We start from the raw sequence: 72089 nt of genomic DNA, 5'->3' as shown, positions 1-72089 counted from the left end.
CAGTTATTGGCCTCTGGCATTACAAGGGCCTTTGTGGTCGTTACTCCTCATTGTCAGCTTGATTCTTTTTTTTCTTCACCATAGAAGGAATTAACTATGGGAGAAAGGCCCATTCTAAGCATGGGCAGCACCATGCCATAGGCTGAGGGCAAGATAGTAGGGGAGATGTTCCCAAAGCCATTGGACCTTTTTGTTTTGTTTTGTTTGGTGATTTTTTGGTTTTTCAAAACAGGGTTTCTCTGTGTAGCTTTGTGCCTTTCCTGGAATCTCACTCTGTAGATCAGGCTGGCCTCGAACTCACAAAGATCCACTTGGCTCTGCCTCCCAAGTGCTGGGATTAAAGGCGTGCACCACCACCGCACGGCTAAGCAATTGGAGCTTAAGCCATGCCAGTGTGTGCTTTAGATGCCAGCAATGAGCTACAAGGTATATTATCTTGCCTGCTGAATTTTTGTCTTTGGTTTCATTCTTCCTTTCTTTCCCTTAATTCCTCCTCCCTTGTGGAATGGTAATTTTTACTCTGCAGTATTGTATTTGGGGAGCACATAACTTTCCTTTTGATGTCATGGGGTCTTATGACAAAGAGTTTGTCTTGAGTCTCAGCAGGAATTTTGTACTTCAATTTTGTTACAATATTAAGATTGTGGAGACTCCTGGAGATGGACTAAATGTGTTTTGAATTATGAGGAAGACATGAACCCTTTGGGGACAGAGGGTGGAAGGTAATTCTTTAAAGAGATTTGCTTGGGTATCAAGTTGACAAGTCATAGATTTATAAAGGTTAATATTGTTTAGTTATTTAACTGAAGAGAAATACCAAGGAAATCAACAAAGCATATCTCTGAGCGTGTATGTGAGGACGTTTCTGGAGAAGGTTGTAAGTTGAAGATGGAGATTAACTGTAATATGGAAAAGAAAAGGCTTAGTGTGCAAGCACTCTACCTTAGCTTCCTAGGATGAACTTCTCTGCTATATCACATCTCTCCACCATAATGTTCTCTAGTTTCTGAAATGGTTAACTGAAATCATTTGTTGTTCATTCTTAGTCGTTTGGGGTATACTGTCACATGGTGGCACAGATGCCAACACAGTCAGCTTTGCCCAAGCTTCCTACATTTCAAGATGCTGTTTAAAGTGTGTACCTTCCACCCTTAGCATACTTTATGTCTATTGCCTGATTCCAGCACTGTGTGTTGTTGTAGGTTCATTACTGTTGTCTGCAATACAAGACCAAAGCATCACTAAATGTTACGTTGCGGTTTATAGTATCATTATATATAACACTGCTTCTAAATTTTTCAACAATCATATATGTCTCAGCAGTCCTACCCTACTAATTCACTGAAATAATATCTTTGGCAAGACATGGTAAGGTGCTTCATTTATATATTGTCCTATCTTATTAAACTTGTTCTTTCTTCACACATCTCTCCCCCCCCTTCTCTCTTTATTCTTTACTCATAAAATACATTCTGACCATAGGTTTCCCTCCCTCCAATCCCCCTAGTGATCCTCACACACACACCCTCTTCCCCATCTCCAGTCCTCCTCTGTTTCCCGTAAAAAACTAAGCAAGCCTCCCAGGGATATGAACCTAACATGCCATAACAAGATACAATAAGACTAGGCACAAGCCCTCATATGGGGGCTGGATAAGGCAATTCAGTAGGAGGAAAGAGGTCGCAAGAGCAAGCAAAAGAATCGGTGGCACTCCCACTCTCACTGTTAGTGGTTCCACCAAAACACAAAGCTAACAATGATAACATATACGCAGAGGACCCAGCGTAGATCCATTCAGGCTCCATGATTGTTGCTAAAGCCTCTCTCACATGCTCTCTTAAATGATTCTGGTTTTTTTCCCCAGTAATTTTCAGCATTTGTATTTAAGTCTAACTTTTCTACTCTTGTTTTACTCTGGTATTCTCATTTTATTATAAGTTAGTATTTGGTATGACATTTTTCATTTTTTTATTTTATGCATATATCCATTGTGTCCCCTAGAACTGGAATTACATATTGTTGTGCTCTACCATGTGCGTTATGAGGATTGAGCCCAATCTTCTGCGAGAACTACAAATGATCTTAATCACTGAGTCAATGTTCCAGCCCCTAATAGTAATTTTTTGTCCTCATGATTTCACACATGAGCACCACATCTACATCACTCCTGCCCTTCAATCTCCTCTCTAACTCTTCCCATACCCCCCAAAATTCATGATCCCTTCTTTAATTACTATTTTATGTATATTCAAAGATATTGGTATATGGATATGCCCACATATGTATTTATATCCTTCTAGGTCCATTTAGCTGTGCTCATATAACATGTGTCCAGGGATAACTACTTCAGCTTAGGTAACCTATGTGGGAGTGCCTCCCTGGAGGGAAATGATTTTCCTTCTCCCAGCAGGCATTGGCCTTCTGTAGCCCTTCACCTATGGGTGGGACTATGTGGTATTACCCCTGTATATGCTGACATGTAAACTAGTATCACTGTACTGCTCTTGTTCAAGCAGGCTTGCTGTTGAGATTTCATGGGTGCACATTCCTTGTCATGTTGAGGGGACAATTTTTCTGCCCCCTCTTCCATGATTTTCCTGAACCTTGAGTATAGAGTTTGCATTGGACGTGTATCTATTGGGGTTGGGAACAGTCACTTATCCTCACATTTTGACCAGTTGTGCATCTCAGTTAATAGTCTCCATTTGCTATTAAAAGAACCCTCTTTGGTGAGGATAAGAGGTACACTCATCTTTGGGTATAAGTATTTAGAAAATAGTTAGAGAACATTAATTTAGTAACCTGGAAGTAGTGGGTTCTTCTCATGAACCTATGACCACTTCAATCACAAGTAGTTGGCTAAGTTTACAGTAGCAGGCATGGATCTACTTTTTTTTAATGAGCCTTAAGTCCAATTAGACAGCTGTTGGTTATCTCCAAAGTAAAAGTACCAGTATCACACCATGTGGATATCTTGCCAGTCTTTTCTTGTCATGGTTCATAGGCTTTACAATTGGGTAGGACTACGAATTTTTCCTCTCACTTGGCAGCTTGCACTGCACCTTCTGATTCTATCATATCCACTCCTCAGGGACAGGCTTCTAGTTCAAATCGAACTCGATTCCTCTAAGTCTTGTGTCAAAAGTGTATGGTATCTTCAGTAGTAAGGCGTTACCATCAAATTCAGTTCTATGAGGCAGCCAAGGGCAACAGCAATGGGCTAATATTGTTTTGGTGTTTCTTGGACTCCCCTGATCAAGAATTCAAGGGCAAGTTTTTCATGCCTGTTACTGAGGTTCTGTTAAATAGTCTATGGCTGTTGAAGGGAGTAGTGTCATCCTAAGTAACATAACTCCTCTATTAAAAAAAACTTTAGTATTTGCGTGTGTGTGTGTGTGTGTGTGTGTGTGTGTGAGAGAGAGAGAGAGAGAGAGAGAGAGAGAGAGAGAGAGAGAGAGAGAGAGAGAGAGAGAGAGAGAGAGATCACCACAGCAGGCATGAGGAAGTCAGAGGAAGACTTGTAGAAGTTGGTAATGTCTTTCCACCATGTGGGGCTCAAAGACTGAACTCAGGCCATCAGTTTTGACAGGAAGTGCCTTACCTGCTGAGCCATCTCCCTGACCCCGCAGTCTCGTTCTACGAATCATTCAGTTATTGTGGTGGGAAGTGACAGGAATTCAAATGAAAATTGCTTTTGTAGAAAAAAAAGGAACTTCAATCACTAGTGAGACTGATATGTCTTGAGATGGCACAACTGTCACATCACAGTTGTTGCAGTAGTTTTAAGCAGCCAATAAAGAAGGGTAGAAGTAGGGAGAAAAATTCATCATCTCTCTGGAGAAGCATTTTACCCTTGCATTTCAGAATTATTGGGAAAAGATGAAAATAAAAGACAGAGCTATGCTTTTCACTCAAATAGGCTCTTTATCTTCATGTAAACTCTTGTTAATTATGCAAACCATCTCCATGATTTTATATTATATATTTCCAAGCATAAAACAAGGTATATTCAGAAAAGTGGAGTTTCCATCTTATCTTACAGACTTTATTCCATTTCTCTTATTAGATAGTTACTGACCCATTTTTGTTGTTGTTTTGTTTTTCATTTTTCTTTATTAAGAAATTTTCTATTCATTCCACATACCACCCACAGATCACCCCTCCTCCCTCTTCCCACCCTCCAGCCCACTTTCGCAAGCCACCCTGAATCCCCACATCCTCCCAATCAAGATCTCCCATGGGGAGTCAGCAGAGCCCAGCACACTGAGCCTAGGCAGGTCCAAGCCCCTTCCCACTGCACCAAGGCTGTGTAAGGCATCACACCACAGGCCTGCCCATGCATCAGGGACAGATCCCAATCCCCCTGCCTGGGTGGCCCCCAAACAGTTTAAGCCAAACAACCATCTTTCATATCCAGAGGGCCTAGCCCAGTCCCATGGGGGTTCCACAGCCACCAGTCCACAGTTCATGGGCTTCCACTAGTGTGGTCAGTCATCTCTGCATGTCCTCCCATCATGATCTTTATGTCTCTCGCCTGCAGAATCCCTCCACTCTCTCATCAATTGAATTCCTGAAGTTCAGCCTGGTACCTGGCCGTGGATCTCTGCATCTGCCTCCATCAGTCACTGGACAAAGGGTCTATGATGACAGGTAGGTTATTTGATAGACCAATCACCAGAGTAGACTGGTACAGGCACTTTCTGGACCACTGCCAGCAGACCAAGGTAGGGTCATCCTTGTGGATTCCTGAGAGCCTCCCCAACATCCTGCCTCTTCCCATTCCCATGATGTCCTCATCTATCATGATATCTCCACCCCTACCCTCCCACTCTGTCCCTGTTACAGCTTGATGAGGAGTGGTTACTGACCTATTTTAAGAATAAGTATGAATGAAAACCAGATGGTGGTGGTGCAGACCTTTAATCCCAGCACTTGGGAGGTAGAAGCAGGCAGATCTCTGAGTTTGAAACCAGACTGGTTTACAAAAGTGGGTTCCAGGACAGCTAGGACTGTCTCAAACAACAATAACAACAATAAATAAATAAATGAATGAATAAATAAAAAAATAAATAAATAGATAAATAAATAAACAAACAAAAAGAATAAATGAATGTATACTAAGTTGTTGATTACACATTCAGTTGTATGCATAAGTGCATATATTTATGGATATATATACATATATAGTAAACATTCATACAATTACAAATGCAAGTAGTACATTAGATAATTTTGTATAATGCTAATTTATATGGCTAGGCTGCTTGCTTTTAACTTAATTATTGTTAAAATTTTACTTTATTAAGTACTATAGTAACAAGTATCAATATATTTCTTGATCCCTCCACCCCAAATTATTATTCTACAAAAAGTGAGGAGTACTGAAGTCTGTTGTACACAGTGTTTGCCATAAATTTTTTATTTTTTGTTCTTATAGAAGGTCTCATTGTATAACCTTAGGAAGCCTAGAACTCACAGAGATCTGCCTGTCTCTGCTACCGGATTGCTAGGATTAGATTTGTATACCACCACACATGGATAAATTATCTTTTCTTTAACCTTCTCCATTAGGCCATATCTAGTCAACATCAGAATGTAAAACAGTGTGGGGGAGGGTTCTTTTTTTCTTCTGTCATCAGAGAATTTCCTCATTAACTTGTGGTGATGATGTCTATTCAAGAGCATTGATTTTTTTTTTTCAAAGTAAAAGACCTTGCTGAAGGGCATAGTTATGTGACAACTTCTGATTTTTTTTTAAAGAATCACAATGAAATACTGCTTAAATTCACAATTTTTGCTTATCACATAAAGTTATCCATTCTTTCCTAAGTATGGCATTCATCTCATTTAGCTGGAATGGCCCCTTCCATTGGATTAATTCCTACCTTTGTACTTTGTCTATGACCTCTGCCGAATTAGCCAATGTGATCTGCCCTTTCCAGGATGCAACTCATGATTTCCTTTATACTCTCAGCACACTGTGTGCAGACTACTCTTTGCCATTTCTTTTTTTTTTTCATTTTTCTTTTTTTGCATAATAAAGTTATTTAACTTTAACTTGTCTATCAAATGGACAACTACCCAAACTCTGACATTGTAAACCAAACTCCTCCTCTTGAGCTCTATAGTAAAAAGCCACAAACAATAACTAGAGTCCTTGAATATTCTCACTCATGTGGCTCACTGTCATTCTTTTTTTGAACTATTTTTTTATTATTTTTTTAAATTTTATTTTACAACACAATTCAGTTCTACATATCAGCCACGGATTCCCTTGTTCTCCCCCCTCCCGCCACCCTCCCCTTTTCCCCAGCCCACCCCCCATTCCCACCTCCTCCAGGGCAAAGCCTCCCCCAGAGGACTGAGATCAACCTGGTAGACTCAGTCCAGGCAGGTCCAGTCAGTCCCATCCTCCCAGGCCGAGGCAAGTGACCCTGCATAAGTCCCAGGTTTCAAACAGCCAACTCACGCAATGAGCACAGGACCCGGTCCCACTGCCTGGATGCCTCCCAAACAGATCAAGCCACCACAACCGGCAAAGCTACACAGAGAAACCCCGTCTCGAAAAACAAAAAAACAAAACAAAACAAACAAAAAAAAAATCAAGCCAATCAACTGTTTCACCCATTCAGAGGGCCTGATGCAGTTGGGGGCCCCTCAGCCAATGGTTCATAGTTCATATGTTTCCATTCGTTTGGCTATTTGTCCCTGTGCTTTATCCAACCTTGGTTTCAACAGTTCTCAATCATATAAAACCTCCTCTTTCTTACTAATTAGACTCCCAGAGCTCTACCCGGGGCCTAGCTGTGGATCTCTGCATCCAGATCGCTCAGTCTTTGGATGGGGTTTATAGCACGACAATTAGGGTGTTTGGCCATCCCATCACCAGAGTAGATCAGTTCGGGCTGTATCTCGACCATTGCCAGCAGTCTATTGTGGGGGTATCTTTGTGGATTTCTGTGGGCCTTAGCACTTTGCTTCTTCCTTTTCTCATGTGGTCTTCATTTACCATGGTCTCCTATTCCTTGTTCTCCCTCTCTGTTCTTGATCCAGCTGGGATCTCCCGCTCCCACAGGCTCTCTTTCCCTCGACCCTCGCCCTTCATTACTCCCACTCATGTCCAGGTTGTTCATGTAGATCTGAGCCATTTCTCTGTCATTGGGCCATCCCTGTGTCTTTCTTGGGGTCCTGTTTTCCAGTTAGCCTCCCTGGTGATGTGAGTAGCAGTCCAGTCATCCTTGTTCCACATCTAGTATCCTCCTATGAGTGAGTACATACCATGTTTGTCTTTCTGAATCTGGGTTTCCTCACTCAGAATGATTTTTTCTAGATCCATCCATTTGCCTGCAAACCTCATGATGTCATTGTTTTTCTCTGCTGAGTAGAATTCCATTGTATATATGTACCACATTTTATTTATTCATTCTTCAGTTGAAGGGCATCTAGGTTGTTTCCAGGTTCTGGCTATTACAAACAATGCTGATATGAACATAACTGAGCAAGTGCTCACCAGCCACTCCAGGTTCATTTTTCTTTATTAAGAAATTTTCTACTCACTCCTCATGCTATCCACAGACCCCCTCCTCCCTCCTCCCACCCCCACCAGCCCTCTTTCCCAAGCCACCCCGCATCCCTACATCCCCCAAATCGAGGTCTCCCATGGGGAGCCAGCAGAGCCCAGCACACTGAGCCTAGGCAGGTTCAAGCCCCTTCCCACTGCACCAAGGCTGTGCAAGGTGTCACATCACAGGCACTGGATTCCAGAAGCCTGCCCATAGACCAGGGACAGATCCCGGTCCCCCTGCCTGGCTGCTCCCCAAACCGTTTGAAACAAACAACCATATTCCATGTCCAGAGGGCCTTGTCCAGTCCCATGGGGGCTCCACAGCCACCAGTCCACAGTTCATGGGCTTCCAATAGTGTGGTCTGTCGTCTCTGCACATCCTCCCATCATGATCTCGATGTCCCTAGCCTGCAGTATCTCTCCCTTCTTTCATCAATTGGATTCTTGGAGCTCAGCCTGGTGCCTTGCTGTGGATCTCTATATCTGCCTCCATCTGTCACTGGACAAAGGTTCTATGATGACTGCTAGGTTTTTTGCTAGGCTGGTCACCAGAGTAGACCGGTGCAGGCACTTTCTGGACCACTGCCAGTAGACCAAGGTGGGGTCAATCTTGTGGATTCCTGAGAGCTTCCCCAGCACCCTGCTTCTTCCTATTCCCATGATGTCCTCATCTATCCATTTCTTCATATTTTTAAACTTCTACTGCCTCCTTATCTGATTCAAGTTCCTCCAGGACAAGACTCTCATTTTTTTGTTTAAGACTTTTAACACTTAATGGTCTATCCAACCTGGTAGATCCATTCACTATTGCTGTGTGTTCACCTGGCAAATTGTATCACATTCTTTTCTGTTTTCTCATCTACTCAACATGACGTGTGAATGCAGATCAGATGTGAGATATCATTTTTGCAGCAAAATGTGTAGCTATTTAGGCTGGCTTACCACCAGAACCTCTGTGTTTACTTAATGTTATAAAAAAAGACTTTTATCAAAATTGTTCACTTATAGAAAATGGGTGTAAAATGGAGCCTGTGTGGTTTGGAGCTACAACAATAACAGCACATTTCCCAGACATCGTGAGATTTTTTAAAATCTCTTTCTTAGCCTGCAGTTAAGTATTCTTTCTAGGTCACTGGGCCATGCATTCAGAAGCATTATCATTCATAGTGTTGAAAATAAATGTAAGACTTTTACCTCCTTGTTTATAAGAATAAAAATTATTTCCTTAAAAAGCCCCCTGAGATTATAGAATCTTGCCATGCTTTTAACCATTAGAAAATAAATAACAAACAAAAAGAAACCAAATGTGTATTCTTAACGAAATGAAATTCCTATATCTTGAATATTTTAGTAAGACTTTCTTTAATTATTCAAAAATGAATTGTTCTGTTTTGCTTAAATGTTTATTATATTATTCAAGACATTTTATCATTGTATTCATAAAATGTTACATTAATTTTTGTGGTTTGAATTAACTTCAATATGAATACACTATACAGAGAAAAATATACTTTGTGTAATAATTTAATGATGAAAATGAATTACATGTTTTCTTCTAACAGAATAGAATTGAAGTAAAATAATAGCAATTTCTTCTGAAAAAGTCGTATCTTACTCAGTACTACACTCAATAAATTTCTAATGATAAAATATTAACCAATAAAAGTTCTTAGATATTAGGAAAAGGCACTCTGTAGGACTTGATGTTCTCTTTATTTCATGAAAAATAATCTGCATTTTTTTACACTGAATTGAGAATTAATGTCATTAAAATATTTTCTTATTACCTTCTTTTTGAGATAGCCTCTGAATTTAAAATATAATTTATTTACTTGAATTTTCCAAAAGAAAAATGACATGCCATAATCACAATTACCACAATCTTGCCATAATCATCTTAACAGTACATTTCTATTACAATAAAGAGACAATAGTGTTTGTGAGGGTTATTGTTCATTGTCAAATTGACAGAATCTAGAGTCATATGGATGATAGATCTCTGGAATGCCCGTTAGGGAATATCCTGTTTGTGTTTTAATTGATATGGGAAGACACATTTTAATTGTGTGCAGAACGATTCCTTTGGCTAATCATACTGGACTGGCTAAAATAAGAAAGGGGGGTAAGCACTAGGAAACCTCCTCCTGCCCCTCTCTGCTTCTTCATGGCGGGTGTATGTGGCTCACCCCCAGAATCCCCTGCTGCTGTGACCATCCTGCCATGATGTACTATATACTGGAACTGGACCTTCTTCTTCAAATTGCTTTTGGCAGCAACAGGCTAAGAAACTAAAGCAGAAATACATTTAGATTACTGCATGTGGTGTTTTCATAGGTTGCTCTATTCTGAGGCTTGCTCAGGTTTCATTTATATACTACGGTATATATCTTCTATCTCCGTTTCATATCTACTCAGCAACAGCAACTTTCTTCCTCATACAGTCTAATGGACACAAAGTAAATCAGTGTCCATTTCCCCCTGTGACCTCCTGTTCTGTGAGATCAACGAGAAGCATGAGAAGGAAATCCAGGTGAAAGGGTAGTGGAATCAAACTTTATTCTTCTGGCTTTCTCCCTGGCAGATGCCCCTTTCTTGACTCTTATTCCAAGGAAGGCTGTGATTCATTTCAGATGGTTCCCTATAGACAAGGGTCCCTACAAAATTGGGCAACAACTACTTCCATGCTTAGTCTTGGAAACAGCCCTGGGTTATCAACTCCAATTTATTGCCCCAGCTCTTTAGATTTTTTTCCAAACACTGTTTTCACCTTTGGAAATAGTCATCCATAAAGATCTCTTAAAACAATCAATTTGAATGAGCCATCTGTTTTTAGACAGGACCTTAACCAAGACATGCACTTTGCTACACATTGTCCATAAACATTGTCACACGGTCCTTTAATTTTTATGGATATCTATTAATGTTCATACATATGGTGTCTGGATAGACATCCCATAACAGATTTGCAGAGACCTATAATGAAAGTGAAAATGAGAACTAGATATACTAGATAAACTATCTCTGAAATCACTTTGTAGTCTATAAACTTTATTCAGATGCACAACATCTCACTCAGAGTCACATTTCTCATCTTTAGAACACAATCCTAATTAGCTTGTCTCTCTGCTTGCCCTACCTAACACATCTTATAAACTACAAATTGGAATGTAAGAGCCTAAAAGCACACTAACAGCAAAATTAAATGACAGATGACAGCCAAACACCACAAAAGGTGACAGAAAGTATAAATAGGAGACATAAGCCCTAACACACACAGCTGTCTAGTGCAAAGGTAAAAATAAACATTTGCAGACACCTTGGTGGGCTTTGGGGCATCATTATCTCTCATCCAGATGATAAACTCACATACATATTAGTGATCCCAGTATGCATATATTGTGCTTGTGCATACAGGCTGGCATAAAATGTATTAGAAAAATTGTGTCAGTGATAATTGAATTTTGGTTAAAAAACATTTGTAACTTGAAGAAGCAGTAGTTATTTATCTCAAGGATGGTATGAAATTTTGCTGGAATTTTAAAAAAATTCTACATGAAAAATGAACAATATTTACCTATTTACATTTGAATAAATGTTTGAATAAATATTCTACCTACTACTTCTGTTTATTTTCTCTGTCCACTCCTGACTTAAATTTGAATTATTTCAATATTTCTGATACTATTCTCTCCAGTTGTTTGGTTTCTCAAGTTCTTGAATAATCTTGTTCTCCACTCTAACTTAGCAAAAGACTAGACTTTGTGATTACCAAAGAATACAAAGTACCATAGCTTCTGTAATTTATGCTCACATTTTCTGACCATCTTTCCTATCTTTCCAGCTTGAACAATTTATGATAATGACACTATTAATATTTAAATTTAGTCTTTTTAATCTTTCTCCTTAATATGTGTTTAACTCCCCTTTCTTTTTATGTGGTAGGCTCAATAGGAGGCCTGCTAAATATTGTGGTGGTGGTTATTGTTGTTGTTGGTGGTGGTTGTTGTTGTTGGTGGTGGTATGAATAAGAATGACCCCGATAGGTTCAGATATTTGAATGCTTCATCATCAGGGAGTGGAAATGTTTGAAAAATCTAGAAGGATTATGAGGTGGCCTTGTTGGAAAAAGTATGTCACTAACTAAGGTGCTGCCAGGAGCAGACATGCCTCACTGTCCAGAAAGTCTAAATTTTAAAAATATTTTAAATGCCATATTCTGTAGGTCTTTGAAGTGTTTGAAGATTACCTACCTAATTAAATTATATCTATGTATACTTTGAAAACCTAACTAATATGTTACAAGTTTGACTATCATAGAAGACTAATTATTAATCTGTATTTCTTGATTATCCATTAAAATCTAAATGAGTTACATAAACATAATACCTCAAAGGAGAATAGAAATATATATATATATATACAGTGTAACAAAATTAATTTTAAACTTGTATCAAGAAACTAAAATCCATAGCAATGTAAAATATTTCTAAACAAGTTGTTACTCTTTAAAAGTAGGTTCATTAATCTACATTTTCATCCTATTTAAAGTATCCCCCTTTCTTCTTTAGAAACCATGAGCAAGCCCCCAGTTAACTGCTTTCTTTTATGAGAGTTGCCTTGGTCATGGTGTTTTTTCACAACAATAGAAGGGTGATTAAGATGATTGCAATTGTTATTTCAAATGTCAGAAAAATAAAAGGAACCCACAGTTGTGATCAAATTGACAATCTTGAAGTGGAGAGATTATCCTGGATATTCTGTGTGAACTCAAAAATTTGAATGTGTTCCTGTAAAGGGAGGGATAGAGTAGACATAAGATATAGAAAAAACAACAATGGGTTCACCATGGCAGAGCTCAGAGTGATATAATAAGACTCAAGGGATTCTCCCAAGACTTCCATAAACTAGAAGTAAGAAGTTTATTCTCAGTAGAGTCTCTGTATGGCTCATGCCCTGTCAATCCTGGTCCACAGCCAAGCAATGCTGACTTGGACTTATATTCCCTAAAACCAAGGGAATGAGTTCTGTGTAGCTGGAGAGTTTCTCTCCTGGTCCTGCCAAGCCCCTGCAGTCCTGCAGCCCACTTATAAAATAAACACACAGACACTTATACTATTTAAACTGTTTGGCCTAATGGCTCAGGCTTCTAGCTAGCTGTTCTTATATCTTTAATTAACCCATTTCTATTAATCTATAAGTTACCACATAGCTCGTGGCTTACCATTATCTTAACATCTTCTCATGGTAGTGACTGGCAGCATCCCTCTGTCCCAGCCTTCCCCTTCCCAGACCTCTCCTCTCTCTTTTCCCGCCTATATTTTCTGCCTGGCCACTGGTCAATCAGCGTTTTATTTATCAATCAATCATCCACAGCACTATTACAGTAGATTATTGTATATACTAGTAGAAAAATTTAGTAAAATAGCAGCCTTAGATAATTTGCACTGTTATGGATTCTTGTATATTGCAAGTAAAGGAAGAAAGGAAAATGTACAATTGTCGTTGAGGTGCTTGGCTAGATGAAATCTAAGACAATTGTGCCTACTTGTTAAATGTGGTCATGCATTAAGTTTGCATAAACTGAAAGGTGAGCACTCTTAGAAGTGTCCTCAGTTGTGTTGGTACAGGCATGCAGTAAGCAGACACTGAAATTAACCAAGGTCATGGTTTCATTATAAATGTTAGAAGTGTATTAATTTCTTGCAGTTGCCACCATTAAAATTGTGATGACTTAAAAGAACAGAGCTATTAGTTGAAATATTAAGGCAACTACACATAATTAAAAGAGAAGTTTATTTTGTGAGGTAACTTACAAGTGAAGAAATAGGTTACAGGGTCTGGGAAAGGTGAAGCACAGTCCAGCAGTGTTCTCTGGAGAACTCTGCTCAGTCTACCTCCAGAGTCCAGAATCCAGGAACCAAGAGAGCTGGCACTTCCAGATCTCAGGTCTTAAGCACTCCTGTCTCTGCCCCACCTTGTAGGTGTGACATTTACCAGAAACCTCAATGGGGGTAGTACTTCTAAGACAAAGCTGGAACAGCTAATCACAACAGCTTTTTGTCTAAATAAGAAAGTTCTAACCAAATACAAAAATAGATACAATAGGAATGCTTATCAAATATTGTCCAGGAGGAATAAGGGATAATGACCCAGACAAGATGGAACTTGCCGTGGTGACTTCTCCCATTGTGCAGAATAGGAAACAAAGAACACTTGGGAACCAAATCTAGGCTTCAGCCTTCAAGGTTCACTCCTGTGTCTGCTTGCTAGATCTCACATACCAAAAATTCTACCACCTTCCAATATAGTGCCGCCAACTGGGTTCAAGAATTTAAGCACACAAACCAGCAGGGGAAATTTCACATTGAAACTATAACAAATTGCTTTAACAAAAGTCTCATGTGATCTCTACATTACAGCACTCAGTGACCAGGCATGACATTTTTTTTTTTTTTGACTTCTGAGAAGTATTGATATGCCTTTGTCCCATAAACATTTCCCCTACTTGGCTTCTCATATGTTATAATATCTTTAGTTTTCTTGCAATTTCACCCAGTCTTCTTTTTCACCATATTGTTCAAGTATCTTAAATTCAGTTCATGCTCTTCAATTGTTATTTTACTTCTTGGATAATACTGTCAAGATGATTTCTCTGCTGATCTTTATTATGTGTTCAGTTATACCTTTGATCTCTCTTTTTGGTTGAGTAACATGCAGACTAACTCCTAAGTCCCCCACCTCTCTCTCTCTCTCTCTCTCTCTCTCTCTCTCTCTCTCTCTCTCTCACACACACACACATACACACACACACACACACACACACACACACACACACACACATGCTTGTCAAGGTAATTATTGGTTCCAATTTTTACCTCTTTGCACTTAATTGATTTTTCAGTTTCCTTAACTCAGTTGATGAAAATGCCATCTATGGGGGGATGGAAGGGTGGATCTGGGGAAGAAGAGATGTAGGAAAATGCCATCTATGCAGTTTTGTGCCTCCAAACTTTGAATTATATTTCATTTCTCTCTTCATTTTAAATATTTTACATTTATTATTTTGGTGTGTGTGTGTTGATGGAGTCAGAGGACAACTTTCAAGAGTTAGTTTTTCCATTTCACGCTGTAGGTGCCAGAGATCAAACTCAGGTTGTCATGTGTGGTGCCAAGTGCTCTTATAGCTAGAGTTTTCCTGCCTGGCCCACAGTCAGGACAAATCTTTATCACCCACCAGTCCCACAGCCACTCAGATCCAACCAAGTACTTATATTGCTTACAAACTGTATGGCCGTGGCAGGCTTCTTGCTAACTGTTCTTATAGCTTAAATTAATCCATTTCCATAAATCTATACTTTGCCACGTGGCTCGTGGCTTACCAGCATCTTTACATGCTGCTTGTCCTGGTGGCGGCTGGCAGTGACTCCTTCTGTCTTCCTGTTCTTTCTTTTCTCCTCTCTGTTAGTCCTGCCTATACTTCCTGCCTAGCTACGGGCCAATCAGTGTTTTATTTATTGACCAATCAGAACAACACATTTGCCATACAGAACATCCCACAGCATGCTCCTTCATCTTTTTCTGTTTTATATCTGTCACATGAGGAAATTATTTTGACTGCATTATCAGAGTATAATCTGAACCTGGACCTTGATAATCTCCTTGCTCTGTCCTTGAGTCCACTATTCTCTCTTTCCTTTTTGTCAATAGTTTCCCAAGGGTTCTCTGTTTTTATACACTTTATCTACACTATTTCCAGTATATAAGTCAAAGTGTTCATTTAGAGGGTGAAAGTACATTATTAGGCTTACATCTTTCTAATTTCACTTAGAGTGAAAATGTTAAAATACTTTGCAACATCTTACACGATGGAGAACCTATGCTACCTCTTGCTATAATCTCTGTATTTCTTCAAATATTCTTGCATACGCAGTGACCCCTTAAAGTTCAACAAAAAAGCCAGACACATTCTACCCTGTGTCCTTTCACTTCCATATGTGGTGATGGTGATTCTCTTTACTTATATGCATGGTTAAATTCTTTCTGAGTGAGGTGTAAACTAGCCAACTTATTTAAAATTGAAGTATAATAAAAATGATTAATTCTATATAATCACACTTTCTTTTTTTTTAACCGAGGAATTATATACTGTCAAATATGCTCTACTGTAGAGTTTAATTCTGTTTATGTCTGCAACTTGCTATATGCCTCTCTCTTCTGGAATGTAAACTAACCCCAAAACAAGACATTTGTTTTGCTTCATTCCTGAAACATAGTATGCACTGAAATATTTATTAATTTCTCAACTGAACTGAGTCACTTAAGAACAGTTTTATAACAAAAATACAAATATAAATTAATATTGTAATTTCTGTATTGCATGTAAATCTACTAAGCTAATAAGATTTCTCATCTTTTCAAATATCTTAAACTTTGAAGAAAATCACATCACTATTATGGAATTTAATTGCAATGGAAATTAACTGTATATAATTATTTTTGTCTGAACTTTACACTGAAAAGTTAAATAAGCTGTCTTCTTCTCTACCAAATGTCTAAATGCCATGCTCAAAAAAGAATGTAAGGTATTTTATCTATAATGCTGATTGATATGAAGTTGGATACAATTTATTAGAATCAGATTACATGAACTTAAGCATTAGAATATTAAAGAAACAGAATTTCAAAAGATAATTGTATTGAGTATTTTAAGACATTAGGCAACACTTGATTTCACTATTAAAATCATTTTCCTGTATATCATTATAGTGCTTGTTAATCGTTATATGTTGCTTAATTAGTTATCACAACAGATTTGTCAACTGAAATAGAAATATGCACATTTTATGTATGAAAACCAGTAGGAAAAGAACCACATGAACTACTTCAAGTAGATGCTAGAAGAGAGACTTTAGACTCACAGAATCTGTGCAATACTTACTATAAGAAGCCACTGTGCTTATATAAGCAGGATTCTAAAGTCAAGTTCCCTCTTTTATTTAGGAAAACTCCTTAAAAAAATGTAAGTTCTCTTGATGGAGGGAACACAGTTGCATAATAATGTGCATAGTAGGTGTTCTTCATACCCAGTCTGGACACTCATATGTTCTGTTCTCGGCTTATAAGACACTGTTGGCTGCTCTTCTCCAAGAACCTTGGCTAACTTTTAGCACATGATATAATCAAACACAGATGTGAATGAAATGTTCCTCATTAGTAGGTCTGAGAGGATCAATCACTGACTGCTGACTCTTCCAAGAGAATTAAAATGAGCACATACGAAACAACCACTTGCAGAGGAAGGGAAATTCTTGTGCACGATGAATACAAGATTGAAATAAGAAAGAAGGCCAATGGCATTCACGAAGTTGTGAAGATTTTCTTTAAGGATGAAAAGTTTCAGTGATAGAAATCTATAACATACTATTAATAATTGCCACTGAAAAACACTTCAAACAAATATGCTTTGTGATGAGCAAATCACTATGAGAAATATGGTGCAGGGGGGCAGGAAAGTTCCATTTTAAGTTATGAGTGCAGCCGCATATGGAATCATTGGCTGGGGTTTCAAAGGCTTCAGAGAGCAAGAAAATGACAGCCTGCATCCACTCAGATGAAGTCCCTGGATTTTATCTGCAGTTTAGGTGTAATTCCCAATGTGTGTGTGTGTTTTTTTTCTGAAGCTAACAATGAGGGATTATACATCACAATAAAGAGAACAATACTTTTCTCCAGGTTCTGATGACCTCAAAAGATTATCCAGAATTATTCTTCAAAGATAAGCCTGGAGTGACTCTCAGAAATCAATGGCAGGAGAAATTAACATTAAACACAAAATAGATACCATGTTTATCCTTATGTTTTCTCTATTAATTATTATAAAATGTCTCTATCTGTATAAGAATTTTTGTTGATATTTTATCTTCAATTTTTTTACATGCTATTATGAATACCTTTTCTGTAGCTACTTTTTTATGTTGCATCTCGTGTCTTGTGTATTTTTGGCTAACAAAGACTTTATTGTTGAACAAACAGAAGTCGCTTTTGCCCAGCAGTTTTCACCATTGACTTTTCCCTGTCTTGGTTTGCTGTCTTTGTCTGTTTTATATTGTTATAATGAAAAACTCAAGAATGGGAGATTTATAGAGATGTAGAATGATATAACAACAATGCATTTAATTTAATTTTATGTACTTGTGTTTATATTGCTCTTTGTGCAGACTCAGGACACTGTGCTGGAGTACTTTTAACCAAAAGCACTTGCTTTGGAATTTTTTATGAGGTTGTATTATAACCAATAAATGCCCCTATTGTTTGCTAACATCAGAATGTTCTTATAAAACTTTCATCTTTAAAAATAATATTTTATTTATTCTTTGACGTTTCATACATAGGTAAAATTATTTTTATCTCACCTATCCTCCATGACATCCTTCAAACTCACCCCAAGACCCATCACCCCATTTCCCTCCTAACTTCATATTGTTATTATTATAATTATATATATTATTACCATTAATATTAGTAGTTCACTAAGTCCAGTTAGTGCTGATGATATGCACTGAGGCGATATGTATATCAGTGAAGTTGTGTCCAGATGATAGCATTCCACAGCTCTCTTCCTCATTCCCCAAACAATGCACACTATTATCACATTCCTTGGTGGCACATCATAACTAAATGGTGAGACTAGGTTGCTGAAAACACCATCCATTTTGATTGTTAGATATCAGTAAAGCAATCTCAAGCTTACAGGAAACTATTTCTCTGATGGGTAGCTTTCATAGTGTTGGAAGGCATCATACAGATTGCATGGGGGAGAAAAGACATCAACAGTGTTATGCAGCGCAGAATCCAGCATGCTACATCTGCCTACTAGGCAAGCTGTGCACATGGTGCACCAGTTGCAGGATGGTTTGGGAATAACTAACCACTTCTGGAAGGATATGAGCCTGCTCCACTGGAGGGATTTCACGTCTGGTCCTGTAAGTCTTCTCAAAGCCCATGAGTGGAGAGATCATAGCCCTAGGTAGGAACCTACTGATGCTGTTTTGACAGGGAACCTTACCTTCAAACTACCTCCTTAATGTTTATGACCATAGAATTACGCTTTGCTTAGCCTTGGACAGAAAAGATTATTCTTGCAGTGAGTAGTGGTGAATGAAGATACTTGAATGGCCCAAGTAATGAGTGTAAGTTACTGAGTATCAGCTGTTGTTGAGTCATCAATATCTGCCTCCCACATTCAAGGCCCAGGGAATATCAAGAAGGGATGGGTGGAAAGAATGCAAAAGCTGTCTTTCATTTTTAAATTTTAATTTTATTTGATGTAGGATTTGGAGTTGATAGATATTTCATTCTTTCAGTACTTTGAATAAGGCCTCCCACTACCTACTAGCTTTCATTGTCTATGATAATAGATTAGATGTTAATTTTATCAAAATTCCCGAATATTTGATTGTTTTTCTCAATTTGTCCTTAAGACTTTTTCTTTATCTTTCAACATTTGGGCGTTTATCCATGTTAGTCTCTATTTTTATCCCACTTGGAGTTTGCTGTGTATTTTAAATGTGAACACCTGTCATTTAACCAAATTTCTAAGATTTTTTTTCTGAACATTATTTCTTCAATATTACCACACTATTTTTATTTTTGGAATAAGGGCATCAATTCAATTTATGGTCAAATGGTTGGGGAGATGGCTCAGTGGATAATATACTGAGGACCCAAGTTTACATCTACAGAATCCATGAAAAGCCAGGTGGCCTGTTTCTAATTCCAGTGCTTTTATAGTGATATGGGAACCAGAGACATGAGAAATCCCAGAAGTTCACAGGTTGAATAACTTTGTCATCCCATTGGTAAATAACAACAGATTCTTCTTCATACAATTTAGAAAGCAAAGGTGCATATCTGAGGTTGTTCTCTGGGCTCTACATATGTATCTTGTCACATGAGCACTTGTACTCAGAAACAGAAACTTGCAAAATCACAAATGCAAGCATGCACACACATGCATGCCTGTGCACACATGCGCGCGCACACACACACACGCACTTCAAATCTGTTCATCTCTTCTAACAAATTCATAGCCTGTATTTATTTGTTATTTTCAGTTCTATGTCAATCTCATTTTCCTACTTCTTCACACATTTTACAACATTTGTTGAAAACCTAAAATCTTAGATTGTATGCTGTTAACCTTTGGATGTGGATTATTCCTTCTGGGTTTTGTTATAATGTTTTATTAATAGACCTATTTGAATATATTTTTCATCATTTTTCTGAATGTCTTTAGGAAAAATACAACTTTAAACCATGAATTAAAAAAATAACACTTAAAATATGATTTGAGATCCATGGAGCAACTAGTGACATCATTCTAGAATTGAATTTCCAGTCTGATTTTAACACTGAGTTTTAAATAATAGCCTTGATGTGACATTTTGAATTGTAGTGCTTTCAGTGTATAAATTAATTCAAAAATGATTACTTAGGTTATCCAGATAGTCATTTAGGAATAATTTACTCATACTAATATAGATGTATAGATAGATAATAGGCAGTTAGGTAGAGTGATTATTTGGATGGTAGATAGCACATCAATAAGAAAAATATATTATTTTTTTTTAATGTGGCCCTGATTCTCTGCTTTTCCTTATACCTGGACACATTTAGTATACAAAATGAAGGCATCCTTCCAGATGAACTTATTATTGCCTTTATTCAGTACAAGATAAGCAAGCAAAACTTAAGGAAGCCCTGAAATATCTACTGGCTAGACATTCTTTCTCTTGCTTGTCTGCATTCATCCTCGGAACATACAGGGATCAGGCTGCTATGAGTGAGATACATGGGATATGACAATGATGTCACAGCCAACATTTGAAACCATTCATAATCAGGAAAGCAGTCTGTTCCTTAGTTCAGTCAAGATCAGCAGAACCCTTAATCCTGAGCTGACTGAAAAGTGAATCACCAAGAGCAGCTAATCCCAGCCTGCAACATCTGTACAGACACACAAGCCAGCAAATTATTTTCTTCTAGAGTACTACTGAGGTTTTGCATCCATTTGCTATAAAGACAGTTACACAGTTGTCAGAGATTTTTTTCTACCTTGTTCTCTTCAATTTCAAACTCATTTTGACAACAGAAATGCATGACTAAATTTAAAGATATGCAAACATATTAAAATAAACTTTTTAATTATAAGAATATAAACCATCATAAATTCTTCTAATTTTCTATTGACAGTTATAAAAGCATGGATAGTAAAGTCACTTAAAAGTACACACAGTTTATTTACAGCTGATCAGCAGACAGTTGCCATAAAGCATGGGAGAGTAGACTTATATAACTGTTCAACATTTCTGTTTATGCTACCATTGTAAATACATCATACTCACTTTTGTAAGTTCAGTCTCCTTATTGATCTAGTCCTATTATTTCTCTTTAAACTGCAGCATCACACAATTTGCAGACCAATATTTCTCCTTTAAGGTCTTTGTTTTCAGTCTCTTTTGGTCTTTTCATATCTAGGTTCGTCTTTGGGAACAGTTGGTCATTACTTTCATGTCCATATTACAAGTCAACTCTGTATTACAGTTTAACCCCCTTATTATGCATTCTTTAATTTGAGTCCTTATATTTTCCTCCATTATTTGTTGACTTTGAAGATCTTATTAATATAAAGCAGTAAAAATAATTTTTCCCTAAAATATTGACCTTTCGTGCCTGAATTTATTTAAAATTTTGGCTCAACTATTACATTTCATAAAATGACTAGACTACAATTATTTCTTTATCAATTGTCCCCACAAACAATGTGATCTTGCTCTTTAAAAAAATCTTCAAAGGAATCTGCTCACATGTCTATGATTACTTCTTTTAGATGTGTGTCATTTTCTTCACATTGAGGCCATCAAATTTTTGTCTTCATGTCCCTCTCTGTGCTTTAATTGATACAAAACACTATCCAATAAATAATGTGGTGATGGTTTGAATAAAAATGGCCCACATAGGCTCATGTATTTGGATGCTTAGTTACCAGGGAGTTGAACCATTTGAAAGGATTAGAAGGATTAGGAGATACAGATTTGCTGGAAGAAGTGTGTCATCAGGGGTCAACTTTGCTCTTTCAGCCTGTAGATCAGGATGTAGCTCTCGGCTACTGCTTCAGCACCATGTGTGCCACCATGCTCATTGCCATGATAATAATGGACTAAGCCTCTGAAACTGTAAGCAAACATCCAATTAATACTTCTTTTAGAAAAGTTGCCAAAGTCATGGTGTCTGTCTCTTAACAACAACACAACAGTGACTAAGACAAATGTCCTTGTTATTTTCCTTTGTATTTCTAAAAATCCTTTTATTTATTACTTAGTCTTACCCAAGCCTATTTTCTCCATCTTATTTAAATTTTTAGTAAAAGACAGTCCGATTCTTCCTTTCTTTTATTACGATAGTAACAATTTCCCTTAAGCTCATTGTGACTTTCCCTTTGAGATATCTTTTGTTTTCGCCAGCCTTTTTTTTTTTTTTAGTTTCCCTAACACTATTACATATTCTTTCTGCATGATCTTCTTTACCCTTATTCTTTATTATCTAGAACAGAAGGAACATTTATTGTACATTGAATGTTCTGTTCTACTCTCTTCCTTAAAACAAACAAACAAACAACAAACAAAAAACTTTACTCTGGAATACTTGAAGATTTATTCTGTAGTACTTTTTCTTTCTTTAATTTTTACAAGTCTGAAGAGGGCAAATTGTCCAAAATGTCCAATTATATTTATATATTGGTGGTATTCATATTGATACCTATATATTCTTATTAATTTTATGTTAGTTATCATCCTGTGCAAAGTTTATGAATTTTATTAATTTTTTAAAAAAGAACCAAATGTTAAACCTTTGGTTTTATGTATTGTTTTCTTTTTTAAATTTCATGATTTTTGCTTTAATTTCATGATTATGATTTTCTAACTTGCTCTAATTTTGATTATTCATTTTCCTCTTCTTGCTTTTAGCCACTGAATTTATTTCCTTTTTTCCTCTATTGTTTGTTAATGTGGAATAATAGCTTGTTATTTGTGTTTTTTTTTAAATACTTGGAAGCCACCCAGCTTACAAATAAATACACAGAAAGTATTCTGCCCAGCTTTAGTGTTGCTTGTTTCCAGTCAGCTTTTCTGTCTTAAATTATCCCATTTGTCTTCAACTACACTTTGCCTATTGACATTTTACCTTTCTTTATTCTTTATATCTTTCTTTCCTTCTTATTCTGGCTGGCTCTGTTGCTGGGTGGCTGGCCCCTGGCATCCTCCACTCCTCTTTTCTCATTCTTTGCACTACTCTGAATTTCTCCTCCTATTTATTCTCTCTACCTGACAGCCCTACCTATCTTTTTCCTGCCTAGCTATTGACCATTTAGTTCTTTATTAGACCAATCAAGTATTTTAGGCAGGCAAAGTAACACAGTTTTACAGAGTTAAATAAATGCAACATAAAAGAATGTAATTCATCTTTGCATCATTAAACAAATATTCCACAGCATAAACAAATGTAACACACCTTAAACTAATATTCTACAACAGTTGCTTCTTTTTTCCTAATGTACAAATATAACATTTTTTTATTTTCAAGGAAACACAACTTTTGCTGCATTCCACAGATTTTTTTCTTTTATTGAAAAAAAAGGTTTCTTTTCTCATCTATATATTTTATTATAGTTTACCCTGCCTCTACTCTTCCCAGTTCCTCCTCTGCTCCCCTTCACTCCAGATCCAACCCCTTTATGTCTTTCATTAGAAAAAGAACAGGCATCTAAGAGATAACAAATGTGACTAAAAAAATATAATAAGATGAAGCAAAAACTGTCATATCCTAGTTGAACTCTGCAAAACAATAGGAGGGAAAAAGTCTTAAGAGTAGTCAGAAGTCAGAGACACATTGGTTCTATTAGTCAGGGGTCTCATAAAAATATTAAGCTAGTAGTTATAATAAACATACAGAGGATCTAGTGCACACCCATGTCAGCCCTGCGCTTTTTGCTTCATTCTCTGTGAGCTCATATGTTCCTTGATTAATTAATTCAGAGGGTCTGTTCTGGTATCCTCCATCCCTTCTGGTTCTTACAATCTTTCAGCTTATTCTTCCATGGGAGTCCGTAAGCTTTGAGGGAAGGGATTTGATGGAGACTTTCAATTTAGACTCTCTTTCTGAATAAAGTTTTGCTGTTGACTCTGCATCTGTGCCTATCTGCTGTCCGAGGAAGCCTCTCAGATGATGACTAGATAGGGCATTACCCTGATGGCCAAGGATGCTGAACATTTCTTTATATGTTTCTTATCCATTTCTCTATTGAGAATTCTTTGTTTAGATATGTTACTGTTTTAAAATTGGATTGACTACATTTGGCACCCAACATGTGGTAAAAGTTTCCACTTAAGACTGGAGAGAACTTAAGAGATTCTAGAACAGAGTTTAGAGCAGTTTCCTAGTTCATGTCTCTCATTATGGGCAGTGGTGCAGAGACATGTCCCCTGGTCATGGTGGGCTTCAATGGCAACATGGCAGGCTCCTGAAGTCTATTATAGGCTGCAATAAAAAGAGACTTCTCCTAGCCACTGTCTGTGGGCTTAGGAACACAGCAGCGGGCTGAAAAACACAGGCATGCTACTTAATATTGCTTCCCAGAAGTGGGAAGGTAAGCATGACTCATTGGTACCTGTACCATGTTGAAAAGCCATGTGGGACAGGGCCAGTAGCTAGAGGTGCTGCTGCTTTTATCCTAGCCACATGGCTTAACAGTTTAAAATCTCTCCTTGTCAGAAAAGGATTACAGCTACACAGTAAGAGCAGAATCAGATGGAAAAAACTCTAAATGGGATACAATATATTAAAATATAAAAAAGGCTTGAGAGAGAAAAGAAAAGGGGTAGAAAAAGTCCTTAAAAAAGAAATAGAATAATAAAAATATAATAAGACACATAAAGATGGAAATTACACAAAGATTCTGGATACTGCATATTGTTGTTGTTTTTGGGATTTTTAACTGCAGAGAGACATTTGATTGTAGGGGCTACTAAAGTTAAACCAATATGTATATTTTAGAGGTATCTTGACTTCAAAATTTGTGTCTAAATATATTTTTCTTTGGAAAAGAGGTTCTGCTTTTGCTTCCAAAGAAGAAAAACCTGTGGATTGCTTCCAAGTTATTATGGTTTGATCAAACAAGACCCCCTGAAAAATCTCCAATGAGAATAGATGGCCCAGATGATGTAACATTTCAGAGCACCTCTGTTGCAATTTCTTCTGAGTTCTGCATCCAGAAAGGCTTCAAGGCTGTTGGCTGTGATGATCTAGACTCACAGACTACTCCAGTCAGGACTTGATCATAATCCTAAATTTTCTCACGGTCCCCATAAGATTAACACTGCCCCTGTCAGTGGGAAGTAGCCTAGAAAACTATACCTACATTCCCCAAAAAAATGGATTATGGATGTTTGTCTTTGTTTAGGGGTTTGGTTATTGTTAATGGTCATAGTCAATCTCTTTCTAAAAGAAGAAAGGGGGATATGATATATAATGTATGATATAAAAATTATAGTATAAAAGGGTAGTTTATTGAATTTACTTTAATAAAAAAAACTATTAATCTTACATATTTTATGTTAGCATGGATTTTGGTATATTGATACAAATTTAAACTTAATTTTGTTGTACTTCATATATATTTCTATTCTTGTTTAAGGTATTATGTTTATGCAACACATTTAAAATTTTAATACATAATTAAGAAATACAGATTAATAGTAATCTATAATAATCAAACTTATAGTCATGTTAGTTATGTTCTTTAGGTATACATAGATATATTTCAATTAGGTAGATAGTCTTCAAACACTCCAAAGACCTATAGAATATGGCATTTATAATGTTTTAAGAATTTAGACTTTTCTGGACAATGAGACATGTCTGCTCCTGGCAACACTAATCTACTTCAAAGAGTATGATGGGGCATTGAAGAAACTCATTATGGAGTTTACTTTCTTTGTGGAAAAAGCTAGTCATTTGGGTAAGAAATTGCACTTGCCTGGACTGTTTGATAATATGTTGTATAAACTGGACATGCAGGACCCATAGGAAAGTGACCACTGAACTTTGCCAAATCAAAGTGATATGTTCTTTCAGGTTCATGCTTCACAGAAGAAACTGTCAGACACTCTTCAGGACAGAGAGGAAAGCAACAGATGAACTTTGCCAATAGATAAGACAATCCTTCAAATTTCCTGCTTCACTCAAAAGTCTGCCAGAGACTCTAGCTCTAGGCCTATAGGCTGCGGATGGATGCACCAAAGCTGCAGAGGAACTTTGGGTGACTGTCCAGGCAGGCAGCTGTCTCTGTCATTTCTAGAATTTTGGAAGTTGCTTACAATGCACTTCCTGTTTACTTAGGTAATGTTATATTCTTCTGGGGTCTTTGAAGGAGTTGAAGACTAGATAATTATAATTTTCCTTAGTGATGATAAAAGGTAAATTATATGTAAAACTTTAGACTCACAAATGTAAGATACATGATATACTATTTTCTTTAATTTTGCCAAATACAAAAAGACTAGATATTGTAACTGTAATTGTTACTTGATAACTGTTTTGTTATATATAATTTTTCTATGTTAAATTTAAAACCTTCCTTTTTGATTAGACAGAGAAGGGGATGTTGTTCTGTATGTTGTGAATATGGATTGGTCTCATTGGTTGATAAATAAAGCTGTTTGGCCAATGATGAGGCAGAATAAGTTCAGGCAGTACATTTAAACTGAAGATGGAGATGAAGATGGGTGGAGCCATTGCCAGGAGAAGCAAGATGTGAGAGAACAGGTAATGCCATGAAGCCATATGACAAGACATAGATTAATAGGAATGGGTTAAGTTGTAAGAGCTAATTAATAATGAGCCTAAGCCATAAGCAATACAGTTTGTAATTAGTATTAAGCCTGAGTAATTATTTTATAAATGATTATGGGATTGCAGGTGGGAGAGATTTGTCCAAAGAGACTTTCAGTTACACACTTTCTATAAATATGGATTTGTAGACAGATATTCTGTAATTTGACTTTATCACAGAATATTTTATTTTCTCCATCTAGAGTGGTTGAAAAATTTGCTGAGTATAGTATTCTAAACTGGCCTCTTGGGTTTCTCAAAGTCTGCAACATATCTGTCCAGGCACATCTGGCTTTTTGAGTCTCCATTGAGCAGTCAGGTGTAATTCTAAAAGGTTTGTCTTTATATATTACTTTTTTATTCCCTTGAAGTTTTTAGTATTTTTTCTTTCTTTTGTATTTTTAGTGTTTTGATTATTATGTGCTAAGGATACTTTTTTTCTGGTCCAATCTGTTTGTGGTCCTGTTAGCTTCTTGTACCTTTATAGGCATCTCCTTCAAGTTAGGAGAATTTTCTTCAATGATTTGTTGAAAACATGTTCTGGGATTTTGAGCTGGGTTTCTTCTCTGTTCTTTATACCTATTATTCTTTCATTTGGTCTTTTCATAGTGTTCTAGATTTCCTTGATGTTTTCTGTCAGGAATATTTTAGATTCAATGTTTTCTTTGGCTGATATATCCATTTCTTCTATTATATCTTCAATGCCTGAGATTCTCTCTTCTATTTCCTCTATTCTATTGGTGAACCTTGGCTCTGTAATTCCTGTTCAAATTCCTAAATTTTCATTTCCAGAATTCCCTGTTTGTGTTTTCTTTATTGCTTCTATGTCCATTTTCATGTCTTGAACAGTTTTATTCATTTTCTTCAACTGTTTATGTTTTCCCAGCTTTCTTTGAGGGACTTACTCATTTTCTTCAATTGTTTGCTTGTGTTTAGCTGGATTTCTTTAAGGGACTTATTAATTTCCCCTTTAAGGACCTCTATCACTTTCATATACTTGGTATTTAAACTCTTCATCTTGTGCTGTAGCTATGTCGGAATTTTCAGGGCCTGCTGTGGTGGGATAGCTGAACTGTAGTGGAGACGTATTTCCCTGACTATTGATTGTCTTTTTACACCAGCATCTCAGCATTTGGCTTTGGGATGATTTTAGGTCTAGGTGCTGATTTTTGGATGTGTTTTAGTTAGCTGGGTGTTTCATTACTTGGTTTCGGTCTCCTCTCTGAGTTTTCAGAGAGTATGATGGCCGCGTGTTACCTGTTTTCCTGGTCTGTTCAGCTGGTGTTTTCACTGGGAAACTGGGATGAGCTTTGGTAAGGAAGGTGGTGGGAGAAGGTATTTGTGATACACTGGGGTGGAGCCAGTGAGGAAAGTAAGAGAGCAGCAGGTTTCCTGCTACAGAGATTGGGGATAAGACTGGTGCAATTGATCTCAAGAGCGGTAAGAGAGGTGTGGGTCTGCCTTCAGCCTCCTTGCAGGCCGGGGAGGAGCTGTTCTTGGATTTGCAAGAAGTGCCTGCTGGTTTTGGGGTCTTGGACGAAGCAACGAGGAAGGAGAGAGGAAGAAGAAGATCTGTGGGATCCATAGGAGAATGGAGCAGCGGGGCAAGGAACGCTGCCATCTGTGTTCTGCTGCAGAATTGGGAATGAGACTCAGGGATTGGTTTGGGGGGGAGGCAGAAAGAGCTTGTTTGTGTTTTTTGAACCAGCTACTAACAGAGGAATTTCAGAGTTCCCCACCACAACAGTGAATCTTTGTGCAGCTATACTAGACCTTGCAGCATATATTTATTTTGCTGCTGCGATGTTACATGTAGACATATTAAGGGTTATACTTTCTTGGGGTTACTGTCCCTATTACCATTAATTGGCCTCTTTCCTCCTGCTGATTTCTTTGCTCTGAAATAGGCTTTGCTTAAAATCAATATCAGTATTCCAGCTTTCATTTAAAAGAATATTATACGTGTATATCTTTCTCCTTCCCTTCATCTTTAATTTATCTATACTTTTATATTTAAGTAAGTTTCCTCTTGGCTATTTTAGTTACTTTTCTTCTACTGTGACAAAACACCTTGATCAAGTTTTGGGGCTCATGGGGTTCCAGAGGGGTAGAGTCCATGCCCATCACAGTGAGGAGCATAGCAGAAGCAGGTAGGTATATCTCTGGGATCGTAGGTGAGAGCTCACAACTAGGTCCATAAGCAGGAAGCAGAAGGAGCTAACGGAGATTGGCATGGGCTTTTGCAATGTCAAAACTCATCCCCACTGACATACTTCCTCCAACAAAGCTATAATTCCTCATCCTTCTCAAACAGTTCCATCAACTGGGAACCAAGTCTTCAAACAAATGAATCTTTGGGGTCTATTTTCAATCAAACCACCACATGACAATATATAGATGGATCTTCATTCTTATTCATTCTAATAGTCTTTTTGTTTTAATTGGTGTGGTCACACCATTTATATTTAAAGTGATTATTGGTATTTTCAAATAATAGCCAATATAACCACAATTTTTTAAAAACAATTTTCTCCTTCTCATTTCTTACCTCCTTTGCTATCTCCTCTGGTTCTAATTGAGTATTTTTTTTAATCTAGATCCAATTCTTTCTTCTCTTACTGTGTCAATCATGGTTATTTTGAAAACATTATGATTGTTGATCCTAAAGTTTCAAACAAGCATGAACAACTATAAAAATCTATGTTTACTTTGCAATAATACTATGCTTCTTCATAGGTAGTACAAATAGTTTATTAGAATATTTAGAATGCCTCTTTCCATTCATTGTGATACTTTAAAAAAGATTGCTTATACTTTATAGAAATAAAATGATATTTTAAACATTTCAAGTAAATTCTAATCTACAAAGAAATAACTTTGTTATTATCTTTACAAAGCATTCAGTGTAAGACTTTCTTCATAGAATTTTTTTCCTAAGCACTTAAATACTCAATTTTCCAAACATGACTTAAATAGAAGCTTTGCAGAAAACAAAAACATGGAAATATTTTTCAATCTTTTCTCATATAGATGAATCTTCATTTGTATTCATTCTAATAGCCTTTGTGTTTTAATTAGTGTGGTCCTCCTATTTATATTCAAAGTGATTATTGATTTATTCAAATAATAGCCAACATATTCACAAATTAGTTTTATTTTCTCCCTCCCATTTCTTATCTCTTCTTCTATCTCCTCTATCTCTCTTATACTCCTGTCTTTTTATCTTCATAAGTAAATATGTCTATTTTTGATAGTTTAAGGATAACTAATGTGGCTATTAAGAATATAAAAATTATATATTATTATATTCACTTCACTAATGTTAAAACTATCATAACTAAATACATCATTGATATTTTTCTGTCTCTGTCTCTGTGTATCTCTCTCTTGTTGCTTGCTCACTCTCCACAACCCCTGTCCCGTGCGCACGCACACGCATGTGTGTGTGTGTGTGTGTGTGTGTGTGTGTGTGTGTGTATGTGGGCATACATGTACATGTGTGTTTGAAAGTAGACTCATTTGCCAGACTCATCATGCTTGTGTGTTTGTACATGTGCATGCATGTGTGTTTGAATCTATGAAAATTGAATGATCCATTTTCAGAGTCAGCATGCATGTGGTGGTCACATGGGCAGAGGACTACTTTCAGGAGTCGGGTTTACCATTTGAGTCAAGGTCTGTTTTGGTGGTTATGCCACTTCGTCCTTCCAAGTTAGCATACAAGATTCCAGACTTCCATTTTGCCATAAAAATGTTGGAATTATAGAAATTCATTGGCACATTAGGTTCCAGGGACTCAAATTCAGGTCACCCCAGCTTGCATGGCAAGCACTTTTTTTTTTAAACCTACTCTTAATATTAAGTTTCTTGAAAATCTACCCACACCCCATCTACTACTCAGTAAAGGTAATATTTCCCATGGGCCTCAACAAAGCATAGTGAGGTAATATCAAGCTCCTCCCCTGCATAAAGGTTGGGAGAGGCAATCCAGCATAGGGAATAGGTTCCCAAAAGCCAGCGAAGCAGGCTTTTCCAGGGACAGGTCCTGATTACATTGCTAGGAGCCCCTAAATCAGACCAAGCTACAACACTGCTACACACATGCAGAGGTCTTAGGTCAGTCCCACGCTGGCTCCCTAGCTGTCAGTCCAGGATCTGCAAACTCCTTTGAGCCCAGACCAGCTGTCTCTGTAGGTCACACCTTATTTTTGAAACAGGGTTCTCTTACTACACCTGCAGCTCATGGATTTGTCTAGACTGTCTGGTCAGCAAACCCCCAGGGATCACCCTGTCTCTGCCTCCCCAGAGCCTGGCTTTGTATTTTAATGTGGGCTCTGGTTATTGTACTTAGGTCCTTGTGATATTTTCACACAAGTATCACTATATACATTTATCGTTATTTCAATTTTGTCTGTTATTTTAAATTAGAACCTTTACTAGGTGATGTACAGCTGTCTTAGTTTCCCTCTATCATAACCACCATATCTCATACTTCCCTCTAGATCTGATATGTATTTCTCCTTTACAGGCTATTTGTCACAATATTTAGCATAGCATGACCTGTATTTTTTATGAAATATTAGAATATAAGAGTTGAGGTAAATAATCCTTTGGTGTGATGTTTTCTGTCTCTCTGTATAGGAATTCATGTGTGTTTAATGTTTAAGACGTATGTAGCTTCCAGAAACTTTTCAACACATCTAGTTGTACATTTCTATGTCCTGTTGACTTGGGAATTTGCTAAGACAGTCTTTAACTGAGCCTGTTTATTGCACTTCTTTCTGCTATAATCAATAATTATTATAGTGAAGATATGCTGGAATTGAGGGAAAGGTTGAGATAGGCAAAACAGTCTGTAATCCACCTTTTGCCTTTGAATAGTTTTTTTTTTTTTTTACCCTTTTCTTCTCACCTTTCATTAGATGAGACAGAAAGCAGAAGGTACTAGACTTCTCAATGGATTCAAATGCTGGACTCAGACAAAGCTCTGGCAAAATCTCTTCCCTTACAGAATATAACTTTGTGGAGAATCTCTTGTGTTTATTTCAAGACAGATACATTTCCCATCACTTCATGTAGAAGCATGTGTGTGAGGAGGGGACAGGGCATTTTTGGCTCTTCACTTTGAGAATCGAGTGATAAAATGAGAGGAATGTTTTCAGAGATGTGATCACTAGGAGGAGAAGGTCCCTGCCACTGTTGTCTCCAGGAGCTTCTCATATTTCAGTCCACACTCAGCCTCCACTAACTTTTCAAGTTAATAACTCAGCATTCATTAAAGTGTGTTCCAGTGCCCTTCACTCCAAGTAAGCTGATTTCAATGATGAGTTTCTGTGGCTACCCATCCCTCTGGATATGAGTATCTGTGGTCGTCTATCCCTCTGAATTTTGGTGTTCAGTTTGGTCTTACAACCCCAATTTTCTGACAGTTCAAGCAAATCATTTATTTTCTGTTTATTCTTCTTTTTCTCACTGTAAGGGCAGGAATGGTGTTTTTGAGGTGTTTATACATCTGAGATGAAGCTAGAAATCCAAACACCCTTCTCTTCTCATCTGTAAGATGCCTGTCTTTCCTTCAAGGCCAGGGATTTATGAATACCAAGGCTAGAAAATGCAGAGTTAAGGAAGATAAAACTAAACTAAGGAAAGATCTTTGGTGAATTCATTTCTCCAGGTTCTCTGAGGTTCAGTTAGTGGATAAGTTTATTCCCTTGGCATTCAACCTAAATACTAATTTGGTAGGAAGCCCCAGGGTCTTTTTCCATAACTTTGTTGATACCACCTGCCAAAGAGCAGAGTTAAGGTTATGAAAAATCCCTCAGTAAAATGACCATCTTGTATTTTTCTTTCTTCTATTTTTCTCTCAATTCCCAAGACCTTCTCTTTCTCTTAAATTTATAGGTAGGAGTTGTTCTTTTTTTCTTTGTCTATTTACTTAGTTATATTTAATATATTTCACTGTTAATTTAAAATTATCATAATTAATTATTTATTGAAATTAGGAAATTGTGAACCCACCATTTGAAAAATATGTTATTAATTTGAAAATTTCATAGAATGTGCTTTGATCATATTCACCCTTTCTCCCTCTAACTTATTGGGGAAAATTATAAAGGCCACTCCACGTAGTTAAAAGGAAGATTTATTTAGTGGATGACTTACAAATGAAGGAATGGATAGGTCGTGGGGGTCTGGGGAAGGCGTATCGCAATCCAGCGGTGTTCTCTGGAGCTCTGCACAATCAATCTTCACCATCCAGGGTCCAGGCGCAGAGAGCGCGCCCAGAGCGAGCGCTTGCCCATCCAGCTCTCAGGTTTCCAGCACCTCCCCTCGCCCCGCCTCGTAGGTGTGACAGTTGCCAGAGTCTCAATGGGGGTTGAAGCTTCCAGATCCAAGCTGGAATGGCTACCCACTACACTAACTCTTTCCAGATGCACCCCTAGCTCCCTGTCCCCAATTCTTTCTTCTCTCTCTCTCTCTCTCTCTCTCTCTCTCTCTCTCTCTCTCTCTCCCTCTCTCTCTCTCTCATCAGGCTCAGTTTATGCATTCTATGTACTCATGATTATGAAACCAGGCACCAGAATGTGGTTGACCTAAAAGAATACATATCCTTAAAGAAAACCAACTCTCTCTCTTCAAGAAGTCTTCAACTGCCCGTAATTCCTCAGACAAGAAACGGGGCTCAAAAACCCCTCTCCTTCTTCCATGGTAACATGACTACTTTGATCTTGTGTAGGCAGTCACAGTTGCTGTGAGTTCGTGAGTACAGAAATGCTGTTATTTCAGAAGATACTGCTTTCTTTGATCCTCCTAGAACTCTATCTCTTATAATACTTCCACTGTTTCTACTGTAGTGATTCCTGAGTGTGTGTGTGTGTGTGTGTGTGTGTGTGTGTGTGTGTGTGTGATATAAATACCCCTGTTGTGGCTGAGCTTATTTACTGACACATATTCTCTTTTCTTTGTCTAGTTGTGAGCTTCTGTATTAACAACCATCCATTGAACTTCTCGGATGAGGTCTGAGAGCCACACAAACTAATTGGTAGAAAGACCTGAATTTAGAATGTACTTCAACAGTATACCCATTTAGCAGAACAACAGTACTAGCTTCACTTTTGGGGCTGTAAGTTCTCTAACCATGGATTCTTGTCCAGATTGATAGTATCAAGCTCATGTTTCCTCCTGTAAAGTATGTAAACTGAGATGGAGCTTTTCTGTCCCAACCGCCAATTCCAAATAAACACACAAAAGCTTACATTAATTACAGAATACTTAGCCAATGGCTCAGGCTTATTACTAACTAGCACTTACATTTTTTCTTTCCTTTTTTTTTATTTAAAAATATTTTCTTCATTTTATATACTAACCAAAGATCCCCCTGTAATCCTTCCTTCCGCTTCCCCAACCCCTGCCAACCCACCCAATCCACCCATCATCCTCTCCTTCAAAAGGGTAAGTTCTCCCATGGGGGCCAGCAAAGCCTGGTACATTCTGTTGAGGCAGGACCAAGCTCCTCCCCGCTGCCTCAAGGATGAGCAAGGTGTCCAAACATAGGTAATAGGATCCAGAAAGCCAGCTCATGCCCCAGGGATAGATCCTGATCACACTGCCAGGAGTCATTCAAACAGACCTAGCTACACAACTGTCTCCCATATGTAGAGGGTCTAGTCCAGTCCCATGCAAGTTCCACAGCTGTCAGTCTAAAGTTTGTGAGTTCCTACGAGCTTTGTTCAGTTGTCTCCACAGATTTCAAATTAATCCATTTCTATTAATCTATGTATTGCCACATGGCTGTGGCTTTTCCGATCCTCTGGTATCTTGCTTCTTGGGTGGCTGGCTCTCGTCTCTCTCCATTCCGCTCCTCTTCTCTCAGTCCTCAGTTTGCTTGTTCTGCCTAACCTTATCCTACATTGTTATAGCCCCAAACAGCTTTATTATCAACCAGTGAGAGCAATACATATTCACAGTGTACAGAAGGATCATCTCACAGCAGGAGTAGGCCTTAAACTCAATCCTGAAGGTGTTGGTTACCCCCATAATCATGTCACTATTGCAGCCATGAGGATATCTTGCCAGGTCAGTCAGTATTGTAGCTCATAGATTTCATAGCTCAGTAAGACTGTTGATGACCTCTCTCCTTCAGCAGCCTGAGTAGAGCCTTCCAGTACCATGAAAGCTAGCAGCAAGGGAGGAAGTTTCCTGCTCACATCATGTCCTATTACCAATGTGTCTGTTGTCCTCAGGATTAAATTCTAATCGTCAAGTTATTGTGTGAAGCCAAAGAAATGGCAATAGTCTGTATTTCGGGGTGATGTCGGGGACACCTACACCAACAACTCAAGGAGAGGTATCTCATGGTTGACATTGGGCTTTTTTTTATTTGGCAATATATGGATTTTAGAATAGAACATCTGTAAGGAAGTTTGAAGAGAAAGTTTAGAGTAGAACAGCTGACAGTTATTAGCAAAAGTATTTAGAGTTTTTATATGATAAGCAAATACATAGATCTTTGCTTTGAGGTAAAGAAGAAAGAACTCAATGACCAAACCTTGGATTTTGCCATTAAGTGAGTTTTGACAGAGTTACCTGCATTTGTCAAATATTGTTTGAGTTTTGGAGAGATGGTTCAGTGGTTAAAAGCATTTGATGTTTATCAGTGAGGACTGGAGTTTGAAACCCAGCACCTACATAACATTGATCATGTTTTATAACTACCCCTAAACCTTGGTGCTATGGGGGCAAAACAATAAAGATCATTGGGCTTACTGGCTTCAGTACAGTAGAAAAATACGACTTCCGGGTATGGGTAGACTCAGAGAAAGAAAGTGGAGAGTGACATATAGATGATACCCTATGCCCCTTTCTGGCACATCTGCCTGCCAATCATTATATTTAATATTACTTGATCACTTATTGTCTTCTCATTACTATTGCTGGGCATTTATAACTCAGTAAACCAAGTTCTCTCTCTTAAGAGGTTTGCAATAAAAACTCCACAAAATCAAAATTGAAGTATATACTTTCAGAGTTTATTAGTCTTTCTAGAACTCTTTTTTTTTTCATTGTTGAATCGGAGGCTTGCTTAAAAGAGTGGATCACCTTTACTGTAATATTCTTTGATTTGTAAGAACAAGAATCATAGAAATGACAAGGAATGTAATGAAAAGAGCAAAGAATTCCAACATAGGGAACCCATCCAGAAAACACAGACTTCCTGGCTCTTCACTTAAAATACTTTAAAAACAAAAAGGAAGCTCATCAGCATATCATAGGATCACACTTTCTAAGGAAATAATAATAATGTCACTAAATAAGGTCATAGAAATTCTGGATGTCCTTGGATTCCACTGTGCCATTTACATGAAGCATTTTTTTTATTATTTTATCCATGCAATAAACATTGATAAAACTTTCCATTGAAAAGGTACTAAACCTGATACCATATACCATAATTCTCAGTTTTATAGCTATCAAGAGAAAATACTATAGTGATTGAACATGACAAGTAGACAAGTGCTAAAAGAGATGTTATTAAATCTCCTCCTAATTCAGGGACAAAAGAGCTGCTGTTCCTAAAGATACTGCAGTCTAGGTGGCTGAGCATCATATTCAAAAGGCAGAGTGCAGGGTCAAGTTGCCTTTCCTTTCCCATGCAAAAGCTACAGAAGAGCAAGGGTTGGGGTGAGGGATTCGGAGTATTAAATTCTCAGGTGGCAATACCGGGGATTTTTCCAAAATTTGTTTCTGAACTTTCTCAAGCTCACATTAACTTATTTATTCCATATATGCTTCATTACAATCTTACTTGTACATGGCGGGAATCATCACATAGCAGGAGGTTTCATCGGATGATGGAAATCTCCCATCTTTTCCAAAGGCATCACAAAATGGACAGAGTATTAGCATTCTAGATTCGCTTGCCTGTGTCTCACACAATACTCATGCAAGCAAAACCCTGAGGTTCCTGTTCACAAAGATACAGAATTGGAAGCTGGAGAGAGCAGCTTCTCCAGCAAAGCGGACTTCGCCTTGGTGTGCTATTGGGAGTTTTCAAATAGGCTGAGGTGATTCTTCAGGCCCTGGGCCTTCTCATATTTGTCTGTCTTCTAAACGACCAGGACCATTCACCGTAAACTTCTCTTTTGGCATTATCTTCATCATCACTTTCTCACTGTCATCAACACTGTCACCCTCATAGGAATTATCTACTGTGCTTTTATCCAGTATCATTTGGTTTATGGATAGGTGGATGTCGCGCTGTATGTATTTTCCATACCTCCATGATATGGGAGTTACTATTTCCTTCTTTTGGCAAATGAAATGTGAGAAAAGTAGATGACCTACTCAGAACTATGCAGTTTAAAGTGTGTGAGCCAGAATTGAAATACAGGCATCTTGAGTCTAGATACCTCAGGTTTATTCTTCATCTTAAGAATCCTCTTCAAGGTGAAATTTGAGCACCACATGCAATACTATACAGAGGTGATTGGTTTCCTACAGGCAGATTTGTACAAACCCCAGCTCAGTGTGATTTTGCAACAAACTAGACTGGGAATTTAGCATGGAAATACCTTTCAGATTATGTAGAATTATCTCTCTTGTGTAGCACCCTCTTAAAACTGGGCTACTTAAAAATTTACCAAAGCATCCAAAAATGATACCAAACAAAGAGCATATGTCATAGAAATAGAATGGAATACTGGTTAATGAAGGCTGGGATGTAGATGGATGAGGGAGGGGTATTAAAGGAATGATTAACATGGGAAGATGGGTAGGAGGGCCATCAACTGTTCTACAGAACAATAGGGTAATTATGGCCTACTATAATTAATTATATGTGCATATAAAATAGCTAGTACATGTGCTTTTGAATGTTGCCAACACAAATAAATGACAAATATTTGAGGTGATGAATATGCCAGTTACACTGATCTGATCATTATATTCTCTACTTGTGCATTGAAATGTCATACTGTACCTCACACATGCATATAATCTCTGTGTCAATTAAAATATAAAATATATCTTTCCAAAAAATGATGCCACAGTATTGGAAACTTGGCATCTATCAGCAACAAAACACTTACTGCAGACATCCCAAAGGGCTAAATCATGCTCCTTCTCTTGCAGTGTCCTGCTCAAAACAGGAAACCTCTCAATGCCCACAAAAGGCACAATCTTCCCTTGGCTCTTTACTGGGACATACACCCGTTTAAATTTTACCAATCCTTCATTACTCTAAGAAAGAGGGAAAATTACCTTATGTTTCCAAGTAGAAGTAGCAATATGTCATTTATTTTCCTCCAAATTTAGAGTTTTATTATCTCACTTTTATTTATTGTGATCATAATGGCATGTTCCATTCCAAATCTGGTCTTCTTTTCCAGACACTGCATTGCCCACAGTAGAAATCTATAAATATATATTTTTAAGTAACAGCATGCTGAGTGTAAAGGCTCTTGATATGGAGCAGTAACAACAAGTTTTCATGGAGAGACCAATAAAAGGAAACAGTCATAAAACAACTGAACAACTTGCCTTTGTGTTTGTAAAGCAAGGAGAGTGACGCTGAGGACTTGAGGCTTGTTTCCACGGAGCTTTGCCAAATGCACGAGAAACTCTGCAAATCCTTCTGGAGATGCATTAAAAACATAGATCCATTTCAGTGGAAGTATCTGAAAGCTTGATTCATGAGCTGAAAAGAAAGCAAAGTTGCATGGATCGTGGAGGGTAACGCAGCTGCTCTCACATGTAAACATGTGGTTGGGATTATGTTAGGAAGCTAACATGGAGAGTTGAGATGCCTCACTTGATCAGCTGTCAACCCCAGTTGTCACTCTGTTCTTATCCTGGGTTTGGGTAAATTCTACTGAGGTAGCATATGATAGGATACTATTCAGAGGGAGAGGCTGAAGACATCTCATTGGTTAAGAGCACCAGCTGCTCTTGCAGAGGATTCAGATTTGATTCCCAGCAGTCACATGGGAGCTCATAACTGCCCATAATTCTAATTCTTGGGGGTCTAGTACTATCTTCTGTCTTCCAGGGGCACTAGGCATACAGAGTTTACAGACATCATGACACACACACACACACACACACACACACACACACACACACACACACACACACACACACAATTTTACAAACAGAATACTCCAGGGTTTTGGTATTGCTATTAGGAAATTAATAGATACAAAGCAGGATACAAACATGCATGTGTATATAGGGACATCCTCTTCTTACCTCTACCCAAAATGTATACTCTCTGGTGCTTATCCAATTATTTGTCAAAAACTGTTCATTGTCTTTTCCTAACAAAGAGCAAGTGATGCCCACACATACTGTCAGGGAATTGGGAAGGTGTGGGGAAGTTCATAAGGCATTCGGGTTGCACCGAGGGTCGTCTTTAGTGAGGCTCTGGATTTACTTCTACTTAGGCTGCACTGGGATTTTTAAAAATCTTTCCTTGTGCTTCTTTGGACAGGGTGGCTATTCCTCTCCAGCTGACACTTCCTTTCAATAAATGATCTTGACACAATTTCCATGCCTCAGTTCCCATAGCCCCAAGAGATGGGCTCTGTCTTCCCCTATCTGCAGCCTTAAATAATCTTCCCTCCAGGAGCAGGAATGCTTGCTTTTATATACTATGAAATCCTCACACAGTGGATTGTCCCTTTTTCTCTCATTCTTTCGCTTTTTTCACACTCAACCAGGCAAGGTTATTTTTATGATTCTTTTATTTTATTCCAAAGCTTAAACTTCTTTCCTCTCTTCCCACACACAAGTCTCCAGGGCTGAAATAAATCACCACTCTTTGTTTGCTCAGCGTCTCCTCTTGTCTCTTTGGAGAGGCCCTTAGAATCTCCTATCTTTCATAAGCTGTGTGAAATATGGTGACATGAAATGTCTTTCATATTTAATTTTCCAAATTTAATAAAACACATCTTTCTCTCCTTTTCCTTGCCTCAGCAGCCAATTCCCACCTCACAAATAACTACATAAGTTGGAAATGTACTTAAAAAACTTTTCTACTTTATTTTACGCCATTGTTGTCATAATAGCATGTGTGGATAGATTTCCATGTTGACTAAACAAAAAGTATTACAAAATTTCAAACACATACTTTTGCATATTACTCAAGTATTTCTGCTGGGTAGTTGTCTTAGGGCTTTTATTGCTGTGAAGAAACACCATGACCACGGCAAGTCATAAAGAAAACATTTACTTGTGGTGGTTCTCTTACATTTTCGGAAATTCAGTCCATTGTCATTATGGTGGGGAGCATGGAGGCATGAAGGCAGATGTAGTGCTGGCTACATCTTGATATGCAGGCCACTGGAAGTCAACTGAAACACTGGGTTGTATCCTGAGCATAGGAAACCTCAAAGTCCATACCCACAGTGACACACTTCCTCCAACAAGGCCATACCCACTCCAAAAAAGCCACAGCTCCCTGTGAGATTATGGGTGACAATTACATTCAAACTACCACAGTGGTCTATAGTTGTTCTTTCTGCTTTCCTTACATCTTTTCTCTATGTATGAAAATTGGAAAGATCGGAGTTACACTTTCTGTAACCTCTTGGTACAGATTCTAGATTGATACATGTGAGAAAATTGGAAGATACATATGAGTGGAATATATCTTACTGATAGTTTATGATGGACTGACTCACTAAAAAGCAAACTCATGTAAATATCAGCTTTGTCCAGTAGCCAGTCTGTCCAGGATGTAGTCTCTTTGACAGAGAGACAGTGGTGGTGGAGGAGCCTATTTGAGCTGCTTATTTCCTACTTTGAACTTGAGTATGGTAGCCTTTGAGATAGTTACAAGTACCTCTATTACTCTATTCTCAGACATTTTGTGTGTAATTCTAAGACTAAACCTAATCTACTTCTTTTATCTTCTACAGATCTGGCAAATATCTCACCATAATAAACATCCTTCTATTTAAAATACCTGAAGCTATTTCTGGCTCCTGCACTGAATGCAGATTAAAGCACTCCTTCATTGCTTATTTATAGAATATGAATTACTGGGACCCTCCATGATGTGTTTCTCCCACCAGGCTTTCACAGGCTCTGCGATCTCAGTTCTTAAAATTTTAGTCAGCATGTGCATCCTCATTAAGCCTTCAAAAATCTTTCAGCTCTTCCATATTCCTGTCACTTGGATTCACCATTCACTTTAATATGTGACACCCACTTTCCCCCTCCTCCTTGCCTCCTTTGCTCCTCCACCAAATTTAAATGTCTTCAGGGTTTTTTTTTTTTGGGACCTTAAAGCAAAACTCTATTTCATTTGTTGCATAATTCCATTAATGCTCTTGTCATGAATTTCAGATGAGACCTTAAGTCTTGTAGATGATATCTTCTTGATCTCAAACATCTTCCATTCAATTTTCTCTCAAATATGTTAAAAAAAGGTCCTAATGATAATTATGCAGTAAATGTCCAATTGGAGACTCCTGACTGTCTACTTTATATTCAATGCACTTTGCAAACAGTTGTAAATAGTAATAGCCTGTTGGCTTGAAATTGTCCAGCAATAACTTTTTTCCTACCCAAATATATATATTTCACAGTTGGTTTAGTGTGAGTCTACCATGCTTCCAACATATGTATTTGAAAATGGTGTGATTTAAACTACCAGTGGGAAGAAACTGAATCTTGTCAGTATGTTTGATATGGGTCTTAGACATGGGAGAGCTTCAACCTCTAACAGGGGGGATGATAATTTAAATACTCATTTGTCATTCTGTTGCACTGTCAACCAATGCCTTTGGTTCTTGAAGAGATAAGTTGCCATATTTACTATTTCATATGCTCAAAGACCAATCAAAAGTGCCTCTTCCCTTGAGAAGCAAGCTTACCGCACGTGACCATTATATTGTTTCTGATCACTGGCACTTCTTCCTTTTGCATTCAATATTTGAATATGGCATGGTCATTTTTATGACAAATTGTCTGATAATACTTAAAAGTGCTATATTTCTCTATGAAAATTTGCTTTGTTCTTTCTTAGTTTGAAAGACTATTTTTCTTAAGAGGATTATTTTGAAAGACTATTTTTCTTAAAAGGAAAATCAGTATGTAATTATGAGAATTCCAAGTCAAAGGATCATATAAAAATTTGCCATTGATTAAAAGAATTTGAGAGAATCTTGATTTTTTTCTGGCAGTATGTATTTTAACAATTTAAAATTAACCTCTTTACTATTACTTTTCATTAGGAGAGCTATTATTTCAAAGTAACGTAAAAAGCAACTTTTAAAACTGAAATTTATAACCACCATTACATGCATTTATGTTTTCTTTATATGACACCCAAAGCCAAAAGTCAGTAATGAATGTGAAATATTTATTAGGGAGGAAGGTATAAAATGACCATAATAGAAGACTGACAGATTTTATATTGTTTTATAAGCATTTCTAAGCTCCCTAAAGAAATATATTCCCTCCTTGAGAAACACACAGCAAATGTGTCCTTGCAAATGTGAGATTTTCACATGAAGTGTATTCCAATTCTCTTTTACAAGCTTGAAATAGTTGCACATTTGAAAATGAAAGTTGGACTTTCTTACTGATTAGATGGTGTTGGAAACATTTGAATCAATTTGCCTATGAATTTTGGTGTTTTTGTACTAAGTATCTATTCACTTTAGGCTCCTTTTAAGAGATAAATTATTATGTTTTAATATTAAGAGCAAATTCACGTTCAAAACACATGTGTTCAAATTTAAGCATTCAATAATCAACTATTGTTATGCCCACCCTCAGGAAATACAATGGACCCCACACACAAAATTTAGCCTGCATATGAGAACTAATGAATGACATAACTTCTGAGAAATGGGATATGTCTTGAAGGAAGATAAGATTCCTCAAGCAAATTGATAAACAGGGAGAGAGAGAGTATGTAGAAAAAAAAAGAGACATGGTTGAGTTTTTAATTACAGATGAAGGTAAGGATGTAAGCAGGGTTCCTTTGTGTGTGGTACATCCTGTTGATATCAAAAGAGGGAACACCTATACTTCTTATCAGCCGTTGAAATATGGGTCAAAAAGGGGAGAAGAAAGGTGTATATTTCAAAGCTGTCAGTGGCCAACTGTAGAATTTAAATCAAGCCCCGCTATAATCAACCTTAGATTTTTCTCTCTTTGCTGATTGAACTCCCTCTGAGAACAGAAGGAGTTGTTTCCCACAAAGCTTTAGATCAGCCTGGTAGGCACAGCAGAGTGATATGGTGTATACTATGCTGTCACTGTAGGTTCATATTACACATACCATTCATTTGTGCCCAGTGAACAACGTTTAATCCCTTCATTGTTGCTGGTTATTCATTTACATTTTTCAGCTCTACAATAAGAAACAGAACAGTGAAAATGCAGAATGTCTGGCACACAGCAGAGGAGGAATAGCTATTGCTGTACTATATTTGAGATTTTTCTCACATGTTTATCCATGTTAGATCCTTTGGTTCTTATAGCAAATGTATATAATGGTAGAACGGATAAAAATAAAATGACACTTCTGTTAAAGATCAACAAAGCAAAGTGGCACTCAGTGATGTTAATCACTAATCACTATTGCAATAAGGTGAAAGTCAAGAGAACAGAAATCAACTTTAAGCCAGGGAAATTAAAATTTACACAAAGCTGAGGTGGGGGATTGGTCCACGGAAAACATCTGGCTTTGCTAGCTGTCACTTACAGAATTTTAGGTCCTGTCTTCACATAGAGACAGAAACAGAGACCCTGACATCCTGCATTTTCCAGAAAGATAAGCTATTTTGGCACACTTAGTTTTTTCTCAAAGAAGCACTTAAAGTACGGATGAGGTCATGTGAGTCACATAGCCATGAGCTGTGAGAAGCTGTATCCATGCCTGTCTGTCTGAGTCCAAGTCTAGGTCAAAGCTAGGGGCTAGCTACAAAAAAAAGGTTCAAAGGAACCTGGCTGCACATCTCACAGGCAAGACTCTTTCTCATCTTAAACAGGAATATTGGAGAAATTGCTCAGAAGATTTATGATAAACTTGCTTAGATAAATATAAGCATTCTTGATTTTATTTAGAGGCAAAATTCTTAAGATATGAAGTCATTCCATGAAGTTTGGTAAATAACAGTTTTATTTTTCTTGGTATATTAGGAATGTAATTAAAATCATCTTTATTTTAAAATAAATATTGGTTCACGGGAAGTTTCAAAGAAATGCATGGAAGAATTCATGTATCGTTCGCCCAACTTGGCTCAGGGGTAACATCTGAAAAAAATCATAAAATATCAAAACAAAGAAAGTGACATTGATAAAAGCCACAGAGCATATGGCCATTTCTGAGATTTAGTTTTATGTAGGAAAGTCAGTTCTCTGACTCTACAGTGGTGTTTAATAAAATCCATAGAAGAAGGGTCTACTGGTCATTATTTTCCCACAGCAAGCATGGATGTATGCCCATGCCACCAGCAAACTGTTGTGAGAGCCACCACTCCCCGACTGTTTACAAGCTAATCTCTCTCCTAATTCTCTTCTACCATTTTCTTTTTATTTTCACTTCAACACAATTTCAGAAAATTCCCAAAAATTTTCCTATAGGAATTTACACGTGTGTACAAAAACGTATATGCATGCCATAACACTTAGTGAAAGAAGAAGCCAAGGAGAGTTTGGATGTGTGGAAAGGAAAGGGGGGAAATATTGTAATTAAATTATAATCTCATAAGTAAGCAAAAAAATGTAAAAAAGACACCTTACCATGGAATTCCCACGAGGAATTTACCTAGATTCTCGAAATAGTGACATTTTCCCCTCACATCTGTTGTACCCATCTCCTCTTCTCTCTCCCCATCAATGAACACATGTATATGCACAAATATAGATAAACACACAATGCACAATGTAACTATATATATATATATATATATGTAACAAGTTATATATATATCCCTACTTATTTTATGGCATAGAAATTTGATAAGCTTGGTTATTCCCCAGGTAAAAGGAATGTTCATTATATCCTAACATTGGATTACCCTAGGTGACAACATTGTCTTTTTATTGTAATACAAGGACACCCAAATAAAGTTGCTACTAGAATTGTTAGGGTCAGAGTCTGGATCCTGGCAGCACTTACTAGCTAGGTTATTACACTCATCCTCAATAGTCCAATTAAAGACACAATTAATGATGAAACGGTGAAAAGGCAAAGAATTTCAGCTCTATGTCCATGGTCCATGTGCTGACATGGGCTTTAGGTTTATATATAGAAGTTTATATATTAGATTGACAGAACTGTGTAACTTTCTTTCCAGGAGACCAGTTCCTCTGGTGGCTGACAATGTTCTTCAGCCTTTTCCTTCTCCTAAGAGGAGATGTTGGGGAAATTTCAATTTCCTGGCAGGGGGAAGAGGGAGGGGTCATCATCTCAGTAGTCTGTGTGACTTAAGTTCCTCCCCTTAACCTGATAGGAATGTTATTGGGCTAGCTATCAGGAAAATCAACAGCATCTTAGGTTGGAATGCTCAGTCTTATTTCTTCTATCTAGGAGTAGCAGAAGGCTAGACATCCTACAACTGTTCATCACACTTATGTGAAGAGTCCTTTGGAGAATCACTGAATAACAAGGTTCAGAGAGCTTCTGAAGTACCTGACACATGGCAGTACCTCAAGGTTGGTGACCTCATAAAGACATAGACATTTAACAAAGTTTTTAATCTATCTGGTCTTATGGGTCTCTTCTGATTGCTCATCTATGCCTTTTATGAGAAACAAATAAACACACATATGTGTTTCCTTCAGTTCTGTCCAAGGAAAACATTAAAATCAAATAGGAGATCTGATCATTTGCAATGATAACTGGCAGTCTGAAATACAGGTCACAAATGGGAACTGTGGTATTATCTAAAGTGGAGAGACATCATGGAACTCCACCAAAGTAGAAAGTATTGTGGGACTGTGTCCTTAATAGATGACATGCACACTGACTCTAGTTAGTATTAGAATTGAGTTAAAAGTACAATACCCTACCAGACTTTCCCAGAAAACCAGATGATGGGAAGAAAACTCCTTATGAACACGTATACTTAAATATATTCCCCCAAATACCACAGTGTTTACCACAAAAGAAGAATGATCTTTTGCGAAACCCCAAACAAATGTTAAAATGAGGATATCAGCATTGACATAATGTTATTATAAACTCTACAGACTATTCAATTATATCCTTTATATCAAATGCATCCAGTTATGGTCATCATGTATATTTAATCTGCAGCAATTTCTCAATATTCCTTCTTCTTCCACAGCACTGACATTGATTAAGAGTGCAGGCCAGATATTTTTTTTTTCAAATGTCTGTCGATTTAGGTTTTTCTACTCCTTTCTGGTGTGTAGGTTCAAGTTACGCATTGTTAGGATGAGATACTACTATCTTGATCCTGAGTTCTCAGAGATTCATATGAGGAGAAGAAATTCCATTTGCCTCAGTTATTAGTCATATTAGCTTTGATCTATTGGTAAAGATTGCTTAGGAAGATTAATGTAAAGTTATTTTTATTTGTATTTGTTAAACTTAGAGCATTGAGCTCCTAAAGGCTCATCTCCCTCTCTCCTTCCCTCCAATCTTTTAAGCTTCAAATGCTTCTTGTACTTACTTATAATTGTACTACATAGAACTGACCTTTATTATATTCTTCATTATATTGAAAAGTAATTGTATCTTTCTTCTATAATTCTAATAAATTAACATCCTTTATCAGCAAGGATTTTATAATGTCTGTCCTTGTACAATTTAGAAAAATAGAAGTTTCTCAATAGCTATTAATTGAAAAAGCTAGTCAATGGACAAATGAATTTCATGAGGAATAATGAAGAGTTATTATCTTCTCTATTTGATAAAGAATAGTGGAGATCAGCAATGTGATTAAATTATGACAGCAAGTTCTGAGCTGAGCACATAATGAACATGATTAAGGTGATTTTGTTTGAATCCAATGCCTGCTTTAAGTTAACAGAGCCCAAAATGGAGACAGAAATAAAACAAAACAGAACCTTTTTTATGTTTAGATGTAAAGTCCAAGCCAGATTAGGAAGTGTTTTGTGACAGCAGCTAGTGAAACAATAATCTATGAAGCAATCTCAAATTTAGAGCTCTCCAGCGGTAACTGGCATTCTCTCTCACACATCTGGAGTCAGGTGAGGTTGACTGATCTACTCTGGGATCAGTTGGACTAGCTCCTGGCTTCAGATTGGATCAAGGTATGCCCTGCTTACCTTTTATTCTTGGTATCAGCAGGCAATCCAAGACCAAAGGAACAACAGGGGCAGGTCATGCCACGCAATCTTTCTCAAGGCTGATGCTCATAGCTAGCACACTGGAATCCACTTCTCTTTATGATCCAGAGTGAAGTTCTTGCCTAAGCCAAACTTTTTTAGGAAAGGCAAAACAAACCTGTGTAGGTACAAGAGGGCTATCAAAACTGAGAGAAACAAACAATAATTGGGTCCACTCCAGAAATATGAATGGGGGTGGATACATGCAATTTCAAGGGATATAGCCAGACAGAAAATGCATGAGAGACTTCTTGGGTACTTGATACCTCCATGTAAGCATGTACCTTTTCTTGGCCTGCTTCTCTTTAATTTCCATACTCTACACAGTTCTTTCTCCTATTTAAGGGCCCTGTGGCTACTCCCCTGATCATATAGATGTACAACCTGAGGCATTTAAACATTTTTTAATTTCACCATATGTCCAACTTACATAAGTCTAAGAATAAACACAAAAAATATCCTGTACATCAGGTGATATTACTACAACTTGCAGGGGAGATGTTACATAAACCAAAATGATAAAATTTATACCTTAAGTGTTTCCCAAAGGTCCAAACATTGAAGTGTTACCCCAGCTTGGTGCTGTTTGTAGGTTATATAATCTCTAAAAAGTGGGGAGTATCTTAAGTCATTGGAGAGGTGTGCTCAAAAAGATTAGGGACCCAGAGCTGCTTCTTTTTCTATCTTTTATTTAATGGCCATGAGCTAAGTATCTTTTATGCTCTAAATTACCCTGAGATGTTCTTTCTCCAACCTGTGACCTGAAAGCATTGCTTTTACCCAATTGTAGACCAAAGCTCCAAAACTGTGATCCAGAATAAACCTTTTTAAAAAGTTGGTTATATCTGGTGTTTTATGAGGACAAGCTAAACAATCCACAAAACAGTCTCTATCCAATGATGTTTATTTCACCAAATATTTTAGAACCAAATTACTAACATATACTTGATGAGAGAAATTTGAAATTCAAACGATATTTTCAAGGACAATACAGTTAAGTAACTAAAATGCATAATAAATTTGTGCAAAGTTCATGAAGGTTCTAGATGTAAGAAATAGATAAAATATTTTTCTTCAGATATAGTCATACACTTTATATTTTGGAGCCCATAGCTACCCAAATCATGGTCTGTTTTTTATGGTAGTGTGCATATTTTGACAACCAAAAACAATATTTAATTATTTAGCATGAGACTATGTAATGACATCTTTGTTTTCTCAAGTAGATACAGTAGGTCTTTATATCATAATGAAAACCAACCCAATTATCATTTGACAGAGTTTTCTTTTATCATAGAAAAAAGATCATTTATAGAAATGAAAGGAGAAAGGATAACAAAATTTATTTACTGAACTTTAAAAGAAAGAAAAAAAAACATGAAGAACTGAAGAATGCTTCTACAGATCAGAAACCCCAGGAATTGTGTATTAACCCTCTGATCCCCGGTGCCCATCATAAAAATATACAGAGCTATAGCTCTTAACTTAAAGATACACTTTCTGCCAGGCCAACATTCTGTTATACTTATTATTAGCCTGCTTTTTGTGGCTATTTCCTTTCTCAGTGGAATAAAGTGCAATAAAAAATAGCCGTTTTCATGGACTACATTGGTCACCAGGGGAACTAAACGTATCTGAGTGTGTCAGCTATTCAGAGCCGTACTCCTTGGAGCAGCTCCCTTAAATTCTCCTTGATTTTATTCTAAAGCGTTTCCAACAGATACCATACACATATGTTCAAAGACTGACTGAAGACATTTTCGAAGGTTCCATGCTAGCGATTTGCATTCCAAACCAAATGTATCTCACACAAATGTAATGGCAAAAGATAACACCCCTGGCAAGCGAAGCATGATAGTTCTTCCTTATTACTTCTCAAACTTCTTTGCCTGTCTGAAAGTCAACAGTAATAGCAACTGTTGTCAGCCTTTACTATACTCTCCTTAGGAGACAAGTCAGTCTCTGGGGGAACTGTTCATTTCTCATCTATAGGGAAAGAAACACATGACTTTCTGGAGGTCTGAGATTCGGACCTCAGAAAGTCTCTTTCTTGCTTTATCTTGAGTTGCACATCATTCGCAGTGTGGATTTTTTTTTAAGTGCCAGGCTGTGTGAAAATAACAAGGACATTGCTAGGCTCACATCAAGAGCTGGGCTGTGTATAGAAACCTGATTTCCACCTTCATTCCCACTGCTCCTCCTTTCTCTCCCCGTGGCATTTTTCCTCTTCCTTCATTCCTCTCCCAGATATAATTACGAGATGTGATTTATTGAGTAACAGATTTCCATACGCCTTGCTAAGCTTGTATTTCCTTTATAATGGGATTTCAAGGGTTTTTAATCACAGAAAGAGGGAGTCTTGGGAGTTCAGTGATTTTCCAGGCCAGGATAAAGTTATTATATTTTATCTGTTTGTACTGTCTTTTCTGTATATCAGTTTAAAATTATATGATGAGAATATGTTCAAGGCACCATTATTTGATAGTCTGATACTCCTGAAGAAAATCTACATATATTATGGATTTCTCTAGGTAAGACTTTTCATATAATGATGTTTTAAAATAAAAAAAACATAGTATTTTTACTATATCTTTTAGCCCTTTTATGGTGGTAAAAATCATGTAATATAAAATTGATCATCTCCACTCTTTTTAAGAGTTCAGTTGAGTAGTGTTAAGTATATTCTCATGGCTATAAAAATAGATGTCCTGAGCAATTTTGTCTTGCAAAAGCATCAACAGCCATCTTTCCCCCAGCTCCAGTGCCCAGTAGCTTCCTCTGCATTTTGCTTCTCTGAACTAATGATTTCAGATAGCTCATATAAGAAGAAGCATAGACTATCTGTATTTTCAGGACTCATTTCATGTACCTGAATGTATTCAAATATTATTCGTGTTGCAGGACATGACAGAACTTGCACACTTCTGAGGCCAAGTCATGCTCCCTTGAAAGTATAAACCGTATTTTGTTTTCCAAATTAAACCATCATTATATTTGGGCAACTGCCACTTCTTATCTGTTAGGAACAATGCATCAGTGAATGGGTATGTAGAAAAAGAATGAAATTCATCACAGGAACTGCAAAATGTCATCTGAACTAATTCTAGGGTATAGCTTATCAATTTCTCCAATGCACAATAGCACAGAATATCGACAATTGAATCGAGAGTGGCATATGCATTTGATTAAAAATATGATGATTCACATGCCTCAAGGCTATCTTGAAGAAGAATAGGAAGGTATCAGTGAGGCACATGCACAGGGTTATTCTTATGTTTTCTTTCCTCACAATAGCAGAAAGCTGAACTTTGTTTTCTAGGCCCATTCCCTGCAGAGGACATCTGGGTGTTTTATGTGACATCTGACATCAAGTGATTTACTTGACCATGTTGGGTTTTTGATGGTAGAATGTCAAGACCCACTTTAAAGCTAGCTCTATTTCCACATGGCTCCTAAGGTGACCAATAACAATTCATTTGTCATTTAGAGTTCTAAGCAGTGACAGAACTTAGAACTTAGAACTCAATTATAGTTCTAACCAGTGACAGTACTTAAGCCATTCCCAATAAAATGAAAAAAAAAATATCGAGGAAGTACTTGTCTCAATATTGTTCAAAGAGATGCCCAGGCTCGCTCAGGTAGAGTTGTGGTGAATGTTCAGATAGTGATTGTTCAACAGAGCACACTGTATTGTTCCAATCTGTTTTGTTGGTGTCCCTGTTGGGATTGTATACTCCATTGAAACAGTGTCTATGCCTTACTCCGAGAGGTGTCACACAAGTTACATCATCAAAACAAGCAACTGGCCTCTGATTTCTTTAAGTTTTATTTTGACTTTGATAAGGATTGTGCATGTCTAATTATAACAAATTATATAGCTAAAAATGGTTCAAATACTATACCCAAGTGACATTCCCAGGAAACATTTCTTCTGAGGTCTACTGATTAATTTGAACTATAAATCACTCAATCAGCGCGTTAATTGAGAATATTTATTTGTATGTGTGGTTAATATAACATTATCAAAGCTATTTTTAGACCATGCCTTTAGCAATAACCCAGAGCTACTTGGAGTCCTATTTTCTCCCCCAGGGTGACTTCATGTGCCGCATTCTGACAGGAGAAAATGCCATCTCTGTTAGGAATGTTACACCTACTGTATCATAAATCAGGAAACTTGAATGGGCTGAGGGAAGGGAGGCTTCTACAAGGAAGGAAAATGAAAGCACACTTTGAAGGTAGCTTGTGAGGGTAACCAAATCCGTTTATCCCTTTGACGAACTCCACCCTTTCACTTCTGGGCTCAGTTTGTATCAGAAAGCTAATTCCAGGTGTAACTTCCACAGTTTCCTTGCTATCGCTGAGCACCAGCTAATGCCCTGTAAATACTACCCCGTTATCTCCCTAATTGAAGGCACACAGCTCAAAGGGAACTGTGTTTACTTTCAAAGTAATTAAATAAAATGTCTGAAAGGATGGAGACTCGATACCAACCTGTCTGCCATTCAGAAACACTGAATGACCTCAGATTTCCTTTTCATGCTCAGGTATATAAATCCCCAGAAAGCTCTGGACATAAAGAATTAGATTTGTTTGGCCTATTAGTTTTACACACGTAGACACGGGCACACATGCACACACGCACGCACACGCGCGCGCGCGCGTGCACACACACACACACACACGCATGCGTGCACTTCAATTTCATAACTCTTTTAAAATGTATATTTAAAGAAATGCCTCAAAAATATGTATATCTTTAAATGCATTAACTTCAAATCAATAGCTAAGAAAAAATACATACTGTGTAACAAATGTTTTGTTTCTTGTATTTGTTTTGAGATAGGGGTTTAGCTTGTAGTCCAGGCAAGCCTTAAACTAATGGCAATTGTATTACCTTGGACACCAACAGGTATGAGACATAACACATAGTTGGCAAATGTGCTATATTTAAAATGAAAACTCCCAAGCAATCCAGGAAAGAGCAGGGTGCAGGGAGAGAATACAACTCCTTCAGCAGAGAACTCAGAAAGCATTTCTTTCCAGTTACGTGAGCTTCTAGGGGTGGTAATGGCATTTTAATTAGTTGCTTCAATACCCTATTCCACTTACATTTTTAAGATGTTTAAAAACTTTAAATTGGGAATGGAGAAATATCTCAGTGGTTAAGAGCACTTGTTGCTCTTGCGGAGGACCTGGATTCAGTTCCCAGCAACTGCCTGGCATCTTTCAGTATTCTGTAACTCTAGTTCCAGGGGATCCATCCAATACCCTCTTTTGGCTTCTGCAGGCACTGTACACATAGGCCATAAATATGTGTAAGGCAAGACAGCCAGATAGATAGATAGATAGATAGATAGATAGATAGATAGATAGATGATAGATAGATAGATAGATAGATAGATAGATAGATAGATAGATAGATAGAAGTTAAACCTTAACATTTCTTTAAAGTAAACATATCAAAATTCTTAGGAAACTAAATTTGAAAATCATTCAGCCAAATTTTCAGTGTCATAATAATGAACTTGGAGTGTTTGCAAATAGTCTGTATATTTTTCTAATGGCAAGAAGGCATACAAAGCCAATGGTATTGCTTACACATCAAAGTGTCTTTGGTGTAAATTATCAACAGCCAAAATACAGTCTATTAATACATCTACCATAACAGTCCTTTCAGCATCTGTACTGGAACATACATAAAGAATCTTCTGTATTGAATTACTTTAAAGATTCCAATCTCATTAAAGACACTGCAAACCCAAAAGTCTATCTTAATCTTCTCATATAATTTTAATGAGTTATTTACAAATTCAAGAAGCAAACCATATTTACCCTGTTTCTATTGTTCCTTACCACATGCAGAAACTGTGAACAATAAATGAAATGCTGAGAGACATTGTGAATGGAAAGTTTGTGTGGGTATTAGTTTATACTTTGCACTGAAAAAGAATATCTCTGCCATCATTATGATATACTTTAGAGAGTTTGAAAGCTGTCTGTGGAGCACTAAAACACATGTTAAGTGACTAAAAGATTTTAATTATCAGGTTGTAATAATAAAACTGGCCACTGAGCATCCTTGTGGTTTTGGTAAGTGAATGTTGCTGTGAATTGACCCAGCTACAGCCCCACTAGAATTACTTACCTAACTCACAGGATTCTCTTTTAGAATGTGGTGAGCATGCTGAACTACTATAAGAGCAGCTTTGATGTGATATATTCCTAGGACAGAATATCTTAGTTAACCACTGGGGTTTTATAAAGAACTAGAAGGGCAGGCAGTAAGACTGGGATTTGCCTTATTTTCTGCAATCTAGTCCTACTCGGTTCTTCTGCCCTCGACCAGGAAAGAAAGTCACGGAAAAGAACCCTTGGATCATGTTCAACTAAGCCAGGTGTTAGACCTACTTGATAGAAAAATAGTCCAACAAATCACAAGTTGATTTTCTTACCATTAGAATCTCAAATTACATAAAATAATTTAGGGGAAATCACATGCTCAACTGTGGACTAAGGCATGGAGCAGCTGGAACAAGACCCCATTCTTTGAATTATTCCTTTATTGTAATGCACTGGGCGCTCTCAAATTTCTCTTCTAAATCCGAATCCTTCTTGGACTGGGGTATATGTCAGTACATGAAAACCTTTGATCTGCACCCAGTTTTTGTGTAGAGCCCCTTCCTTCTTTTCATAGCCTGGGAGAGGCACCCTTTGTTGACTTCTGACTTTTACACCACTCCTTGCCTCCCTTTCAAGAATAAGATTTCAGCCCTATGTCTGTCTTGAGGTCCTAATGGAAATTATTTAAGAAAATGCAAATTCCAATGAAAGAGTGACATGATGGATTTGGACTTTCTATTATCTTCATTCCCACCAGAGCACAAATGACAGTCCTAGTCAATCCAATTAAAATTTATAGCACACTTCCTGTGCTAAGGGCTTTGTCTTCAGAGCTAAAAAGTTACAGATAAATGAGGAGAGTTAATCCTTGACATCAGCTTCTATCTAGTGTGGAAAATGAATCGTGAAGATCTGACTATCTGAGACAAACACTGGGTCTTCTCTGTGTGTTTCTCATTAGAGAAGCATGAAACGATGGGCTTGGAACCAAATAATCCAAACAAAACAAAATCCTTCATGTCCTAACAAAGGACACTAACTAGGAAGATGTCAGACGGAGACACCATGAGGGAGAGAGTTGGGAAGTATAAAAGCAAATGTGGAAGGCAGTTAGGACCTGACTCTCTGTCCATGGTGTTTCTTTAAAGAAGTACAACTCTTCCTTTGTTGTGTCTATTTCCTCTGTTAGAAGGCTTTGTATGTCAAAGTCTTGTCTGCTCAAAGACAAGGATAGACATTTGGACAAACAAAGGAAATAAAGTAGAGGGTTCAGGACTGTTGAATGAAGTGCTCAGTCAGCAGTTAGAACCAAGGACACCAGAGGCCAGGATTCTTACAGTACAGAGGGCGGTAAGAAGCCCCATTAGTTCCCTCCTCTGCTCGCCTTCCTGCTCTGTGTGCCTTCGAAATCTCCCTGGCAAATCTTCCTTCTCCTCTACCCCTTCCAGCAACACTCATAAACCTGAACTTCAACATATTTTTGGACTGACTCTTTGGATGGAGGATGGAGTTCATGGAAACAAAAGTGTGTATTGTTCTTGGACTACCTGGCCCTTCTGAGGTTTGTTGAAAGGATTCCCCGAGGCACATGAGAAAGTAAGACAGAACAGGAAAACAACCCAAGGGGGGAAATGAGAGAAATTAGTTTAGAAAGGCATAGTGCCCTAGGGGAGAAAAAGAGTGCAGAGTGAACTAATTTGGGAAAGGAAAATGACAGTGTTGGAAACCTAGGGACAGTAGGAGTTCCCACCTGGGGAAAAAGTGAAGACTATTTTACTAGTTTGTAATATTTGCCAGACACACAAAGAAAATGACCATTGCCTTCTAGATCGGGATCTATCAATGCCGGCTTTACCCTGCAGCTGGTACATACATTTTCTTCCTGGAAAAGTAGTTCATCCCAATAAAGTTTGCCATTTATTGACTTTTTTTTTCTTCATTGAGCTTTAATAAACTTGGCGATTATTTTATCTCCTAGAACCATTGATGATGCCAAAGGAGTACATGTCTTGAGACAATGCCTGTACAGCTGACAAGATTTCCGTGAAAACACAGGACATAAGAGAGTTCCCAAGATGTTCACTTCAATGATGAATCTCCATGTTTTAAACCAATTTGTCACAAGAAGACAGAGTAAGGAATGCAAGCTGAGACAATGTATGATCAAAACAAGTGAAAATATCAAGAGAGTCCAAACTCTTTTAGTTGGACATAGCATTTATCAGTAATATTATTTGATAAGTCCTAGTTTTATTCTATTAAGTGATGGATGTTTTCCACTAATGTTTATGAAGTTTTCTCAAAACCTGTGCGAATTGAACATTACTATTCTCCTATGATAAACAAAACAAAAATAAAACACAAACAAACAAAAAGAGCTGACTGATAATTATAGTCATGGTTTTATTTTATTTTATTTTATTTGGGCTGGGGGAGGGTGTGTTTGAGGCAGGGGTTCTCTGTGTGGCCCTGGCTCTCCTGGAACTCTGTAGACCAGGCCAGACTCACAGAGATCCACTTGCCTCTGACTCCTAAGTGCTGGGATTAAAGGCAAGTACCACCATGCCTGACTTATAGTCATGATTTTATTCTAATATTATGTTTCTAGATCTGAATCCAGGATTATATAATTCCTATTCTACACTTTTTTTTCTTTCAAATATATGAAGGATTCCAACAGAACATCCAGACATCCAAGCATTTCAGAGAGAGGAACCCTCCAGGCAAGACTGTAATTTCACAGTGCTTTACCTCTCTAATAGTGCCTTCCTCTGTTAAAAAATAACAGCAAACAAACAAAACCAAAAAAAACAAACAAAGCTAAAATAAAAAAAAACCTTTAAACATGAATTTTACCTGAAAAGGATAGCAAAACACATTTTTCCATTGAAAGACAACAACTTGTGAGTATATTATCACCTACTGCTTCATTAGCTTAATTGCTCTAAAATTGTCCCGACCTTGAAATAATTTTAAAATGGGTTTAAAATTAACCTGTCAAATAAAAGTCTATGTTTAATCTGCTTTCTTTAATCAAAGTAAATGCTTTTCTTCTAAGTAGTAGAACGGCTTTGCCAAGTAAGCACACATACCAATGGTGTTCAGATTCTTTCCTCACTAATAATAGCCCTAGTAATAAGTCATAAGAAATGGTATGGCTACATCTGAATTTGGCAGGAAGCCACAAAGAAATAAAACAGCAAAGACCTAAGGTCTGATATTTCTACATGAAATCCATTCACAACCACCACAAGTTACAAGAAGCCATGATGGATATGAATCAGTTTCCAAGTTTGAAATCTTCTGTGTTTGCTGACACCCCCGAGTCCCCTAAGATATGATGAAGGCTTCAAATGCTGAATAAATCATTGTCACTGCAATCACCACCATCCACCAATGTTATTTCAAAGCCAAGAGGGGAAAGAAGAAAAGACACAGTGCTGGATGAATATGATCTAACATGTTATGCAAGCTCCCAAAAACCAATAAAAAATTTTTTAAAGCCAGGCATGGTCATACAAGGCAAAGTGGGAGGTGAAGACAGGTAGATCCTTGAAGCTTCCTGACCAGCTAATCTTGCCTACTTGGAGAAGTTCAAAATCAATGAGAGACCCTGTTCCAAACAAAAAGTGGAAAGAACCTTAGGAAAGACATACAGTGTTGTCCTGTAATATTCATATTAGCCCATATTTACCACTCTCCTGTGAAAACACATACACACTCACATATACACACAGCCTCTCAAACTACAACAGAATAGTTGCTTGTACAAAAGAAGCTGTTTAAAGTAGAATTGGGACTTCATTTACATATGTTTGACAAGAATATTGAATTTATATAAAAACACCTAATGTGTTTAATATAAGCCTAGTCAGAAATGTACTCTTAAATCAGTAAAACTTCTGTTCATATCCATTATCCACATTGCATCTAAAGTCAAACACAGTTTCAGGAGATCGAAGCACAATTATCTAGAACAAGGAATGTTTCACACAATGTCCTATCTTAACTTTACAAAGACAGAGGAGAAAGAATATTTTCTACTGTCAACAGAATGTTCTGGAATAAAAAAAACAAAGTGAGGACAGTATGCCTGTGTTCTTAAAAAAAAATAATTATTGGAAATGTGAACTAGCTGGTCCTCCTTGCTCCTTTAAAAAAATTTGTTGAAAGCAATAATTTTCACAAACACCCTAAGCTTAGCGGTTTCCTTCAACTTTTCACAATTTATAAGCTGCTTCACATGTCACTAAGTAGTTGCGTAGCTCCTTTCACCACTTCTCTCACCCAAGTCCCCCCTCTACTTCTTCAAAATGGTTCTACCTGAAGCCGAAAGCCCATCGTGTCGCTCCTCTGTTGAAATGTGGGCAGCTTCCAAAGTCTCATTGATGCCTTCACCGGATGAACAGAAACTGTATAATCAGGACCCTTCATCACTCTAGTCTCATGCTGCCTTCTTTTTCTCAATGACATCACATCCCAAAATGCACTCACACCACCTCAAACCCTGTCCTTTCCTTGCATTCCCTCTTCCATCAATATATCCTATCCTCCATGTCCACTATTCTTCAACCCAAGAAGTTGTAGGGGACCTGGGAAAAGCTCCTCATCCTCAGTACACAGATCAAATACCTCCTCCTCTTTAAGCTTCCCTGGACCACTGTTATTTTATCTTCTTTCAGTGATGCAGAATTTTACTAAGTGGTAATCCTGCGTGGAGTCTTCCAGGTTCTGCCAATGAATGAGAAGAGCATATCTTCCTTTGCCTCATGGTGTTTGAAAGCGATCCAGTGCCAGATTATGAGAGGGATCGCTAACACCTAGGGAACTGTGCAAGCTGTTTGTGAAAATGTTAGTACCTGGAAATCAAGTGCTATAGTAGTTTTCATTAATGTAAGTTGGACAGACACTATACATAAAGACTTTGTTTAATGTTGAAGAAGTCATTTATGAGAAGAGCTGATTTATCTTCACAGCCAGGCAGAATCTCTCAAGTATTCAAAACATCACTTCAGTAATGGATGTGATTTTAATTAACTGAAAATTATTTGGGTTTAAATGTAAAGGATTTTTTTCATAAGAACAATGGTAGAATTTATTGACATAATTTGAATTATAATCATATAATAACAAAGTGTGGATTTATGTTCATAAATAATTATGCAGCCGGTTCCCAATGTCATGAGAAATAAGGCCAAGCCATGAGTGACTCAAGTGCAGGCATACTGTCTTACTTGTATATCAATGTTGCAGTAGCTGATACTCACTAAATTGTTAATAATCAAATTCACATGTGAAAACTGTAGGGTATGTTTCTATAGCCTAAGAGTAGCCTAGTTTCATTAACTCATATAAAATCACTGCTAAAAACTGGTACTTTTTTTGCTCAGGAATAAACATAAGTGAATTTACAGGGTTGGAGAGATGACTCAGTGTTTGAGAATGCTTGATGCTTTTGCAGAAGACTTGAGTTTACTTTCTAGTGCCCAGTCTGGATGGCTCACAGATGCCTATAACTCCAGTTCCAGTGACTCTTCCAGCCTCCACAACACACAGACATTCACATAAATAAATATATAAATAAATGCTAAAAGTAAGTCTTTAAAAGTAAGTGTAATTTCAGCTAAGTAGGGGATTTCATGGAAGAAAATCTGAAAATACTTTTAGTATCTCCAAGCTTTGAGATTTAAGTATGATTACATATTTTTCAACTTTCTGGTTAATATTACATTGAATATGCTAATTGTAATTATCAACACTATATGTGTACATTTTACTAATCAGGAACATGATTGCTTATATAAGATATATTGTGTACATGTTGCATCTAATTTCTAAATATGTAAGAACTAATTTTTATAAGAACACAAGTACCTTATAACTTATTGTGGAAGTATATGAATTCAGAATAATTAAGATTTTCTTAAATTTGCATTTAGGCTTCTATCCATTTCAAAAGCCATGTATTTTATATATGTCATGAATTTTTTTCTTATTAGTGTCATCAGGAAAGGTGTATAATGGAGGAGGGGAGTGAAAATGAACAAAACTCCATATAGAAAATTCTCAAAGAACTAATATAATATATATTTAAAAAGAAAGCTTTATAAATAAAGCAGTCCCCACTCAAAACCAGAGAAACATATGTCTAAGGTGTTTTGCAGATGGAGTAACAATGCCAAAAGAAGTTTCTATTACTTGTTCTGCATTCAGATGTCTGATGGAGCAGCCAGGACTTTAGGGAACTGATTTTCAGCCTGACGTGCTTAGTGATATATAATTTTGTAGTGTGTGCATGAACGCGTTGGGAAGGGGCGATGGAGAAGCTAAGAATGCTATGCAAGAACCACTGAAGACTGAAGGACAAGAGAAGTAACAGTTAAAGCCTGAGTCCATAATCCAGTCATGAACTGAAGGTGTGGAGGAACTGCCAGTGACTTGAATGACCATTCAGTACACATTCAAACCCGGGGCTTTCTCAACAGATGTGTTTGTACATACAGCATCATTGTTCTGTCCACTGCTTATTAAATTAGCTGTTTCTTCATTTCAAGATTCTTACTATAACGTAGAAAGGTCATATTCTATGTTTCTAACTTCTTTTTCTTTTCTTTCACTTTCTTCTGTTTTCTTTTTTTTTTCAAAATAAAAGGAACTGCTACTCAAGAAGCTCTCTAAACCACTTTACCCTTACTACCCAGTGAGTACTTGAAAACAAATTTGAGTTTAAACCTTGGGACTTTCTTCCTCAGGCCTGTTCCATGTTTGCCTCACAGGAAGCCTTGGAACCAACTCTACTGCAGCTGAACCCTTCAGATAATTGAAGCCTCTGAGACCAAGATCTTTTCCACTTATCTTATTTTGGGCCCAAACCCAGAATTATCCAAACATTTACTTTTGATTTGTCTGGAAGATTAAGATATTTCTTACTACTTAGGCTAAATGCATCCCACAGCTCAAATTTAAAATTTTAGCTAAAGAATTCAGTTTTATCAAAGTGATGCATAGTTTATAACCAAGGAAAACCTGTTCCCAACACTCATAGTCCTTAGGATTAAGTAAGCTTTTCTAACATTTTTTTCTCAGTGGGATTAATTTTCTAATTCAAGAGGCATAGTTCCCATTACAATGAGATCTATTTTTAAGTTGTTGAAGGGAGAAACTATATCATCTTTATTTTCTTATCATTTACTGCAAGGCCCTGCACAAGAACAGTTCCTCACCATTGAGCATCAAATTGAATAAGATTTAGGAAACATGAACGGTCTAGAATCCAAAGGAATTTCAACTCTCCTATGGGATCCATGCTGTATTTTCTAATGTCTTTCAGCTTCTACCCACATGATTATAATTTTAGTAGAAATTTATGTTACTGTTAGAAGAATATAGCTATGAATTTATTTATCTACTGAAGATTAAAAATACAATGAGAAAGGCAGTTTGACATTCAGAGTCAGTGCCTTGGTCAACCCACATCAACAAACTTTCTTGTAGTAGATGGGAATTAACACAAACTTTCAACTGGACGATATGCAGAGAGTAAGAGACACTGGAACACTCGGTCCTAAATAGGATTAAACTTCATTAAATTCCTCCCCTCAAGGTGCAGGAATCTATGTAAAAGGATGCAGAAAGATTGTAAGAGTAAGGGATGGTGGATGACTCTAAGGACCGAGTGTCTTCCAGACACAAAAGGGATGATGCACATAGAAACTCACAGAGCCTGTGACAGCATCGCGCAAGATCTACACAGGGTTAAGTCAGAAAGGGGCCCAGCACTGAGAGAGGGAAGTGGTCGATCCCCTTACTGAGAAGTCATTAGCAAATGAACCCTGTGGCAAAGATAAAATCAGTTTTCTCCAATGGCATGCCATTGGGTATGTTAACCACACTCCCAGACAGGCCCCAACCCCAGAGCAGTTGGCCAACACAAAACAGTGTTTTTGTTTGTTTTGTTTCATTTTGTTTTCTTTTGGCAATTTTTGTCCCATTGGTGTTTTGCTTGCTTTGATTTTCATTTTTGTGTTTTGTTGGTTTTTTGTCATCTGTTTTGAAAGAGAGAGAAAGAACATAGAATCAGGTGGGTGGGGAGGTGCTGAGGATCTGAGGGATGTTGTGGAAGATAAAAACATGATAAAAGTATTTACTAAAATAATAAGGAAATAAAAATAAAGTAATAAAAATCAAAATAAAGGGCATAATATAAGAATCTTTCGGTAACTATCTAATGCTATTGACTTCCCCAAACATTTTTAGTACATAAAAAAAGTTTTAGGATCCAACATATCCAGAGAAAATAAATTAAGCACAATTACTGTTTTATCACAAGGCTTATACTGTTTCCCAATATTAAAGGAATAGAAAAAAGGCATGGTGATATTCTGACTTAATTCATTTACATTCTCCTTTAACTGACAGTCTCTAGAGATTTTGTGTAGTAATTAAGAATTCAAATAAAAAGCCTTCCAAAAGCCACTATGAAAAACTTTTTTTTATTTTAATGGATTGGCATTTGTTTCTGTGACTCAGTAAATAACTAAATTAGACAGGTATGAAAGAAAAATAACAAGTTAATTTCCCTAAAATCTACCATTAGTTCACTAAAGAGAATTTTTAACAGATAGGTTGAGCTATTTGCTTTCTTAATTCCAAAGATTGAGATAAACTTTAAGCAAATTTATAAAATTATCATCATTTATTATGTAGTTTAATTTTCTGATCAGCACTGTCAGTGATAATGAACATCTTAAAACATGACTGCAGAATTGTTAATACTTTGATTATCTAATTATACAAAATGATATATAGTTTTAATTATATTTATCTCCTAATTTCCCAGTATTATTCCATTAGATTCAGCACTGCATTTGGTATTACATTGGGATGTATTTCCAAATTATAAAATGTTTACATAAAAGTTCATCTTGATTTTCAGATACTAATGAATATTTAATTTCCGAATATTTAGACACATTTATAATCTCATGTAAGTTGCTCTATACTAAGAGAAACTAATGCATTTAAATTGAAGACAGACATCAGCTGCCTCTCTCTATTCCATATAAATGATAATGGGGTTTAATAATGATTATAACCATGAGGGTTTGAACAAATCAGAATTTTCTCATATATGCTTTATAAATACTTGAACGGTGGTTTATTTAGCTGCCCAAATAGAACCTGAAATAATCATATATAACATTGCTTCTCCACAAAATATTGAAAGATTGATAGATGATAATGACCATATTCTTCAGGTGGCTTCTCCTAAAGCAGAGACAGAAATCTAAAAATTCATTTTAATAAAATTTCCTAAAAATGATCATTGCTTCAGGGAGGCTAGCTAGAAAGGAGGACCCTAGGAAGGAAGCATGCATCACTCAGCAATGGAGAAAGGGATGAGACCTACATGAGCAAACTGGGGATGAGGGTGGATGATGGAGGGCAAGGGATAGGGGATGAGAGCTTAGGAGAGCAGGAGGTTTGAGCTGGAATGAGAACAGAGTGGGAGAGCAAAGAAAGAGATACCACGATAAATGAAGACATGGGAATAGGGAGAAGCAAATTGCTAGGGAGGTTCCCAGGAATCCACAATGATGATCCCACCATAGACTACTGGCAATAATTGAGAGGGTGGTGCCTGAGATGGCTTAGTCTGGCTGAATACCCAGTCATCATAGAACCCTCATGCAGTGACTGATGGAAGCACATGCAGAGATCCATGGCTGGTCCCAGGCAGAGTTCCAGGAGTCCAATTGATGAGAGAGAGGAGGGATTCTATGAGTAAGGGATATCGAGACCATAACTGGAAAAAGGACAGAGACAACTAGTCAAACTAGTGGAACTGCATGAACTGTGCAACAATAGCTGAGGAGCTCCCATGGTACTGGACTAGGCCCTCTGGATGAGCAAGAAAGTTGTTTAGCTTGAACTGTATAGGTGGCCCCTACACAGTGGGATCAGGACCTGTTCTTAGTGCATGAGCACGCTTTTTGGAGCCTACTGCCAAATGTGAGACATTTTGCTCAGCCTTGGTGCAGGAAGGAGGGGCTTGGACCTGCCTCAGCTGAATATACCAGGCTCTGTTGACTCCATATGGGAGACCTTGCCTTGGAGGAGGTGGGAATGGGGGGATGGTTTGGGGGGAAGGCTGGGGAGCAAGGGGAATTTGTGGTTGGTATGTAAAATAAATAGAAAATCTCTTAATAAAAAATGATCATTGTGCCGGGCGGTGGTGGCGCACGCCTTTAATCCCAGCACTCGGGAGGCAGAGCCAGGCAGATCTCTGTGAGTTCGAGGCCAGCCTGGGCTACCAAGTGAGTTCCAGGAAAAGGCGCAAAGCTACACAGAGAAACCCTGTCTCGAAAAACCAAAAAAAAAAAAAAAAAAAAAAAAAATGATCATTGCTCTGTATTTTTGCTTATATTCATAGTTAACCTGATAATAACCATAACAGGCAACTACATGCAATTACGCTTGGTCTAAATACTACATTTGAGAAATTTTATCTGGGACCAATGATGGCGGGTAACTAATTTAGACTTTATTATAAGGCCCTGAACAATCACACATCATTTTTGGTACAGAGTGTTGTTAAAGAAAAAGGACTGCGGCCGGGCGGTGGTGGCGCACGCCTTTAATCCCAGCACTCGGGAGGCAGAGACAGGCAATCTCTGTGAGTTCGAGGCCAGCCTGGGCTACCAAGTGAGCTCCAGGAAAGGCGCAAAGCTACGCAGAGAAACCCTGTCTCGAAAAACCAAAAAAAAAAAAAAAAAAAAAGAAAAGAAAAAGGACTGCTCAAGTTATTTTTTTGTCAATTTGACATAAATTAGAGTTACCAGGTAAAAGATTACCTCAACTGAGAAAATTCTTCCATCAGACTGGTCTGTGAACATGCTTGTGGGACTTTTTTTCTTGGTAGCTAATTGATAATAGGAGGTCCCAGAACAGTGTGCATTGCCATCCTGGGCAGGTAGTTTGGGCTGTATAAGCAAGCAAGCAGAGAAAGTCATGCCAAGCAAGCCAGTAGGCAGATTTCTTTATGGTGTCTGCTTCAGTTCCTGCCTCCAGGTTCCTGCTTACATTCTTGCCTTGGCATCCCTCCATAATGGAGGTCATCTGTAAGCCATATAAACCCCTGATCCCCCACATTGCCTTTGGTCAGTGCTTTATTATAGCAGTGGTGAATCAAACTAACATAGCAGAAACCCAATAAACTAATTGACACAAAATCCCATTTTGTAAGGTTTATGGGCAACATAGTAAAGGACATTTGGGGGCAACCTTGATTTTTGTGGTTATGGAAGACCTCACATGAGGAGCTGAGATTTTTATTACCAAAATGAGGATGGTTGTAGCTAGAGATTTTCTGGTCCTGCCTGGCCCACAGTCAGGACAAATCTCTCTAACCTGCAAGTCCCATGGCAGCTCAGACCCAACCAAGTAAACATACAGAGGCTTATATTGCTTACAGACTGTATGGCCATGGCAGGCTTTTTGCTGACTGTTCTTATATCTTATATTAATCCATTTCTATAAATCTATATCTTGCCATGTGGCTCGTGGCTTACCAGCATCTTCACATGCTGCTTGTCATGGTGGTGGCTGGCAATGTCTCCCGTCCTCAGCCTTCTGCTTCCCAGAATTCTCTTCTCTGCTTGTACCACCTATACTTCCTGCCTGGCCACTGGCCAATCAGTGTTTTATTTATACAGAACAATATCCACAGCAGATGGTAGTCTATGGATGGTAAATGTATTAAAAATAAATGGAACACACAGAAGTTGAGGCAATATCAAGGTACCAAGGGATGTTTTAAGCATCATTAAGCCTGATATGATTGATACTAAGATAAATAGGATGGCAATCAGAGACAAAGTGAAAAAGGCAGCATGAAAAAAGGCCATTGATGCCGTTGATGGTGTGACAGAGCTGCCTGATGAGTTAGAAAAAAAAGATATCATTCAATCATTTTAGCAGGTTCATTTGGGGTATTAGTATCACAAATACACCACAGGAAGGCTAGGATGGGTGTCCTAACAGAGTAGCTCACCTTTATTATACACTCCTGTAATCCTGACTCATAGAAAGCTGAGGGACATGGATTATAAGTTAAAGGCCAGCCTGGGTTACATAGTGAGATGTTGTAAACATGAAATTAAGTAAATCTTGAAAGATCACTGTTCCTTTTATTCAGGATCTTAACAGTGAAGGTGATGAGAAATGCCATTATTCTGGATATCTTTTGAATTCATAGCCAGTAGATTCTTAATGGATTATGTGTGTGGGAGAATTAAAAAGACTCAAGGGAGACCACAATTCTACAACTAAACAATCAGAAAAATGAAGCTGATAGCAATTGAGGTGGGAATGTATAACCATGGGTATGAGTAAATATAGGCATGGATAATTATGGGATTATTATGAGTTTCATTTTTTTCTCTTGTTAAAAAAAGAAAAGAAAAATATGATTTGGATGACATCTAAGTTCATTTGTAGGTATACTGGATTGAAGTTGTCTGTGCCTTTCAGACAGAGTGCGGTGGCTGTGCCAACTGTCAAATGATTTTTACCCCTCCACTTTTGTAAGCAAAGTCAAGGTCTCCCCCTTCAGGATAAGTTTGCCTGACTCAGCTCAAAGAACGCTATAGTAGCCCCAGTTAGGATAAAAGGCCAGGGATACCTCTCCTAGGCAGAGTAAGGGGCACCATGATTTTAAATGTCAATAATCTCAATTCTCAAGCAAGTTATTACCATGAGCCTAATGCTGAGCAGAGGCAGAAGCACCTCATATGTAGGTGAAATGAAAAGGGACTTCCCAGCGACACATGTGAAATATCTCACCATGAAGGGCAGTCAACAACACAGCAAAGTGTCCCACTCTTAGAATAACGTTACTGAAATCTTACAATGTTATTTTTGCCTGCCTCATCTCGGAATTTCCTTGGACAACCACAAATCCATCAGTCCTGTTCTTTTGTGCATTGGTTGCATTGATTTTTCTGAAGGTTGGGGTTTATACTATGGCGCAGCAGGGACAGAAAAGGCTATTGATAGAATACTAATCACAGTAATGACACAGCTTAATCCATATTTCTAAACTAAAATCAGTACATGGAACTCAATAAACACTGTTTTATGATATTTCAAGAGCAAGTATAGAATTTAGAAGATAATGTTTCGATACTAAAATGTTGGGATTTCCAAAATAATATTATGGTTGATGATGCAATAATATAAGACAGCATTTCAGAAGATCCAGGATTTGCACCAGTGCTGTGGGATATCATTCTGTATGCTGTGAATGTGTGTTGCTCTGATTGGTTGATAAATAAAACACTGATTGGCCAGTAGCCAGGCAGTAAGTATAGGAGGGGGCAAGCAGCCTAGGAGAATTCTGGGAAGAGGAAACGAATCAGAAGTTACCAGCCAGACACAGAGGAAGCAAGGTGACAAGGCATAACTGAGGAAGGTACCAAGCCACGTGGCTAAACATAGCCAACAATTATGGGTTAATTTAAGTGTAAGAGCTAGTCAGTAATAAGCCTGAGCAAATGGCCAAGCAGTTATAATTAATATAAGTCTCTGTGTGCTTACTTGGGGTACACGAGTGGGAAATATTTGTCACAACCTCTAGCTGGCCAGGACCCAGAAAAACCTTAGACTACACACCAGCATATCCAGTTCGTGCAGTTGCTATGGATATAGCAGATAATGTAGACATTTACTAGAAAATTTCAGTGGGTCTTCGAACAACTTATGGTTCACAAGGAACAGAGAGTCAAAGACTATGTAAGACTGTTGATACTGACAGTGGACAAGGCCCACAGATGTCCTTTTATATGCACTCTGGCTGTGTATAATTACTTCATGTAATCGATTAAAGAAAATGTGCTCATTTAAAAATTTATGCTTAAAGAAAGAGACAATGCTGTCCAAAACCAAAGAGGCAAACTAAAGGTAGTGGTGCAATCATAGAACAGGAGAGGCAGGAGGATCATGAGTTTGTGGCCCACCTGAGCTGTGCAGGGAGAAACCCTATCTCCAAATGAAGGGAAGGAAGGCACAAAAGAGCAAGAAACAAACAAAACAAAGCCAACTTCTCTTACATTACATTATATGAAACTAAAACAAATAAAACCAAAGCACAGCGCACATTTTAATCACATTTTCTACATGTGCTCAGCACTATCTCCAAGTCACGGGGTTCAATGACATTGGAGAAAAAAATTCATGAGAGCTTCACAAGTTAAAAGAGGTGCTCCAGAGTGTAAAGCATCCTTCCGTGATTGTAGTGCTCCCTTCACGGCACATGCAGGGAGCCAAATGACACCTTTCCAGCAATAAATCCCTGGTTTTGATTTTAAGGTCCTATAGGGCAGGGCAATTCTCTTTGTGTGGCTCTTTGAACAGCTCTGTGCGCACTGGAACATTTAATCAGTGCTACTCAATAATGAATACAGGATTTTACAGCACAGAGTTAAATTGGCCCTGAGAGAAAAATATCTGTCTCTGGTAGCTAAGTGTTCTCCTCTTAGTTGCTGAACAGCATCTTTCTTCGCTCATCATCTTAGCTCAGTCCTCAGGTAAAGAAGCACTTTCATTTACCTTGAACCCTCCCAAGGTTAGGTCCAGAGATGACCAAAAATAGAACACAGATTATATGCTCCACCTCACTGGGAAACTAACATTGATTCTCCAAGGATCACTCACTTCAGGCCAGTGTACAGGAAGGTCATGCTTCTCCCAGACCACCACACATGGAAGCACTCAAGGTCCAAAGGTTTTTTAAGACATCTTCAGAGACAGTTGAAAGGGTAATTCACCTCTAGCATCCAAGGTATAATTTCTTTTACTACTGGAGGGAATACAATAAGAACTGAGTATCTGTTCATTAGACACTCATCTCCAAGCACAGTCAATAGCCAGACGAGGCCATTAGATTCCAAGGGCAACAAGGAGAGACACTGGGCCAGACTTCCAGGGCTGTTAGAGGCCTACTCTTTGTCTTCCTTAGGTCCTGCCTCCACCTGTTTTTAGGTTGACTCATCTAGAAACTGCCCAATACCATTCTAGCTTTTCCCTACTCTTTGTGAGCAAAGCACAAATCTATTTGTTCTTTTCTGAATTCTAATTAGAATAAGTAGGACCTTTATAAATGCCTTCATTCCAAATGTCTAGAGATAAATGCAGGAAAATGTTGAAATTATACTCATTAAATGATACCACTTTTCTTAAAATGCACTAATCAATGCGTATGGAAAGGGAAAGACATTCAGCAAACATTTAATAGCGTGTGTGAGATACTCTTGGAGAGAAGAATTAGAGGTATTTTTCATTGCTGATTTTGGCATTTGTGTGTGAGTTTTCACTCTTAAACCAACATACAGCTACAAAATAAGAAACGAATATTCTCTTTACTAAAATAGCTCAGCACAGGATCAGAATTTTCACAACCTTGTGCTTTTTAACAATTAAGAACGGTTCACATCCAAACAAAAATTCATAGACTGTTATATGATATTGTAATACATGTATATTTTGTGAATACACAGTGACTGAGAGATCAACAGTGTGTTAAAATCACATGTTCAATGGAGAAGAAGAGGAGAAGGAACACACTTCCTCACTCTCCAGATCTCACATGTGACAATGTAATTCTACATGGATATTTACTAAAGAACATAAACGTAAAGCTTGAGAATGTTTTATTGGTGTACCACACACACACACACACACACACACACACACACACACACACACACACACACACACACAGAGAGAGAGAGAGAGAGAGAGAGAGAGAGAGAGAGAGAGAGAGAGAGAGAAACTGACTTAGGGTCAATTAAAATTCACCTACAAAAACCAACTTATCGAAATTGAGTTATAAATATTGTCAGTTTCTTCAATGAATTCTTTTCCTAGTTTAAAAAAAACACTAAAATTTTGGGTCATTTACATTCCACCAGGCTCTTAGTCAGCTCTTAAATGCAGGACTGAAATATAATCCTGTGATCTCTGGTTCCTACATAGCTATTTCTATGTATCTTCACACTTTGGAAGCAGGTGGGCCATGCATAAAGTTTACAAGATCTTTCTAGGAACAGAGACAAGACATAGAAAATGCCTCTGCCATCTGAGCTGTCCTGTCCTAGAAAGAAACTGACAATAAACAAACAAAAAAATTGCATGGGTTTGTATCACAAAGCCCATTCTGCTCTCTTTCATTGAAAAACTAAAATCATGCAAGATATTCTGATCACAGTTTCCTCTCCCCCAATTCCTCCCAGATCCTTCCCACATCCTCACCCAACTACATGCCTTCTTTCCCTTTTAAAAAAAAAATAGGCAAAGAAACAACCCATAATAATGAAAAGAAAGAAAAAACCCACAAGGTACACACACACACACACACACACACACACACACACACACACACACACACACACACACACTCCACAAAATAGAAACCATAATATACAAGGCAAAGGGCCAGTGAGATAAAAATAAAATATTCAAAGAGAGCATTATAATACAAAAAGTCTACAAAAGTTACCATTGAGTTTGTTTTGTGTTGACCATCTACTACTGGGCATGGTGCCAGCCCTTAAGTATGGCTTATATATTCTGTGAGATGTCATTGAAGAAAAGAAATTTTTCCTTTGCAATGGATATCAATTGCAGATTGCCTCTTGTTTAGGGATTGGAGCTCCTCTGTCTTCTTCCTCCTCATAGGGCTAGGATCCCATCTGGCTTGAACCTGTGCAAGCCCTGTGCATGCTGTCACAATCTCCGTGGGTTCCTATGTGCACCAGCCCTGTTGTGGATAGAAGATACCATTTCCTTGGTGTCATCCATCACCTCCAGCTCGTTCAAATTTGTCAGCTGCCAGAGGACTACCTATGAATGCTAAACCAATTCACATCTCTTTGCCGAATGCCATTTATCCACCCAATCCTAGGAGATTTATAGCCCCTTCTACACTAAATAAAGAAGTCCTTCCATTATCCAAAAGGTTGACAGGAAAGAGAGGTCCACAGTGTTTGAAAGAAAGAGTTGTGTTAGCTTTCTGTGGCTGTTAAAAATTTGTGAAATTCAATGTAAAGAAAGGGAAATCTCATTTGGTTCATCATTTCAGCGGCATCACTCCAATGCCTGATGGTGCTACTGCCTTTGGGTCTTAATGAAGCAGTGTATCTTGACAAGGAGTGTGTGGTCAAGTGCAGTAGCAGAGAAGTGAAGCCATAGAGGAAGATCTCTGGGGCCCAGTATCCTCTTCAAGGACACAATACCCAATGTCCTAACCTCTGCCAGCCAGGCCTCATTTTATGTTTCTGTCAACTCACCATAACACCATCATGTGGAGACCAAGCCTTCAGCATGCAAGAATGATGGGAACACTTAAGATCCAAATCACAACAAATGTTCAAACAGGACTTCAGATATAGCTCCAATATTCAGGCAAGGGACTCTGGATTTCCTCAGTTCTATTGTGATACTCATTAGATTGATGACTCTGTTTAAAGTCTACTAGTTACATTAGGTGGGATAATTAGAGGTTGACTAAATAATGCTCTTGAGAGGGCATGCAGTTTTGGAATCACTGTGCTTAACATTTTGTTTTTAATGATCGGGCTACATTTATATCTAGCCCTATTTACAATCCTAGTCCCCATATCAAGGGAGCCAGTTAGAGCTGCATCTCTGCAGCTGAACGAACTAACTGTTATCCATGGAGTGATTTCACTACACATGTTAAGCCCATACTTGTTATGCCATCCCTACTTATTTTCTTATTTTCTGAGGAAAAAGTAGGATTCACATTATATTAGAACCTCTTGTGGTACAAAGTCTCTGTTGCAAGTTGGGTGATCTGGGAAACATATCTTAGAAGGTGTTTAAGACACGGTTGTACCTTCGTGTGTGGGGGCAGGCTTGGTACTAGCATCAATGGAAAGGAAATGAAGCAGCATGGAGGGAGGCAGGGAGTGAGCTGCAAAGCTAAAATAATCTATCCTAATTGTCTCTTACTGGGTCAGAGTATGTAAGTAGTTATACTCTCATTTTTATTAGCCATTAGATGATAACTGTCACTTGGTAAGATGTGATCTTGAGTGTAGTGGTTTGCTAAAATGATATCTAGAAAATTTACAAATAGAGACTGTCTTCTTACAGTTCTGTTAGCATCTGAAACACCAAGGCCTAACTTGACAGCATAGGTGTGCAGTGGATCTCAGGTACAGTAGCAGGGACACTAACCATTATTCTCTAGGCAGAGAAGCCCATCTAGATTGTGGACTTTGAAGTTGATTTTGAGCTCTTCCTCTATAGAACCCAGAATGGTCAAGATGGACTATCCAATCTCCTAATAAGTAACAGAGAATACTAAGTGGAAATAATCAGTAAGCCCTTACTTCACCCCTTGCCTCTCCTACCTAATTTCCTACTTATTTGGGATAATGCCATTTCAAATCTTTAGTGCAAACTGGATGCTGCATTTTGATGGATTTGTGGTCCATTCTGGTCAAGTATTACCACCAAGCTAGGGCTTCATCTGTACTGTTAGTAGACCTCCTAATGCTCTTTAATATTTTATGCTCCAAAGGGGCACAGTAAATAATATGACCAGTGGATTTTATGATACCCTACAGTTATTGTTTAACCCTGAATGCCCTCCATAGGGTCTGCTTTAAACACTTGGTCCCCAACTGGTGGCACTTTTTTGACAGTTATTATAGAACCTTTGGGACTGTAGTCTAACCAGCAGCACAGGATGGTTGTGGTAAAGCCTTGAAGGGGATACCAACTTCTATTTTGGGTCATCACTGTCTAGTTCCTGATCCACCAAGATATAATAACTATCTACCACATCCTAAGCCATGAAAACCATTGTGCCTTCCCCATGAAAATTTACTAAATATGTGAGCCAGAAATCAATCTTTTCTCCCTTTACTTGTTTCTCTTAGATATTTTATCACAGCAATAGGAAAAGTAACTAATATACCTATTTCAAACATCCTTTGATGTAAAGTAGAAACACTTACATTATAGACAGTGTCATATGGATTTCTATGCCAATAAATCAGTACTTCTATAAATTCTCAAAGGAAGGAAAACAATT

General features: G+C 37.7%; 1 long non-coding RNA gene across 1 annotated transcript; it reads left to right on the top strand.

The window, feature by feature from the left end:
* Positions 1-50419: 50419 nt before the first annotated feature.
* LOC143269108 (uncharacterized) lies at positions 50420-55358 on the top strand. Its single transcript, XR_013045467.1, has 2 exons — positions 50420-50484; positions 54948-55358. It is a non-coding gene; the product is annotated as an uncharacterized LOC143269108 (long non-coding RNA).
* Positions 55359-72089: the final 16731 nt, after the last annotated feature.

The sequence above is a fragment of the Peromyscus maniculatus genome, chromosome 17, assembly GCF_049852395.1.
Source record: "Peromyscus maniculatus bairdii isolate BWxNUB_F1_BW_parent chromosome 17, HU_Pman_BW_mat_3.1, whole genome shotgun sequence".
NCBI classification, from domain to species: Eukaryota; Metazoa; Chordata; class Mammalia; order Rodentia; family Cricetidae; genus Peromyscus; species Peromyscus maniculatus.
This window is presented reverse-complemented; position numbering and strand designations above follow the sequence as displayed.